The sequence below is a fragment of the Nerophis ophidion genome, linkage group LG05 (assembly GCF_033978795.1).
Source record: "Nerophis ophidion isolate RoL-2023_Sa linkage group LG05, RoL_Noph_v1.0, whole genome shotgun sequence".
NCBI classification, from domain to species: Eukaryota; Metazoa; Chordata; class Actinopteri; order Syngnathiformes; family Syngnathidae; genus Nerophis; species Nerophis ophidion.
Genome location: NC_084615.1, coordinates 7303307 through 7370806, shown reverse-complemented (window position 1 = coordinate 7370806; position 67500 = coordinate 7303307). Strand labels below are relative to the sequence as shown.

The 67500-nt window shown below is 38.9% G+C and overlaps 9 protein-coding genes across 9 annotated transcripts; all 9 read left to right on the top strand.

Moving 5' to 3' along the window:
* Positions 1-521: 521 nt before the first annotated feature.
* Positions 522-3213, top strand: LOC133552437 (protocadherin beta-16-like). The gene is made up of 2 exons (XM_061899629.1): positions 522-3057; positions 3202-3213. Exons 1-2 carry the CDS (start codon positions 643-645, stop codon positions 3211-3213), a joined length of 2427 nt encoding a protein of 808 aa, XP_061755613.1. The 5' UTR covers positions 522-642.
* Positions 3214-4711: 1498 nt separating this feature from the next.
* On the top strand, positions 4712-7476 carry LOC133552583 (protocadherin beta-16-like). The gene has a single exon (XM_061899852.1). It carries the CDS (start codon positions 4785-4787, stop codon positions 7206-7208), a length of 2424 nt encoding a protein of 807 aa, XP_061755836.1. The 5' UTR covers positions 4712-4784; the 3' UTR covers positions 7209-7476.
* A 1595-nt stretch (positions 7477-9071) lies between these two features.
* On the top strand, positions 9072-11706 carry LOC133552436 (protocadherin beta-16-like). The gene has a single exon (XM_061899628.1). The coding sequence runs from the start codon at positions 9154-9156 to the stop codon at positions 11704-11706; it is 2553 nt and encodes an 850-aa protein (XP_061755612.1). The 5' UTR covers positions 9072-9153.
* Positions 11707-13804: 2098 nt separating this feature from the next.
* LOC133552578 (protocadherin beta-16-like) lies at positions 13805-16681 on the top strand. Its single transcript, XM_061899847.1, has one exon. The coding sequence runs from the start codon at positions 14277-14279 to the stop codon at positions 16674-16676; it is 2400 nt and encodes a 799-aa protein (XP_061755831.1). The 5' UTR covers positions 13805-14276; the 3' UTR covers positions 16677-16681.
* Positions 16682-24072: 7391 nt separating this feature from the next.
* LOC133552581 (protocadherin gamma-A11-like) lies at positions 24073-26578 on the top strand. Its single transcript, XM_061899851.1, has one exon. The coding sequence runs from the start codon at positions 24197-24199 to the stop codon at positions 26576-26578; it is 2382 nt and encodes a 793-aa protein (XP_061755835.1). The 5' UTR covers positions 24073-24196.
* A 6444-nt stretch (positions 26579-33022) lies between these two features.
* Positions 33023-35552, top strand: LOC133552580 (protocadherin gamma-A11-like). The gene has a single exon (XM_061899850.1). The coding sequence runs from the start codon at positions 33085-33087 to the stop codon at positions 35470-35472; it is 2388 nt and encodes a 795-aa protein (XP_061755834.1). The 5' UTR covers positions 33023-33084; the 3' UTR covers positions 35473-35552.
* A 2471-nt stretch (positions 35553-38023) lies between these two features.
* On the top strand, positions 38024-41011 carry LOC133552579 (protocadherin gamma-A11-like). The gene has a single exon (XM_061899849.1). The coding sequence runs from the start codon at positions 38205-38207 to the stop codon at positions 40590-40592; it is 2388 nt and encodes a 795-aa protein (XP_061755833.1). The 5' UTR covers positions 38024-38204; the 3' UTR covers positions 40593-41011.
* A 4364-nt stretch (positions 41012-45375) lies between these two features.
* On the top strand, positions 45376-47920 carry LOC133552315 (protocadherin beta-16-like). The gene has a single exon (XM_061899538.1). It carries the CDS (start codon positions 45428-45430, stop codon positions 47918-47920), a length of 2493 nt encoding a protein of 830 aa, XP_061755522.1. The 5' UTR covers positions 45376-45427.
* Positions 47921-56031: 8111 nt separating this feature from the next.
* On the top strand, positions 56032-61724 carry LOC133552577 (protocadherin beta-7). Its single transcript, XM_061899846.1, has one exon. It carries the CDS (start codon positions 56257-56259, stop codon positions 58681-58683), a length of 2427 nt encoding a protein of 808 aa, XP_061755830.1. The 5' UTR covers positions 56032-56256; the 3' UTR covers positions 58684-61724.
* The last annotated feature ends 5776 nt before the right edge of the window (positions 61725-67500 follow it).

The following is a 67500-nucleotide window of genomic DNA, read 5'->3' as shown; positions in this document are numbered from 1 at the left end:
GGCTGTTGTTACAAACTGAGGGAGAAAGGCTCGAAGTGATTTATTGTGTGATACATTAAATATTAAAAATGAAAAATATGCTATTTGAATTGTTCACTTACAAGTTCAATAAGTGTCTTCTTTAGTATCTGGATTGCTGGCTTTGAACACATTATGAACATTTAAGAGCACATATCTCTGTCCATTGTGCTCAACTCAATATTGTCTGACTTTTCTCTGCTGATTCCTACGTATTTTCACCCAATTTCTCTATTGTAAAACTGTGGATGTGTGTTGCTGTAACCTTTTTTATTTATAAATATATACGTGTTGATATTGTAATATGCTTATAATTGCTTTAAAAACTGCATAATCTCCCAAATGAACAGTCATGCAAACATATATACTACTGATGTGGGCTTGTGACAATTTTATGGATAATCTTAACTCAGAACTAGATGTTATGTCACCTATTGCACTCTAGGGGTCAGTATGCACTCATGGAAAAAAAGGGTGTTATTTTCCCACCCATACATTTATATATCAGCACACGTACCATTTTTTAGTATTATTTAGCTCTGGCTGAGACGCTGGTTAAGATGATGGTGATGCTAAAATCTTTGTATATTTGAGGATATTATAATCATATTGTTTTACATTTTGATGTATCCATTTTTTGATGCAATGGAGAACAAAAGATTGGCATCCAATGGCTACCGCCTCGCCTTTCTTTTCCTTTTCCTCCACACCATCGATGGAGACGTGAGCTACTCTATCCCCGAGGAGATGAAACGTGGATCTGTAATTGGGAATATCGCCAAGGATTTGGGACTTGATTTGGGCCAGTTATCTGCTCGTAAAGCACGCATTGATCCTGAGGATGACAACGTTCAGCACTGCGGCATCAACCGCAACACTGGTGACTTGATTGTTCAGGAGAAGATGGACAGGGAAGAGCTTTGTGGGAGAAAGGCTTCATGTGTTCTTAAACAAGAATTAGTGCTGGAAAATCCATTACAGCTGCACCGTATTAATATTCGTGTTGTAGATATTAATGATAATTCACCACAGTTTAATGAGGATTCACTCAAATTTGAAATCAGAGAATCAGCAGTCAGGGGAGCTCGTTTTCTTCTCGGGGAAGCACAGGATGAAGACATCGGTGAAAATGCTGTTCAAAGCTACACTTTACAGCAGAATGATCATTTCAAATTAAATGTAAACACTAAACCAGGTGGACGGAAGTACTGTGAATTGGTCTTAGACAAAGAATTAGATAGAGAAGATAACAAAGACATCATGCTCTCTCTGACTGCATATGATGGCGGCTCTCCTCAGAGATCAGGTACAGTAGTCATACATGTCACTGTGCTGGATGCTAATGATAATGTACCAGTGTTTAGTCAGACAGTCTATAAAGCCAGTCTGCCTGAAAACTCTCCTCTTGATACATTGGTGATCACAGTGAGTGCAAGTGATGCAGATGAAGGATTAAATAGTGAAATTACATATGCATTTGATCATGTTTCTGATGACAAAAGACATGTATTTACATTGCATCCCAAAACTGGAGATGTAAGAGTGGCTGGTGTTGTTGATTATGAGAAAATGTCATCATATGAAATGCAAATAAGCGCTAAAGATGGTCTTGGATTAGTGTCTTATTCAACATTAATCATTGATCTTTTTGATGTAAATGACAACGCACCTTTGATTAATTTAAAGTCACTGTCTAATCCAGTACCAGAGAATGTTTCACCTGGTACAGAGGTGGGCATCATTAATGTTCAGGACAGAGACTCTGAGCAGAATGGACAAGTCCGCTGCTCCGTTCAAAAGAATGTCCCCTTTAAATTAGTTCCTTCTGTTAAAAACTATTATTCTCTGGTGACTACTGGACAACTGGACCGTGAACTAGTGTCTGATTACAACATTACAATCAGTGCCACTGACGAGGGCTCTCCTCCTCTGTCCTCCTCTAAAAGTCTTCACTTGTCCGTAGCAGACATCAACGACAACCCACCTGTGTTTGAGGAACAGTCCTACAGTGCATATGTGAGTGAAAATAACAAAGCTGGATCCACTTTATGTTCCGTTAGTGCTCGAGACCCTGACTGGAGACAGAACGGTACTGTGATTTATTCTCTGATAGCCGCTGAGGTGAACGGTGCCCCGGTGTCCTCCTATGTGTCTGTTAACGGAGACACAGGTGTGATCCACGCTGTCAGGTCATTTGATTATGAACACTTGAGGAGTTTTAAAGTCCACGTCATGGCCAGAGACAACGGTTCTCCTCCACTGAGCAGCAACGTGAGCGTCAGTGTGTTCATATCGGATGTGAATGACAACTCTCCTCAGATACTGTACCCCTCCCCAGAGGGTAACTCCTTCATGACAGAGCTGGTCCCCAAAGCTGCACACGGAGGCTCTGTGGTGTCCAAAGTGATAGCGGTGGACGCAGACTCTGGACAGAACGCCTGGCTGTCCTATCATATAGTCAAGTCCACTGATCCGGGACTTTTCACCATTGGTCTCCACAGTGGAGAGATCAGGACCCAGCGGGACATTTCTGAATCCGACAGCATGAAACAGAACCTGATTGTGGCAGTGAAAGATAACGGACAGCCCCCTCTCTCTGCCACCTGCTCCATGTATTTACTTATTTCTGACAACTTGGCTGAGGTGCCAGAACTGAAGGACATTTCTTATGAGGAGAAGAATTCCAAACTGACGTCTTATCTGATCATCGCGCTGGTGTCTGTGTCCACCTTCTTTCTGACCTTCATCATCATCGTCCTGGGTGTGAGGTTTTGTCGCAGGAGAAAGCCCAGACTGTTGTTTGATGGAGCAGTTGCCATCCCCAGCGCGTATCTGCCTCCTAATTACGCAGATGTTGACGGCACAGGAACTTTACGCAGCACCTACAACTATGACGCCTACTTGACAACAGGTTCTAGAACCAGTGACTTTAAGTTTGTGTCTTCTTACAATGACAACACGCTGCCTGCTGACCAGACTCTGAGGAAAAGTCCTTCTGACTTTGATGATGAACTTCATGACTCTTTCGATCCTTTGGAGGTAGGAACCTTCATCATTATAAACCAAATTGTGCAGTATATGCTTAAACTTGCCATTTCAGAAACAAACATATTCATGTAATTGAGCCATTTCTCAACATTTCTAAATATTTTCTCAAGTGTAATGTTGATTTTTATCTTGCAGCGGTTCTGCTGAATATATGTTGGTTTCTTTAGATCTGCTTTCTAATTTAGCCACGACAAGATAGGAGTCTGTTCTCCCATTTTTTAGTCTGCTTCCCTGTTGTGATCCAACACAGGCTCAGTGTTTGCAGTGGTTATATTTATGAAGATAGTTTTTTGCACCAATATTCCTATTCAGATGAGTACATGTTCATTGACTGCTGTTGTTTAATATTTTAATATGCATTCAAAGTAAACACTGACACTTGGAAACTGTTAGAAAAAATTTACTTTTCCGGCTGTCATATGTCTTACTTAGAATTTTTGGGACAGGTGTACAATAGTTGCATTGATTAAGGTTGTTGTGTTCTCTTTAGAATTGCTAATAGTAATCAAACATATGGTCATTACATCCAAAGGAAGTGAAAACAGACAACAACAAAAAAACCTTGGGTCCAATTTGCAGCAAATAGTTTCCTTCTTCTGAAAATATGTAATGCCATCGATTAATTGTCGATGCTTTAAGATTGTTTTGTGCTTTGAAAGACTGTAATTTATTTACAGGATGTAAGATACTATATGTCTGCTTTACCAAATCAATAAGAGACATATCTATATGAGCAAGTGTAAACCACAAAGCATCATTTTGTAACTTTATTGTATTTGTTTTACTCTTTGTTTAAGTGAAAAAACTGGGAAATGTATTGAGAAATACATCCGGTGCTACAGAGGGTTAGTGTTATGAGCTGTGGGAGGAAGACTAAATTTGATTTATCGTGTGATATATTTCACAGAAAAGTGCAGTTGGAAGTGTTTGTTTATCGTTGCAAGAAGTATCTTCTCTGTATGATCTGGTTTGCTGGCTTTGAACACATCTTGACGTTTTAAGTTTAAGTAGTCACTGAACGCACAAATTGTATCTGTGTTCATTGATTGATTGATTGATACTTTTATTAGTAGATTGCACAGTTCAGTACATATTCCGTACAATTGACCACTAAATGGTAACACCCCAATAAGTTTTTCAACTTGTTTAAGTCGGGGTCCACGTTAATCATTTCAGTTCATAGTGCTGAAGTCATTGTTGCACTTTTCTTTGCTGATTATTATGTATTTTTAACCAACTTATCTATTGGAAAATATATTTAAACTTCCTATAAATTTGCATTAGTGTTGCAGTATAATTTATTATTTTAAACATATTTATGGTGTGTGTTTGTTATTTGAATATGCCTTGAATTTCTTTAAAAACTGAACCGTTTCACAAATTAGGTCATGCAATACTTATATACCACTGATGTAGGATTTTTAAAATGTCATCCATCCATCCATTTCCTACCGCTTGTCCCTTTCGGGGATGCTGGAGCCCATCTTAGCTGCATCTATGATCTTATCAACACACAACTAGATGTTATGTCAACTATTGCACTCTAGGGGTCAGTATGCACTCATGAAAAAAATGGTGTTATTTTCCCACCCATTTAAATCAGCACACGTACCAGATTTGAGTATTATTTAGCTCCTGTCGAGACGCTTAACGTGACGGTGCTGTAAAAATTGTTGGATATTTGGGGGGATTCTAACCATATTATTTTGGATTGATGTATGTGTCTACCCATTTTTGATGCAATGGAGAAGAAACATTTTGCATCCAATGGCTGCTGCCTCGCCTTTCTTTTCCTCTTCCTCCACACCATCAATGGAGATGTGAGCTACTCTATCCCAGAGGAGATGAAACGTGGATCTGTCATTGGGAATATCGCCAAGGATTTGGGACTCGGTTTGGGCCAGTTATCTGCTCGTAAGGCACGCATTGATCCCGAGGACAACAACGTTCAGCACTGCGGCATCAACCTCAACACTGGTGACTTGATTGTTCAGGAGAGGATTGACAGAGAAGGGCTTTGTGGCAAAAAGGCTTCATGTGTTCTTAAACAAGAACTTGTCCTCGAGAATCCATTAGAGCTGCACCATCTTAATATCCGTGTTGTGGATATTAATGATAATTCACCACAGTTCAAAGAGGATTCACTTAATTTTGAAATCCGAGAATCAGCAGACAAAGGAGAACATTTTCTTCTCGGGGAAGCGCATGATGGAGACATTGGTGAAAATGCTGTTCAAAGCTACACTTTACAGCATAATGATCATTTCAAATTGAATGTAAACACTAAACCAGGTGGACGGAAGTACTGTGAATTGGTCTTAGACAAAGAATTAGATCGAGAAGATAAAAAAGACATCATGCTCTCTCTGACTGCATATGATGGCGGCTCTCCTCAGAGATCAGGTACAGTAGTCATACATGTCACTGTGCTGGATGCTAATGATAATGTACCAGTGTTTAGTCAGACAGTCTATAAAGCCAGTCTGCCTGAAAACTCTCCTCTTGATACATTGGTGATCACAGTGAGTGCAAGTGATGCAGATGAAGGATTAAATAGTGAAATTACATATGCATTTGATCATGTTTCTGATGACGATAATTATGTATTTACATTGCATCCCAAAACTGGAGATGTGAGAGTTGCTGCTGTTGTTGATTATGAGAAAATGTCATCATATGAAATGCAAATAAGCGCTAAAGATGGTCTTGGATTAGTGTCTTATTCAACATTAATTATTGATCTTACTGATGTAAATGACAACTCTCCTGTGATTAATTTAAAGTCACTGTCTAATCCAGTACCAGAGAATGTGTCACCTGGTACAGAGGTGGGCATCATTAATGTTCAGGACAGAGACTCTGAGCAGAACGGACAAGTCCACTGTTCCATTCAACAAAATGTCCCCTTTAAATTAGTTCCTTCTGTTAAAAACTATTATTCTCTGGTGACTACTGGACAACTGGACCGTGAACTAGTGTCTGATTACAACATTACAATCAGTGCCACTGACGAGGGCTCTCCTCCTCTGTCCTCCTCTAAAAGTCTTCACTTATCTGTAGCAGACATCAATGACAACCCACCTGTGTTTGAGGAACAGTCCTACAGTGCATATGTGAGTGAAAATAACAAAGCTGGTTCCACTTTATGTTCCGTTAGTGCTCGAGACCCTGACTGGAGACAGAACGGTACCGTGATTTATTCTCTGTTAGCCGCTGAGGTGAACGGTGCCCCGGTGTCCTCCTATGTGTCTGTTAACGGAGACACAGGTGTGATCCACGCTGTCAGGTCATTTGATTATGAACACTTGAGGAGTTTTAAAGTCCACGTCATGGCCAGAGACAACGGTTCTCCTCCACTGAGCAGCAACGTGAGCGTCAGTGTGTTCATATCGGATGTGAATGACAACTCTCCTCAGATACTGTACCCCTCCCCAGAGGGTAACTCCTTCATGACAGAGCTGGTCCCCAAAGCTGCACACGGAGGCTCTGTGGTGTCCAAAGTGATAGCGGTGGACGCAGACTCTGGACAGAACGCCTGGCTGTCCTATCATATAGTCAAGTCCACTGATCCGGGACTTTTCACCATTGGTCTCCACAGTGGAGAGATCAGGACCCAGCGGGACATTTCTGAATCTGACAGCATGAAACAGAACCTGATTGTGGCAGTGAAAGATAACGGACAGCCCCCTCTCTCTGCCACCTGCTCCATGTATTTACTTATTTCTGACAACTTGGCTGAGGTGCCAGAACTGAAGGACATTTCTTATGAGGAGAAGAATTCCAAACTGACGTCTTATCTGATCATCGCGCTGGTGTCTGTGTCCACCTTCTTTCTGACCTTCATCATCATCGTCCTGGGTGTGAGGTTTTGTCGCAGGAGAAAGCCCAGACTGTTGTTTGATGGAGCAGTTGCCATCCCCAGCGCGTATCTGCCTCCTAATTACGCAGATGTTGACGGCACAGGAACTTTACGCAGCACCTACAACTATGACGCCTACTTGACAACAGGTTCTAGAACCAGTGACTTTAAGTTTGTGTCTTCTTACAATGACAACACGCTGCCTGCTGACCAGACTCTGAGGAAAAGTCCTTCTGACTTTGATGAGATGTTTGGAGACACTCAAGGCTCCCCTGAGGTATGATTAAAGCAATATTTCATTGTTTCTAAAAAACATGCTTTCATACATATTGTTGGTAGTTTTGCTGAGACTTATGGATATAGTTTTTCACTTGGTTTTTGTATCCGTATTCATTTTGTAGTGATTAGCAAATAATAATTTCCATTGGATATTGTATGTAAGGATAGATAGATAGATAGATGGATACTACTTTATTTATTCCGTCAGGAGAGTTCCTTCAGGAAAATTTAAATTTTCAGCACAATGCCATTCAAGATCAGACAAACATTACATTACATCAGACAAATTACATTACAGATCTATGATTACATGTGTATTTTGTAATAGTTAGCTCAATACTAACAGTACTAATACATCCAATCACATCCTATTTTATTCATGTTTGCAACAGAAATAAGACTTTGAGATTGTTGGCGTGATACTTGGCTCTTTGTAGTCATTGATTAACTATCATCATCTTTACATAATCACAGATCTGTCATGGCAGCATTGGTAACACTTTTTTTAAAACATTGTTTACTTCAAAAATATGTTCTGATAGCTAATTCATATATAAATAATCACATTTACTCACCTCCTGTGTGAGGGATTATCTATATCCCTTAGATCATTTATATTTATATAAAAAATAGATTGTTCTTTGTTGAAAAGTAATGTACTTTGAGGCATTACTTTGCTTTGTATCTCCTTCAATTGACTTATTCTTTATTATACACCGTGCATATTGCCCATTACATCGATGTGTCTTTCTTAAAACATGACACATTGCTGGCTTGATGGTTTCACCACTAATGTTTATTATTTTACAATATGTGTGCTTTCACATGTGGGTAATATTTGGAGGTCACTTGTCACCGACATTGTTCCATTTAAAATGATTAGTGTGTTCTGTTATTAATAAGTCATTTACAAAAGAACATTCTCTCTTACAACTTATGACATATTGGCAGAAAAAATACAACATAGCAATACATGACAACAATGTGATTTGCGATGAAATACTGTGGGCCACTGTAAAATAAATGACCTTACATGATGATTTGGTAAAAAACATTGCTAATTTAATTTGTCTCATTCGAAATTACATAAAAAATCTCACTTTTCAAGAGGCATTATTTTGCTGTCACAGATGCTGCCTGTATATCCATGATGGGTAATTGTTGAGTCGTGATACAATTGTGAATGGTTTCATGATGAAACAGTGGATAGCATACACAAAACGTAAAACATGTTGCTTGAAAATACAGAGTTTGCTATATTATGTTGGGTATCATCTGTAATAGGGTTCTAAGTGTGATCTCTAGACTGTTTTGTACTGTGTTTTATTTAATTTGTTGCCTTACTTGATTCTTTTTGGGACTGGTGTGTTGTTTTTTTCATAAAGAAATAAACAAAAAGCAGGTATGATAAACTGTATTTTGTGATAATTGGAGATTATTTAATAAATATACAATAGCTTTAAGTTACAATTCATGTGTATAATCCTCGTTATATCCAACAAATTTTGAAAATATTAAGCCTCTGTGATATCTGACTAGTACATAGAATTATACTCTGATGTGGATTACATGACAAGGCAGACATACTTTTTGCTACGTATTTATTGGTGAATATTAATTGATTCATCTACACATGCATGGGAAAAGCATAGCCAGTTTGGACAATAATGGATTTGTGTAAAGTCTTTACATTTTTATCTGGTTGGAGTGCATCCAGGATTATGTTTCTATAACACAGGGGTATGTTTTTATTTGGTGTGATATTTAAAATGGACTGAAGATGTCGCTATATAACTGTCTTAAAATATGTGTGTTGCTTGGCTCTTTGTTGAAGGGCGTTATATCAAAAGCAGTCTGGTTCTAAAGAGAACACACGCTGCATCGCTGTCAAAGAAGAACTATAGGTTTTAACTAAAAGCTGGATCTATTTTTCTTCATCATCTCGACGCATGTTTTTAACAATGGATTCAAGGCGCACAAGGTTTATGATTTGCACCTTTTCCATCCTCTTTGTGTTGCATTCTGCATATGGAGACGTGAGCTTTTCCTTTCCTGAGGAGATGAGACGAGGATCTGTTATTGGGAATTTAGCCAAGGATCTCGGACTGGAGGCAAGCAATCTGCACACAAGAAAAGCCCGCATCAACACGGTGGGGGGCAGTAAACGTTATTGTGATCTAAACATGAAAAGCGGAGAGCTGATTGTCGCCGACAGGATTGACCGAGAGGATCTTTGTGGAGACAAGCCTTCGTGTGTCCTAAAACATGAGGTCGTGCTGCAGAATCCTCTGGAGCTTCATCAAATTAATCTGCATATTCAAGATATCAATGATAATTCGCCAATGTTTGATGATGACTTGATTAATTTAGAGATAAGTGAGTCAGCCTTCAAAGGCGCTCGTTTTGTGATAGAAGAGGGGCACGATGCAGACATAGGACAAAATTCAGTACAACAATATATGCTTAAAAAAAATGATAATTTTGTTCTTGCTGTTAGTGGTAAGACAATAGAATTAGTTCTTGATAAAGAACTTGACCGAGAAAAACACAATGACATAAATTTGCTTCTCACAGCTTTAGATGGCGGCTCTCCTCAGAGATCAGGTACAGTAGTCATACACGTCACTGTGCTGGATGCTAATGATAATGTACCAGTGTTTAGCCAAGCTGTTTATAAAGCCAGTCTGCCTGAAAACTCTCCTCCTGATACAATAGTGATTCATGTTAGTGCTACTGATGCTGATGAAGGAGTGAATGGAGAAGTGAGTTACGATTTCGGACATGTTTCAGAACATGTGGAAAAGTTATTCAGTATTGATCGTAAATTGGGTGCAATAAAAGTAATTGGAAATGTTGATTATGAATCAACAACATCATATGAAATTCGTTTGAAAGCCAAAGATGGATTAGGACTGTCATCTAATGCCAAGGTGATCATTTCAATCACTGATGTAAATGACAACGCTCCTGTAATACATTTAGAATCATTGTCCAATACAGTACCAGAGAATGTATCACCTGGTACAGAGGTGGGCATCATTAATGTTCAGGACAGAGACTCTGAGAAGAATGGACAAGTCCGCTGCTCCATTACACAAAATGTCCCCTTTAAATTAATCCATTCTATTAAAAACTATTATTCTCTGGTGACTACTGGACAACTGGACCGTGAACTAGTGTCTGATTACAACATTACAATCAGTGCCACTGACGAGGGCTCTCCTCCTCTGTCCTCCTCTAAAAGTCTTCACTTATCTGTAGCAGACATCAACGACAACCCACCTGTGTTTGAGGAACGGTCCTACAGCGCATATGTGAGTGAAAATAACAAAGCTGGCTCCACTTTATGTTCCGTTAGTGCTCGAGACCCCGACTGGAGACAGAACGGTACCGTGATTTATTCTCTGTTAGCCGCTGAGGTGAACGGTGCCCCGGTGTCCTCCTATGTGTCTGTTAACGGAGACACAGGTGTGATCCACGCTGTCAGGTCATTTGATTATGAACACTTGAGGAGTTTTAAAGTCCACGTCATGGCCAGAGACAACGGTTCTCCTCCGCTGAGCAGCAACGTTAGCGTCAGTGTGTTCATATCGGATGTGAATGACAACTCTCCTCAGATACTGTACCCCTCCCCAGAGGGTAACTCCTTCATGACAGAGCTGGTCCCCAAAGCTGCACACGGAGGCTCTGTGGTGTCCAAAGTGATAGCGGTGGACGCAGACTCTGGACAGAACGCCTGGCTGTCCTATCATATAGTCAAGTCCACTGATCCGGGACTTTTCACCATCGGTCTCCACAGTGGAGAGATCAGGACCCAGCGGGACATTTCTGAATCCGACAGCATGAAACAGAACCTGATTGTGGCAGTGAAAGATAACGGACAGCCCCCTCTCTCTGCCACCTGCTCCATGTATTTACTTATTTCTGACAACTTGGCTGAGGTGCCAGAACTGAAGGACATTTCTTATGAGGAGAAGAATTCCAAACTGACGTCTTATCTGATCATCGCGCTGGTGTCTGTGTCCACCTTCTTTCTGACCTTCATCATCATCGTCCTGGGTGTGAGGTTTTGTCGCAGGAGAAAGCCCAGACTGTTGTTTGATGGAGCAGTTGCCATCCCCAGCGCGTATCTTTCTCCTAATTACGCAGATGTTGACGGCACAGGAACTTTACGCAGCACCTACAACTATGACGCCTACTTGACAACAGGTTCTAGAACCAGTGACTTTAAGTTTGTGTCTTCTTACAATGACAACACGCTGCCTGCTGACCAGACTCTGAGGAAAAGTCCTTCCGACTTTGTTGATGATCTTCATGATTCTTTTGACCCCTTGGAGGTAGGAACCTTTGCTATTTTAATCAAATGTTGCTGGCCAAGCTTAAAGACGCCATTTCACAAACAAACACATTATTGCAATCCTGTGTTGTGCCATTCTTTAACTAGTTTAGTTTTTATGAATTTTGAAGTAATTTTTGCCCTGCAGTTTGTTTCCATGTTTTAGATATTATTTCCTCCTTGTCAAAAAAGTGGTTTGTTGTCCTCAAATGTGTTTATTGTGGCTCCCTGATTTGATTCTATACACAAGCTTAGTGTTTTTGACAGATGTATTTAGTAGGTTAGTTTAATGCATGGATATTCATTCATTGACTGTTGTTAATTTGCATACAATTTATACGTTTGAACTGTTGGAAAGAGATGACTTTTTATTTTCTTTAACATGTTTGTGGGCAGGTGTAATGTAGTCTCATGCCTATGGGTTGTTTATATATATATATATATATATATATATATATATATATATATATATATATATATATATATATATATATATATATATATATATATATATAAAACAAATCAAACTCTGGGTCATACGTCTAAAGGAAGTGGAAATTGATCAAATGTTTGGATCCACCTATAGCAGCCATACTGTAATATGTTCTATACTTTTCTGGGAAGACAAAATATCGGTTGTTGAATTTTGGAATTGTTGTCTGATTCAGAATGTTTGCGAGGTTAGAGGTCACTGATATAGGACCTGAAATAAGGTGTGTTGACTAATAATCTCAATTGTTTGGAGCTTAAAGTTATAGTCATTCAGTATTCATGGAGCCTACACCAGCTGACTTTGGGTAAGAGGAGGGGTTCACACTGGTCACCAGCCGAAAGGCAAGGCACCTATAGAAAAACAACCTTTCACATTCACAACCTTTAAACATTTCGAGACTCTACTCAGTTGTAATATTTTGGGAAAATGATAGATGGAAGCTGGAAAGCCCATGCACAGGAATAATATGTAATACTAGAAGGCCAACCACTCATCCACAGTTAGGCCACGTAGAGAAAACGTCCCTTTAAAATAATTTGCAAGTTGTTTATTGAATGCTAAAGCTAAAAGTTAAAGTACCAATGATTGTCAACCACATGGGTGTGGCAAAATTATTCTCTGCATTTGACCCACCACCCTTGATCACCCTGATGTTCTTATGGGGAAACGATATATATATATATATATATATATATATATATATATATATATATATATATATATATATATATATATATATATCTTTATTGAATTATCCAGAGAATAGTGCTCGATACCGTGGTAGAGCGCAATATGTAGGTGTGGGAAAAATCACAAGACTACTTCGTCTCTACAGAACTGTTTCATGAGGGGTTCCCTCAATCATCAGGAGATTCTCCTGATATATATATATATATATATATATATATATATATATATATACACACACAAAAATAAATAGGGTCCAATTCAACCACAGACTGGCAAATGACCTTTATTGTCATTCAATGGTTGTGCCATTGATTGTTTGAACTGTTAAGCGTTACTATGCAGCATATCTACTCTTGAAACCCCGAGAAACCACTTATCTCGTGTGCACATGAAAAGTCACATCCATCATGTTATAATCAAGATTTTTACATTGTGTAGATGGACTGCAAGTGTAAAACACCTGCTTGTATTGGAAAATATTGCTTGGGATTTTGCAGGTTAATATTACAAGCTCAGGGAGTACAACTTTGGACGATTTATTGTGTGATACACTATGTAAACATCTGCGGTTGGAATTGTAAATTTACTAGTGCAAGAATGATCTCTTTGACCTGCTTTGCTGGCTTTGAACACATCTCGATTCTGTGTTGGATCCAATTTGGACTGGACTCTCACGGCTCTGTTGGATCCACTATGGATTGAACTTTCACAGTATCATGTTAGACCCGCTTGACATCCATTGCTTTCGATCTCCCCTAGAGGGGGGAGGGTTGCCCACATATGCGGTCCTCTCCAAGGTTTCTCATAGTCATCATTGTCACCGACGTCCCACTGGGTTTGAGTTTTCCTTGCCCTTATATGGGCGCTACCAAGGATGTCGTTGTGGTTTGTGTTGTGGTTTGTTCAGCCCTTTGAGACACTAGTGATTTAGGGCTATATAAATAATCATTGATTGATTGATTGATTGATTCTGACACTTCAAGGAGCCACTGAATGCAAATATCTCTGTCCATGGTGCTACCATCATTGTCACACTTTTCTCTGCTGATTCTTTAGTCCATCCATCCGTGTTTTACCGCTCGTCCCTCTCGTGTATTTTAATTCAACTTCTGCATTGGAAAAACACATATTGAATGTTTTTGACTTCCATTTTGTGTTGCTGTAGAATTGGTCATTTTGAAGATGTACAATGTTTCATTTTGATTAGTTTTATACATACAGTTGTTTTAAAAAAGCACAATTTCCCAACTCAATAGTCATGCAATATGTGAGTGCCAGTGGTGGAATTGTGTGGCATTATTATGGGTCATTTTTTTTTAACCAAGCATCAAGTTGTTATGTCAGGAATTGCACTCTAGGGGTCAGCATGCACTCATGAAAAACATGTTTGATTTTCCACCCATTTATACCAGCACACGTACCATATTTTAGTATTGTGCAGCTCCGGTCGAGAAGCTTGTTAATGTGACGATGATATGAAAAGCTTTGGATTTTGGAGGAGGTTATAGCCATCTTGTTTTACGTTCAGACCTTTTTTTTATCATTTTGTGACAATGGAGAACAAAAGATTGGCACCTCTTGGCTACTGCCTCGTTTTTCTTTTCCTTTTCCTCGACACCATCAATGGAGACTTGAGCTACTCTATACCTGAAGAGATGAAACGTGGATCACTAATTGGGAATATCGCCAAGGATTTGGGACTTGATTTGGGTCAGTTATCTGCTCGTAAAGCACGCATTGATCCTGAGGACAACAACGTTCAGCACTGCGGCATCAACCTCAACACTGGTGACTTGGTTGTTCAGGAGAGGATGGACAGAGAAGGGCTTTGTGGCAAAAAGGCTTCATGTGTTCTTAAACAAGAACTTGTCCTCGAGAATCCATTAGAGCTGCACCCTATTAATATTCGTGTTGTCGATATTAATGATAATTCACCACAGTTTAATGAGGAGTCATTAAAAATAGAAATACGGGAGTCTGCAGACAAAGGAGAACGTTTTCTTCTTAGAGAAGCACATGATGAAGATGTTGGTGAAAATGCTGTTCAAAGCTACACTTTACAGCAGAATGATCATTTCAAATTAAATATAAACACTAAACCAGGTGGACGGAAGTACTGTGAATTGGTCTTAGACAAAGAACTAGATAGAGAAGCGGAAAGAGACATTATGCTCTCTCTGACTGCATATGATGGCGGCTCTCCTCAGAGATCAGGTACAGTAGTCATACATGTCACTGTGCTGGATGCTAATGATAATGTACCAGTGTTTAGTCAGACAGTCTATAAAGCCAGTCTGCCTGAAAACTCTCCTCTTGATACATTGGTGATCACAGTGAGTGCAAGTGATGCAGATGAAGGATTAAATAGTGAAATTACATATGCATTTGATCATGTTTCTGATGACAAAAGACATGTATTTACATTGCATCCCAAAACTGGAGATGTTAAGGTGGCTGGTGTTGTTGATTATGAGAAAATGTCATCATTTGAAATGCAAATAAGTGCGATTGATGGTCTTGGATTAATTTCATATAGTTCTTTGATTATTGAAGTCACTGACACAAACGACAACACCCCAGTTATACAACTAAAGTCACTGTCTAATCCAGTACCAGAGAATGTGTCACCTGGTACAGAGGTGGGCATCATTAATGTTCAGGACAGAGATTCTGAGCAGAATGGACAAGTCCGCTGCTCCATTCAACAAAATGTCCCATTTAAGTTAGTTCCTTCTATTAAAAACTATTATTCTCTGGTGACTACTGGACAACTGGACCGTGAACTAGTGTCTGATTACAACATTACAATCAGTGCCACTGACGAGGGCTCTCCTCCTCTGTCCTCCTCTAAATGTCTTCACTTATCTGTAGCAGACATCAACGACAACCCACCTGTGTTTGAGGAACAGTCCTACAGTGCATATGTGAGTGAAAATAACAAAGCTGGATCCACTTTATGTTCCGTTAGTGCTCGAGACCCTGACTGGAGACAGAACGGTACCGTGATTTATTCTCTGATAGCCGCTGAGGTAAACAGTGCCCCGGTGTCCTCCTATGTGTCTGTTAACGGAGACACAGGTGTGATCCACGCTGTCAGGTCATTTGATTATGAACACTTGAGGAGTTTTAAAGTCCACATCATGGCCAGAGACAACGGTTCTCCTCCACTGAGCAGCAACGTGAGCGTCAGTGTGTTCATATCGGATGTGAATGACAACTCTCCTCAGATACTGTACCCCTCCCCAGAGGGTAACTCCTTCATGACAGAGCTGGTCCCCAAAGCTGCACACGGAGGCTCTGTGGTGTCCAAAGTGATAGCGGTGGACGCAGACTCTGGACAGAACGCCTGGCTGTCCTATCATATAGTCAAGTCCACTGATCCGGGACTTTTCACCATCGGTCTCCACAGTGGAGAGATCAGGACCCAGCGGGACATTTCTGAATCCGACAGCATGAAACAGAACCTGATTGTGGCAGTGAAAGATAACGGACAGCCCCCTCTCTCTGCCACCTGCTCCATGTATTTACTTATTTCTGACAACTTGGCTGAGGTGCCAGAACTAAAGGACATTTCTTATGAGGAGAAGAATTCCAAACTGACGTCTTATCTGATCATCGCGCTGGTGTCTGTGTCCACCTTCTTTCTGACCTTCATCATCATCGTCCTGGGTGTGAGGTTTTGTCGCAGGAGAAAGCCCAGACTGTTGTTTGATGGAGCAGTTGCCATCCCCAGCGCGTATCTGCCTCCTAATTACGCAGATGTTGACGGCACAGGAACTTTACGCAGCACCTACAACTATGACGCCTACTTGACAACAGGTTCTAGAACCAGTGACTTTAAGTTTGTGTCTTCTTACAATGACAACACGCTGCCTGCTGACCAGACTCTGAGGAAAAGTCCTTCTGACTTTGATGAGATGTTTGGAGACACTCAAGGCTCCCCTGAGGTATGAGCAATAACCTTCATAACTCATGTCATTGCTTCTAAAAACATGCACTCATATATACTGCTTGTTGCTATTTCCAAGACTTTTTGTCAAAGTGGTTTTCTCCAGTTGCTCTATCAGCAATCATTTTGTTGAGATCAGCAAACAATAATTTCCAATGGATTTTATTTTATTTTATCTCATTGCATTTTTAGTTTATTTTAGGGCCATTCTCATACGAACAATGACATGTACATCATTGTTAAAATCAGCCTGCACGTACACAGAGCTTTGGCAACATTATTAATTGTTTTTTTGTGTGGTTAAATAGCGCACAAGCACCTGTGTTGATGAAACCCATCACTCATGGAATTATAACGTGTTTATTCAGCAACATTGTGATGTATTTAATGTGCACAAATGGAACCAACATATGTGAGTTGAAGGCCTACTGAAATTAGATTTTCTCATTCAAACGGGGATAGCAGGTCTATTCTATGTGTCATACTTGATCATTTCGCGATATTGCCACATTTTTGCTGAAATTATTTAGTAGAGAACATCGACGATAAAGTTCGCAACTTTTGGTCGCTAATAAAAAAGCCTTGCCTGTACCGGAAAGTAGCAGACGATGTGCGCGTGACGTCACGGGTTGTGGAGCTCCTCACATCTGAACATTGTTTACAATCATGGCCACCAGCAACTGGAGCGATTCGGACCGAGAAAGCGACAATTTTCCATTCATTTGAGCGAGGATGACATATCTGTGGATGAGGAAAGTGAGAGTGAAGGACTAAAAAAAAAAAGACTATACAGTGGGAGCGATTCAGATGTTAATAGACAAATTTACCAGGATAATTCTGGAAAATCTCTTATCTGCTTATTGTGTTACTAGTGTTTTAGTGAGATTATATGGTCATACCTGTACAACCTGAAAGTCGGCCCCTGCACCTTTCTTCAGCACCAGTCAACGGGTGGTGGCGATGCCCATCTCTGCCCTTCGCAAGGGACCCTCTTCCAAACACCATCTTTCAAAATGATTGCTGCATAATACACTGTACTGTGTGTGTGTGGTCCAATCCGATCATGTTCCCTTGACCGCTCTGTTCCATAGTAAAGCTTCACTGTCATCTTTCGGAAATGTAAACAATCAAACACCGGCTGCGTTTGTGTTGCTAAAAGCGGCTGCAATACACCGCTTCCCACCTACAGCTTTCTTCTTTGATGTCTCCATTATTCATTGAACAAATTGCTAAAGATTCAGCAACACAGATGTCCATAATACTGTTGAATTATGCGATGAATAGAGACGACTTATAGCTGTGATTGGTGCTGGAACAAAATGTCCGCTACAATGCGTGACGTCACGCGCACGCGTCATCATACCGCGCGACCTTTTAGCATATTTCCGCGCGAAATTTAAAATCGCAATTTAGTGAACTAAACCGGTCCAAATGGCATGTGTTGCAATGTTAATATTTCATCATTGATATATAAACTATCAGACTGCGTGGTCGGTAGTAGTGGCTTTCAGTAGGCCTTTAACTTCATTATCTGTCATAAAGCTCAATAGAATGAGATAATGTTGCGCCTTTCTTATGACACAAAGCGGAAATTCTTGCTTGTCAAAGTTGTCACATCAGGTGGAGGTTGAACAGCAACTGAAACAGCCAAGTGTCATTATAGCTGGTAGGAATGTCGCGGAACCCATTTCGATGCGTCTTTTTTTATCAATATGGGGTGAAAATATCAGCATATTTACAATCAAACAGACAGTAACTCCTTTTATATTGTGTTCAATGCCAGCAAGGCAGCGTTGTTGAGCTTTGGAAATGACAACCGTGAAGTCATCAGAGGAGTACTAGTCTACGTTCGTCCCGTGAACACGCATACGCTGAGAATTGTGTAACTCTACACATAGGCCAGCATTTGCAAAAGTCTGTGTTTGTAAGGACAAAAGTATGCATTTGTGTGTTGACAAGAGGCCTAAACACACCAATAAGTATGTGTTTATTAAATATTTGTGTTTGTCTGGGCGTGGCATAACCCCTGAGACATTAAATCACTTCCTATTTTAAGTATTGTTGCAAAAGAAAGATACTTTAAGATGTTTGGCACGTTACATGGGTTTTTCCAGTCATTGATTAATTATCATTATCTTAACATTTGACTTTTCTGTCATGGTAGCATTGGGAACACTTGTTTAACCATTGTTTACTTCGAAAAACTGCTCCTAGGAAGAAAACACAGACAAAACTGCTAGTAACTTCCGGTAGGAATGTCAGAGAGACATGAAACAAAAACCTCTATGTAGGTCGCACTCAGACCTACATTTTAATAATTGACATATTTCAGCAAAAATCAACAGGAAGTTGGCAGTTACCCCTTCAACACAAAAGTTTTGTAAATACCCGTCACCTTTCTTCAAACATTATCTCCTCTTAACGCATTTGTCGTTTCGGATTCAAACTCGCACAGGAGAGAGTTTGAACCCTTCTGATTAAAAGTTATAGAAAGAGTTGTGATTACTGCTCCGGTTTTGATTTTATGACCCTTTAAAGAACCACTGCGCTGATGCTGCTGCGCTGCCGTTGTCTCAAGATGGCTACTACCACTGGACAAAAGTATTGGGACACTTAAAACTACCACTGGATAAAAGTATTGGGACACTTAGGACTAACTGTAGACAATGACAATGTGAAATGGAATTAAATATTTTTTGTCCTCAAAATTCTACACACAATACCCTATAATAATAGTAGCAACCATCCATGCTTCTACCGCTTATCCGGGTTTGGGTCGCGGGGGCAGCAGCCAAAGGCGGGCCCGACCAACGCTGCTTGCAGCTTTAGTTTTCATTTATATTCACACAAAGGTAATGTTGTTTTGCTTCAAACTTTAGGAAGTCACATGAGGCATTGTCGTGTGTTGTGTTTACCTCAATGGAGTTCTCTCTTTTATACACTGAGCATATTGCAGTCCAACTTGATTCATCTTAGATTGTATCCAAACACACCACACGTTGATGGCTTGGTTGTTTCACCACTATTGTACTTTAGATTTTAAATTAAAGTTACTAAAACGGCCTTCTTTCATCTCCGTAATATCGCTAAAATTCGCTCCATTCTGTCCACTAAAGACGCTGAGATCCTTATCCATGCGTTTGTTACGTCTCGTCTCGATTACTGTAACGTATTTTTTTGGGGTCTCCCCATGTCTAGCATTAAAAGATTACAGTTGGTACAAAATGCGGCTGCTAGACTTTTGACAAGAACAAGAAAGTTTGATCACATTACGCCTGTACTGTATATACCTTTATATACATATATACATACATATATACCTATACTGGCTCACCTGCACTGGCTTCCTGTGCACTTAAGATGTGACTTTAAGGTTTTACTACTTACGTATAAAATACTACACGGTCTAGCTCCATCCTATCTTGCCGATTGTATTGTACCATATGTCCCGGCAAGAAATCTGCGTTCAAAGGACTCCGGCTTATTAGTGATTCCCAAAGCCCAAAAAAAGTCTGCGGGCTATAGAGCGTTTTCATTTCGGGCTCCAGTACTCTGGAATGCCCTCCCGGCAACAGTTCGAGATGCCACCTCAGTAGAAGCATTTAAGTCTCACCTTAAAACTCATTTGTATACTCTAGCCTTTAAATAGACTCCCTTTTTCGACCAGTTGATCTGCCATTTCTTTTCTTTTTCTCCTATGTCCCACTCTCCCTTGTGGAGGGGGTCCGGTCCGGTCGGGTGGCCATATACTGCTCGTGTGTGTATCGGCTGGGGACATCTCTGCACTGCTGATCCGCCTCCGCTTGGGATGGTTTCCTGCTGGCTCCGCTGTGAACGGGACTCTCGCTGCTGTGTTGGATCCGCTTTGGACTGGACTCTTGCGACTGTGTTGGATCCATTATGGATTGAACTTTCACAGTATCATGTTAGACCCGCTCGACATCCATTGCTTTCCTCCTCTCCAAGGTTCTCATAGTCATCATTGTCACCGACGTCCCACTGGGTGTGAGTTTTCGTTGCACTTATGTGGGCCTACCGAGGATGTCGTAGTGGTTTGTGCAGCCCTTTGAGACACTAGTGATTTAGGGCTATATAAGTAAACATTGATTGATTGATTGATTGATTGATAGTTTATAGTGTTTGTACTTCCACACATGGATGCTATTTGGAAATCACTTAGCCTTACATCGGCATTGTTCCATTGAAAATGATCAATTTTAGTGTTTTTTTTATCAGGAAAATAATTTGCAAAAATAACATTCTCTCCTTTATCTCAGGAGATATTGGCAAAATTAAAATATTAAGTCAGAGAACATACAGTATAAACCGCATATTAATGGATTACAGCATAATTGAAAATGTGGTCTAAATTCCTATTTTTAGTACCAGTAACAATGATGGGGGCGGTTTAGCTCGGTTTTTAGAGTGGCCGTGCCAGCAACTTGAGGGTTGCAGGTTCGATTCCCGCTTCTGCCAACCTAGTCACTGCCGTTGTGTCCTTGGGCAAGACACTTTACCCACCTGCTCCCAGTGCCACCCACACTGGTTTGAATGTAACTTAGATATTGGGTTTCGCAATGTAAAGCGCTTTCAGTCACTAGAGAAAAAGCGCTATATAAATATAATTCCCTTCACTTCACATGGATGGCAACTTCTCGACCAACTAGTTAGCCTTACAAACATAAACGTGTGAGTGATAATGTTGCCCCAGACTTTTTCACTTCCGATATGATAGGGATGCTGATCTGATTGGCTATCAGCAGGAATCATACATACGTTGTATTATTTTGTAGCGTGGAATGATAGAAAATAGGTTTGATAAGGTGAAATTAGTCAGTAAAAAATGTGAAGTAAGAAAAGCACTAGCCTAATGTTTATTGAAAGACATAACTTGACTTAAACTGTCTTTAAGTTGGAGTAAAGTGTTAATTGTTTGTGGTCACATATAATCCCCAAAAAATAATCATGTCAATTAAGCTCATGACAAAGGACGTTGAATAATGCGGACACGTTTGTTACTGGATGCTTTTTCAATACACTTCCGCATTGGATACTACCTGCAAGTAATATGAAGCTTGATACTTTTTTTTCATATTGGCAAATATGATGTTTTACACTGCAATATTGTGCAATGATTATTACCTATGTTGAGATTGTGTCCTAGTGTGTGCTTATGGGTTGTACTTGTATAGCGCTTTTCTACCTTCAAGGTGCTCAAAGCGCTTTGACACTACTTCCACATTTACCCATTCACACACACATTCACACACTGATGGAGGGAGCTGCCATGCAAGGCGCTAACCAGCACCCATCAGGAGCAAGGGTGAAGTGTCTTGCTCAGGACACAACGTACGTGACGAGGTTGGTACTAGGTGGGGATTGAACCAGGGACCCTCGGGTTGCGCACGGCCACTCTACTACTGCGCCAAGCCGTCCCTATGTTATGTTATGTTTATGTTGTGTAACGATGTGGATGTTCTCCTGAAACGTGTTTGTCATTCTTGTTTGGTGTGGGTTCACAGTCTGGCACATATTTGCAACAGTGTCAAAGTTCTTCCTACGGCCACCCGTAGTGCGACGTGTGTAGGTGTTGATCAAATATATTTTGTAATACCACACTTGCGTTCTGCATCATACAACTGGGCTTGCACGCTGTCAATTCAGAATGTAGGGGGCGGCATAGGCATTGCCGTTATGACACTCCCTGAATATTGATGATCTGGTAGATGCCGACAGAAATGGTGAATAAAATTCAGGGGTCTCCCGGGAAAATTAGGGACGTTGGCAAGTATCAAGCGCCCTTCACATTAAACTCGCGGGCCGCACCAACATTAAATTGTAATTTCGAAGTGAGGGCCGCATAACAACATCTTGCGGGCCAAAAATGGCCCGCATGTTTGAGACCCCTGATTTAAATGATCAAAATACATTTGAAAAAATAAAACAAAATAAATTGATTAAAGAGTGAAAAAAACACAGGCAAAAAAACAGTTTCTTACAGAGAGAATACAGTTTGCAGAAAAAGCAGCCAAAAATGCTGTAGAAAGTGTGTTTCATGGACCAAGGGGAGGTACTAACCTAATGAGATTCTCTAAGGCAGGGGTGTCCAAATTTTTTCCAAAAAGGGCCTCACACTGAAGAGTCAAAGCATGCGCGGGCCGTTTTGATACTTTATTTTGTAAAAAAAAAATAAATAAATAAAAAGTATCTAAAACTGAGATACATTTACAGACAAAACAATGTGCCTGCTTTGTATTAATTATTAGTATTAAAATTAGCTACCATATTTGCTTATTATGCTTACATTTTTACTGTTTTTTGTCTGATTTTATTTCGACAATATGCTGCGGGCCACACTTTGGACACCCCTGCTCTAAGGGGACGCCAACAGTGCAACAGATTAAACATCTCTGCCATAAAGTATTCTCAGTAAGTGAACATTTTGCACATATAAACCTTAGCTGTTGTGTAGCTGCTAAATCCTAGTGCATATCGCCTACCATGTTTATATTTCGAAATAACTTGACTAAAATAGAATACATTGTGTGTTTATTGGAAGGCATTTAGGTTATCCAGCTTAGCACGAGTAACTGCAAGTCTGCTACTTGGGCCCCACTTTGGGCAAGCATGCTCAACAATATTTTAGAGTGTTTTTATTGCATTACGCCTTCGTTTTTATAAATGGTCAGTATGTGTCTTTGTAAAGACATAAATTAAATCCAGGTTAATGACAAAATGTACTTTGTGATCATTGGAAAGGTTGTATTGTGTATACAATGGCTTCCAAAGCACAGTTCGCGTTTGTGTTCCTTGTTAGGACCAGGAATACACTTTAAAAAATATTAAGCCTATTTTATGGGATATCTGATTCGTACATTTAAATGTGCTCTGATGTTGATTACATGACCAGGCAGACAGCATTTGTGCTACATATTGATTAGTGGCCACATGGATTTATTGACATATGCAGTTTAGCTCGGTTGGTAGAGTGGCCGTGCCAGCAACTTGAGGGTTGCAGGTTCGATTCCCGCTTCCGCCATCCTAGTCACTGCCGTTGTGTCCTTGGACAAGACTCTTTTCCCACCTGCTCCCAGTGCCACCCACACTGGTTTAAATGTAACACAGATATTGGGTTTCACTATGTAAAGCGCTTTGAGTCACTAGAGAAAAGCGCTATATAAATATAATTCACTTTAAATTCACTTCGAGTTGTAACCTAACTCAATTGGACAATACTGGAAATACATTTAAATCTACATATTTTATTTTACTTGCATTGCAACTACAGAATACTAATTTGTTAACACGCAGGTATGTGTGATATTTAAAATGGACTGAAGAGGGCGGTATATAACTGTATTAAAAAGTGTGTTTCCCTCGGCTTTGTGTGGAAGGGCGTTTGCGCAGAAGCAGTCTGATTCTAAAGAGAACCACACCACATTTCCGTACAAGAAGAATTACATATTTTCACTGAAAGCTGGATTTTTTTTTTTTTTTCAAATAATCTTAACCCATATTTTAACGATGGATTCAAAGCACACACCGTTTCAGGTGTGCATTTTGTTCGTCCTTTTTTTGTTGCATTCTGCATATGGAGACGTGAGCTTTTCCTTTCCTGAGGAGATGAGACGAGGATCTGTTATTGGGAATTTAGCCAAGGATCTCGGACTGGAGACGAGCGCACTGTCTGCAAGAAAAGCCCGCATTGACGCCGAGGGGAGCAACAAACGTTATTGTGATCTAAACATGAAAAGCGGAGAGCTGATTGTCGCCGACAGGATTGACCGAGAGGATCTTTGTGGAGACAAAGCTTCATGTGTCCTAAAACATGAGGTCGTGCTGCAGAATCCTCTAGAGCTACATAAAATTAATTTACACATCCAAGATGTTAATGATAACGCTCCAATGTTTAATGATGACTTGATTAATTTAGAGATAAGTGAGTCAGCCATCAAAGGAGCTCGTTTTGTGATAGAAGAGGGGCACGATGCAGACATAGGACAAAATTCAATTCAACAATACAGCCTAAAAAAGAATGATAATTTCATTCTTGCTGTCAGCGGTAACACGATAGAATTAGTTCTTGATAAAGAACTTGACCGTGAAAAACAAAATGAGATGAATTTGCTTCTCACAGCTTTAGATGGCGGCTCTCCTCAGAGATCAGGTACAGTAGTCATACACGTCACTGTGCTGGATGCTAATGATAATGTACCAGTGTTCAGCCAAGCTGTTTATAAAGCCAGTCTGCCTGAAAACTCTCCTCCTGACACAATAGTGATTCATGTTAGTGCTACTGATGCTGATGAAGGAGTGAATGGAGAAGTCAGTTATGATTTTGGTCATGTTACAGAAGATGTGAGGAAAATATTCAGTATTGATCATAAAAAGGGCGCAATAGGGGTAATCGGACATGTTGATTACGAATTTAAAAAATCTTACGAAATACGTGTGAAAGCCAAAGATGGATTAGGACTGTCCTCGTATGCAAAAATTATCATTTCAATCAATGATGTAAATGACAACAGTCCTGTAATAAATTTAGAATCATTGTCTAATCCAGTACCAGAGAATGTGTCACCTGGTACAGAGGTGGGCATCATTAATGTTCAGGACAGAGACTCTGAGAAGAACGGACTGGTCCACTGTTCTCTTCAACAAAATGTCCCCTTTAAGTTAGTTCCTTCTATTAAAAACTATTATTCTCTGGTGACTACTGGACAACTGGACCGTGAACTAGTGTCTGATTACAACATTACAATCAGTGCCACTGACGAGGGCTCTCCTCCTCTGTCCTCCTCTAAAAGTCTTCACTTATCTGTAGCAGACATCAACGACAACCCACCTGTGTTTGAGGAACAGTCCTACAGCGCATATGTGAGTGAAAATAACAAAGCTGGATCCACTTTATGTTCCGTTAGTGCTCGAGACCCCGACTGGAGACAGAACGGTACCGTGATTTATTCTCTGTTAGCCGCTGAGGTGAACGGTGCCCCGGTGTCCTCCTATGTGTCTGTTAACGGAGACACAGGTGTGATCCACGCTGTCAGGTCATTTGATTATGAACACTTGAGGAGTTTTAAAGTCCACGTCATGGCCAGAGACAACGGTTCTCCTCCGCTGAGCAGCAACGTGAGCGTCAGTGTGTTCATATCGGATGTGAATGACAACTCTCCTCAGATACTGTACCCCTCCCCAGAGGGTAACTCCTTCATGACAGAGCTGGTCCCCAAAGCTGCACACGGAGGCTCTGTGGTGTCCAAAGTGATAGCGGTGGACGCAGACTCTGGACAGAACGCCTGGCTGTCCTATCATATAGTCAAGTCCACTCATCCGGGACTTTTCACCATTGGTCTCCACAGTGGAGAGATCAGGACCCAGCGGGACATTTCTGAATCTGACAGCATGAAACAGAACCTGATTGTGGCAGTGAAAGATAACGGACAGCCCCCTCTCTCTGCCACCTGCTCCATGTATTTACTTATTTCTGACAACTTGGCTGAGGTGCCAGAACTGAAGGACATTTCTTATGAGGAGAAGAATTCCAAACTGACGTCTTATCTGATCATCGCGCTGGTGTCTGTGTCCACCTTCTTTCTGACCTTCATCATCATCGTCCTGGGTGTGAGGTTTTGTCGCAGGAGAAAGCCCAGACTGTTGTTTGATGGAGCAGTTGCCATCCCCAGCGCGTATCTGCCTCCTAATTACGCAGATGTTGACGGCACAGGAACTTTACGCAGCACCTACAACTATGACGCCTACTTGACAACAGGTTCTAGAACCAGTGACTTTAAGTTTGTGTCTTCTTACAATGACAACACGCTGCCTGCTGACCAGACTCTGAGGAAAAGTCCTTCTGACTTTGATGAGATGTTTGGAGACACTCAAGGCTCCCCTGAGGTATGAACATGATTTAATTTTACCAAATACAAACACTCATGCAAGCTCTTTGTGTTTTTTCGAGCCCGCTTATTGGGTGTTGTTTGAATGAATCGGCCTACACTTATTGATGGATGCTTTGCTTTGATTTGCCAAGATGTCCGTGCTGTGTTCTGTTGTGCAATACTTAGACATGCAATTAAAGACATACTTAGACGTAGAGTAGTCAATTTGACTATTTTACTAAAATATATTCCATGTCCATCTTTAGTGACACACATTTCTACTGAGATTGTTTTGTAATTTTCATATTTTATTAATCCCATTTTAGTATGGATTTCAATCATAATGATTTACAAATCGAATGTATCATTGATTTAATCAATTAATAATTGTGTTAGTTATCATGGCTGGAATTATTCTACTATTTCCTACAATATTATAGCTTTTGTTTTATATTATGTGTTGGGAAATGTATTTTTTATCCGTGAATTGCATTGCTGATGTCTGTCTTTGTGAAGCGGAATATGTAGTGTTTACTTTTAAGTTTTGAATTGGATGCAGTATGTTTTGATGCAAGCTAATGATGATGCAGGTGTTGGATATCATGGCTTCCGATCATTTTTATTTTGGAGAGAAATGTTGTTGTTTTTCACAGCCTTTGGCAAAATGCCTTTTTCGTGTCAACTTTTGATTTATTTGATTGATTGAAACTTTTATTAGTAGATTGCACAGTACAGTACATATTCCGTACAATTGACCACTAAATAGTAACACCCCAATAAGTTTTTCAACTTGTTTAAGTCAATTCATGGTAAACTCTCCATTGGCTAAAGTACATTCTGTTTTGGATGTCACATGAGTAGTCAGCAGTAGTCCTTGATCAACAGAATCTTGTTCATTGTCTTACTGCAGAGTGATAGTGACACATTTTTGTCTGCGTTTGTGTTTCTACGTCAACCGATACTTTTTAAAAGAGAATTTAATTGTAGTGTTGTTTTACATTTATTTCATTGACACATGCAGTGATTTCAGTCTGATTTTAAGAATTCACACTTCACTTGCAGTCTGATTTTATGAATGTACATCTAACAAATATGGTCATAAATGAAGTTTTGGTGTTAAGTAGTACTAATCAAGGGTTATTTGCAGTGCCTTACCTACCTCGACTTTGCAAAGTAAAAGCTCAAACTTACATGTGTATACATTTTTGATGATAGTTAAAAATAAGGTGATTTCACTCAGAAGACAAATAAAATGTGATAATTGTTTTATGTTTAAATATGGTTGGTCTCCATTCACTTGTGGGTGAGGCAAACTATCCAAAAAGTTTAATTGAAATTAATTGGTGATTTGTTTTAGTATAGAAGCTTTGGATATAACTTCACATTATTTTTTTCCTCCACAGCGTAGTTGACACGATGATTAATCAGCTTGAGTGTAGGAATAAAACAAGTGAGAGTGAGGTTAGAGTTTGTGCAGAAAATGCTGCATTGCTGTTCTCTTCTTGGGTGTTCATGTCGTTCAAATAGAGAGATAGGAAATAGCTTTCATATAATCCGAAAAGAAGTGGCTCATAAAGGTTCTAAAGTCAGGAAAAAATGAAAGTGCGTTGTAGGAAATGGCTCTTAAAAATATCACCTTCATTATTTTGTGGAATACATATGGACCGCTTGTGTCTGCAGCGATTACTTTGTAAAATGTTTGTTTGAACATTAGATGTGTGTGAAAAACTTTCTGGGTTGCAATTGAGTATATTCTCTACTACATTCGTAGTGTTTGATAGCAGAACTAAAGGTATAGAAAGGACAATAGATAACATGAGTATCATTGTTCTTTTCTGGTTGCTACGCATCAATTTAGGTTGTACAAATAAACTAATGTCATGTTAAGTCCTAAAAGCAAATATTGGATAGTTGGTCGGCGTATTTTCGTTGTCGATTTTCATGACATAAACTAAAAGCTTAGTTGTTGTTGTGCAGAAAAGACAGTGCTTTGTTCGTAATAGATGATCACATTATAGCATCTTTTGTGATAGTTGTTAGCATCACAAAAATAGCCATAATAGTATTAAGAAACTGGATTCATAAACATTGTGTACGCTCAACAGCATATACTGAATCTTGATATCGCTATAGCAAAGATTGATGTTAAACAACATGGACATATACAGCTAAATAATACGACAAAACATGAACTTAACACCATAAAAACAACTGCAGACATGAATTGTAGATTAGACTAATATTTGTAGCAGGAAAGAAACTGCAGATGAACTTATCCTTTTTCTCATAAGCATCCCGGTCACAGCAGCTCGGCACTTGTTTTGTCAATCAAATATTCTACTTGGCGATGCACAAAAAAGTCCAACTTTGTCTTTCACCGATTAACGTTTAATTTGAGGACCCCTCAGATATAAAGACATGAGGTGCCTCCAATTGTTCTTCTCTAAATACCGTGAGTGTCAAAGCAAGTGAGGTAGCAGTAACCTCTTGGTGATGATAAATGCTTTACATATTTTTTTAAATATTTTTTCTAAGTGTATGAATCCACTCAATCCCATTTCAAATATTTGTTTCACGATCGCTTTTATACGTGTCTCGAAACCAAATCTGCACTGATCGAGGCTTAGACCTTCATCTGAAACCCAGACGTGCCTGTAAGTCACGTGATTGCAACCCACTTATATTCATGTGTGGTTATTGTGGTGACAACACGCTCCCTGCTGACCAGACTCTGAGGAAAACTCCTTCTGACTTTGATCAATCAATCAATCAATCAATGTTTATTTATATAGCCCCAAAAAACAAATGTCTCAAAGGACTGCATAAATCATTACGACTACAACATCCTCGGAAGAACCCACAAAAGGGCAAGGAAAACTCACACCCAGTGGGCAGGGAGAATTCACATCCAGTGGGACGCCAGTGACAATGCTGACTATGAGAAACCTTGGAGAGGACCTCAGATGTGGGCAACCCCCCCCCCCCAGACTTCCTTCTCCCCAGCCACTTCATTTAGCTCTTCCCGGGGGATCCCGAGGCGTTCCCAGGCCAGCCGGGAGACATAGTCTTCCCAACGTGTCCTGGGTCTTCCCCGTGGCCTCCAACCGGTTGGACGTGCCCTAAACACCTCCCTAGGGAGGCGTTCGGGTGGCATCCTGACCAGATGCCCGAACCACCTCTTCTGGCTCCTCTCGATGTGAAGGAGCAGCGGCTTTACTTTGAGTTCCTCCCGGATGGCAGCGCTTCTCACCCTATCTCTAAGGGAGAGACCCGCCACACGGCGGAGGAAACTCATTTCGGCCGCTTGTACCCGTGATCTTATCCTTTCGGTCACGACCCAAAGCTCATGACCATAGGTGAGGATGGGAACGTAGATCGACCGGTAAATTGAGAGCTTTGCCTTCCGGCTCAGCTCCTTCTTCACCACAACGGATCGGTACAACGTCCGCATTACTGAAGACGCCGCACCGATCCGCCTGTCGATCTCACGATCCACTCTTCCCCCACTCGTGAACAAGACTCCTAGGTACTTGAACTCCTCCACTTGGGGCAGGGTCTCCTCCCCAACCCGGAGATGGCATTCCACCCTTTTCCGGGCGAGAACCATGGACTCGGACTTGGAGGTGCTGATCCTCATTCCGGTCGCTTCACACTCGGCTGCGAACCGATCCAGTGAGAGCTGAAGATCCCGGTCAGATGAAGCCATCAGGACCACATCATCTGCAAAAAGTAGAGACCTAATCCTGCGGTCACCAAACCGGAACCCCTCAACGCCTTGACTGCGCCTAGAAATTCTGTCCATAAAAGTTATGAACAGAATGGGTGACAAAGGACAGCCTTGGCGGAGTCCAACCCTCACTGGAAACGTGTTCGACTTACTGCCGGCAATGCGGACCAAACTCTGACACTGATCGTGTCATGAATTGATTAACGTGGACCCCGACTTAAACAAGTTGAAAAACTTATTGGGGTGTTACCATTTAGTGGTCAATTGTACGGAATATGTACTGTACTGTGCAATCTACTAATAAAAGTATCAATCAATCAATCATACAGGGATCGGACCGCCACAATAAGACAGTCCGATACCCCATACTCTCTGAACACTCCCCACAGGACTTTCCGAGGGACACGGTCGAATGCCTTCTCCAAGTCCACGAAGCACATGTAGACTGGTTGGGCAAACTCCCATGCACCCTCAAGAACCCTGCCCAGAGTATAGAGCTGGTCCACAGTTCTAAAATAGTAATAAGACAAGTCTTGTTTTACATTCTCGATTGTGTACTACTACATGTTGATCTTTAGCATACAATCCCAATACAATATATCTGTGTGTTGTCGTAACTTGACAAAATGGCGAAGTTTAAGAGGTTGAATGTTTTTTTTTCTAAGCCACTGTAAATTATTGTTTGCACTTTGTGTGAAGTTTAGTATCATTGCGATTGCTGTGGTAAAAAGCTTCATAGGACTGTGTTTCTGAAAATTATTTTACCTTCTGGGTTGATCTTGGCATTGCATGTGGCTCTTATAGGCAGTCTTTCAAAGAAGTCCTTGAATCATGTTTACCCGCACCAAAAATATGAGTTAGTGCTATGAAACATATATTAGAAATGCAGAATAATTAGGTTTCATACTAAAATGCTAAAATGTTGTTTTTGTTTGTTGTTGTTGTTGTTTTAAGGTTTAAACACCTTTAACAGGTGTTTGTATTAATATATTTAGGACATTGTATAATTGCCATATGCCTGGGGTAGGGAACCTATGGCTCTAGAGCCAGATGTGGCTCTTTTGATGACTACATCTGGCTCTCAGATAAATCTTAGCTGACATTGCTTAACACAACAAGTAATGAATAGATCCGCTGGTAATCACAGTGTTAAAAATAACTCCGCTTGAGATGGTTTCCTGTGGACGGGCCTCTGGCTGCTGTCTTGGATCCGCTTTGAACTGAACTCTCGCGGCTGTGTTGGAGCCACTATGGATTGAACTTTCACAGTATCATGTTAGACCCGCTCGACATCCATTGCTTTCGGTCCCCTAGAGGGGGGGGGGGGGGGTTGCCCACATCTGAGGTCCTCTCCAAGGTTTCTCATAGTCAGCATTGTCACTGGCGTCCCACTGGATGTGGATTCTCCCTGCCCACTGGGTGTGAGTTTTCCTTGCCCTTTTGTGGGTTCTTCCGAGGATGTTGTAGTCGTAATGATTTGTGCAGTCCTTTGAGACATTTGTGATTTGGGGCTATATAAATAAACATTGATTGATTGCATTGATTGAAAATATAAAACATTCTCATGCATTTTAATCCAACCATCCATTTTCAATCGCACCTGTTAAAGAAGTCGCATTAATGGTAAAACATATTCTATTTTTTATTGGTTAGCTTTAGAATAACAATGTTAATAAAACGTAAAACATATTATATTTTTTATTGGTTAGCTTTAGAATAAAAATGTTAATAAAACGAATAAGAGACTTATTATATTCTAAAAATGTTGTTCTTACTTAAAAATGCGCGCATTTAGTTGTATTCAGTGTTAAAAAAAATATTATATGGCTTTCACGGAAATACATTTTGAAATAGTTGGCTTTCATGGCTCTCTCAGCCAAAAAGGTTCCTGACCCCTGCCATATGCATTTGAGTTCACTTTTATATCCACTTAATTTTAATGTTATTTATAAGTGATTATTCTATACAGATCACAAAATCATAATAATAAAAAAAACGGAATTTCACATCTGAGTTCATGAAAAATGTAATTGTTTCCTGAGTAATTCAAAACTGTGCTTGTATTGTATAATTTTCCAATTGCTTAAAACATATGAATTTCATTATAATGCATTGATTGATTATTTAAAACCTCAGTATACATCAATTGTACATGAATAGTTACTTTTTTTTATTACTACCTTCAAACATATATACTCAATGTTTTATTCTACTGTATTGAAATTGTGTTTGTTGGCTAATGCCATTTAATTCATACCCTGAACAAAACATATATTTGTTATTGCACATATTTGTGCTGCATATGTTATTGATATAATGCAGATACAGTCCACATCTAGTCCATGGCTATTTATTTTATTATAAAAGCTTTCTAAAATAGGCTTACACGACTGGTATTGATGATCACAAATACGATTGATATAATTATATGTGTGTTTCCAATGTAGATTAATACACGCATATTTTTACTGCGTCCTTTTACGCTCAGGAATATGAATTGTGTCTCTTAGTTTATATGTAGATTACATTAGATGCAGTTACAGAAATTGAAAAACGTTTTTTTTTTTATTATTTAAACAATATTTGGTGCAAGACATGTTTGTTTAAAAGTGTTGCTTGAGTTTGTTAGGTAACTACAAGAAATGGTAGATACATCAAATCATACTCACGATGGCGCAAAAGACCAGTTTTCAAACCGATGAACGCCCTTCTTTCTTTCACCGTGGACTAACGTTCTGTTCTCATGTCAGTGATTTTGTAGACCACATTGTATTGTTCTACAGCGTCTTAGGAAGACGTCCATGATGGATTTTAAACCATCTTTTTTTCACCGGCGCACCTTTTATTTTCTCCTCTTTTTGGTGCATTCTGCATATGGAGACGTGAGCTTTTCCTTTCCTGAGGAGACGAAACGAGGATATGTTATTGGGAATTTAGCCAAGGATCTCGGACTGGAGACGAGCGCACTGTCTGCAAGAAAAGCCCGCATTGACGCCGAGGGGAGCAACAAACGTTATTGTGATCTAAACATGAAAAGCGGAGAGCTGATTGTCGCCGACAGGATTGACCGAGAGGATCTTTGTGGAGACAAAGCTTCATGTGTCCTAAAACATGAGGTCGTGCTGGAGAATCCTCTGGAGCTTCATCGAATTAATTTGCATATTCAAGATGTTAATGATAACCCACCAATGTTTAAAGACACCGTGATTAATTTAGAGATAAGTGAGTTAGCCATCAAAGGAGCTCGTTTTGTGATAGAAGAGGGGCACGATGCAGACATAGGACAAAATTCAATTCAACAATACAGCCTAAAAAAGAATGATAATTTCGTTCTTGCTGTCAGTGGAAACACAATAGAATTAGTTCTTGATAAAGAACTTGACCGTGAAAAACAAAATGAGATGAATTTGCTTCTCACAGCTTTAGATGGCGGCTCTCCTCAGAGATCAGGTACAGTAGTCATACACGTCACTGTGCTGGATGCTAATGATAATGTACCAGTGTTCAGCCAAGCTGTTTATAAAGCCAGTCTGCCTGAAAACTCTCCTCCTGACACAATAGTGATTCATGTTAGTGCTACTGATGCTGATGAAGGAGTGAATGGAGAAGTGAGTTATGATTTTGGACATGTTACAGAAGATGTGGAGAAACTATTCAATATGGATCGAAAAATGGGTGCAATAGGAGTCATCGGAACCGTTGATTATGAATTTAGAACATCTTATGAAATACGTGTGAAAGCCAAAGATGGATTAGGACTGTCTTCATATGCAAAAGTCATAATTTTAATTACTGACGTAAATGACAACGCTCCTGTGATTAATTTAAAGTCACTGTCTAATCCAGTGCCAGAAGATGTGTCACCTGGTACAGAGGTGGGCATCATTAATGTTCAGGACAGAGACTCTGAGAAGAACGGACAAGTCCGCTGCTCCATTCAACAAAATGTTCCCTTTAAGTTAGTTCCTTCTATTAAGAACTATTATTCTCTGGTGACTACTGGACAACTGGACCGTGAACTAGTGTCTGATTACAACATTACAATCAGTGCCACTGACGAGGGCTCTCCTCCTCTGTCCTCCTCTAAAAGTCTTCACTTATCTGTAGCAGACATCAACGACAACCCACCTGTGTTTGAGGAACAGTCCTACAGTGCATATGTGAGTGAAAATAACAAAGCTGGCTCCACTTTATGTTCCGTTAGTGCTCGAGACCCCGACTGGAGACAGAACGGTACTGTGATTTATTCTCTGTTAGCCGCTGAGGTGAACGGTGCCCCGGTGTCCTCCTATGTGTCTGTTAACGGAGACACAGGTGTGATCCACGCTGTCAGGTCATTTGATTATGAACACTTGAGGAGTTTTAAAGTCCACGTCATGGCCAGAGACAACGGTTCTCCTCCGCTGAGCAGCAACGTGAGCGTCAGTGTGTTCATATCGGATGTGAATGACAACTCTCCTCAGATACTGTACCCCTCCCCAGAGGGTAACTCCTTCATGACAGAGCTGGTCCCCAAAGCTGCACACGGAGGCTCTGTGGTGTCCAAAGTGATAGCGGTGGACGCAGACTCTGGACAGAACGCCTGGCTGTCCTATCATATAGTCAAGTCCACTGATCCGGGACTTTTCACCATTGGTCTCCACAGTGGAGAGATCAGGACCCAGCGGGACATTTCTGAATCCGACAGCATGAAACAGAACCTGATTGTGGCAGTGAAAGATAACGGACAGCCCCCTCTCTCTGCCACCTGCTCCATGTATTTACTTATTTCTGACAACTTGGCTGAGGTGCCAGAACTGAAGGACATTTCTTATGAGGAGAAGAATTCCAAACTGACGTCTTATCTGATCATCGCGCTGGTGTCTGTGTCCACCTTCTTTCTGACCTTCATCATCATCGTCCTGGGTGTGAGGTTTTGTCGCAGGAGAAAGCCCAGACTGTTGTTTGATGGAGCAGTTGCCATCCCCAGCGCGTATCTGCCTCCTAATTACGCAGATGTTGACGGCACAGGAACTTTACGCAGCACCTACAACTATGACGCCTACTTGACAACAGGTTCTAGAACCAGTGACTTTAAGTTTGTGTCTTCTTACAATGACAACACGCTGCCTGCTGACCAGACTCTGAGGAAAAGTCCTTCTGACTTTGATGAGATGTTTGGAGACACTCAAGGCTCCCCTGAGGTATGAACATGATTTAATTTTACCAAATACAAACACTCATGCAAGCTCTTTGTGTTTTTTCGAGCCCGCTTATTGGGTGTTGTTTGAATGAATCGGCCTACACTTATTGATGGATGCTTTGCTTTGATTTGCCAAGATGTCCGTGCTGTGTTCTGTTGTGCAATACTTAGACATGCAATTAAAGACATACTTAGACGTAGAGTAGTCAATTTGACTATTTTACTAAAATATATTCCATGTCCATCTTTAGTGACACACATTTCTACTGAGATTGTTTTGTAATTTTCATATTTTATTAATCCCATTTTAGTATGGATTTCAATCATAATTATTTACAAATGGAATATATCAATGATTTAATCAATTAATAATTGTGTTAGTTATCATGGCTGGAATTATTCTACTATTTCTTACAATAATATAGCTTTTGTTTTATATTATGTGTTGGGAAATGTATTTTTTTATCCGTGAATTGCATCGCTCATGTCTGTCTTTGTGAAGCGGAATATGTAGTGTTTACTTTTAAGTTTTGAATTGGATGCAGTATGTTTTGATGCAAGCTAATGATGATGCAGGTGTTGGATATCATGGCTTCCGATCATTTTTACTTCGGAGAGAAATGTTGTTGTTTTTCACAGCCTGTGGCAAGATTCCTTTCTCGTGTCAACTTGTGATTGATTTGATTGATTGGAACTTTTATTAGTAGATTGCACAGTACAGTACATATTCCGTACAATTGACCACTAAATAGTAACACCCCAATAAGTTTTTCAACTTGTTTAAGTCAATTCATGGTAAACTCTCCATTGGCTAAAGTCCATTCTGTTTTGGATGTCACATGAGTAGTCAGCAGTAGTCATTGATCAACAGAATCTTGTTCATTGTCTTACTGCAGAGTGATGGTGACATAGTTTTGTCTGTGTTTGTGTTTCTACGTCAACCGATACTTTTTAAAGGAGAATTTAATTGTAGTGTTGTTTTACATTTATTTCATTGACACATGCAGTGATTTCAGTCTGATTTTAAGAATTCACACTTCACTTGCAGTCTGATTTTATGAATGTACATCTAACAAATATGGTCATAAATTAAGTTTTGGTGTTAAGTAGTACTAATCAAGGGGTATTTGCAGTGCCTTACCTACCTCGACTTTGCAAAGTAAAAGCTCAAACTTACATGTGTATACATTTTTGATGATAGTTAAAAATAAGGTGATTTCACTCAGAGGACAAATAAAATGTGATAATTGTTTTATGTTTAAATATGGTTTAAATATCATGTTGGACCCGCTCGACATCCATTGCTTTCGGTCCCCTAGAGGGTGGGGGGTTGCCCACATCTGAGGTCCTCTCCAAGGTTTCTCATAGTCAGCATTGTCACTGGCGTCCCACTGGATGTGGATTCTCCCTGCCCACTGGGTGTGAGTTTTCCTTGCCCTTTTGTGGGTTCTTCCGAGGATGTTGTAGTCGTAATGATTTGTGCAGTCCTTTGAGACATTTGTGATTTAGGGCTATATAAATAAACATTGATTGATTGCATTGATTGAAAATATAAAACATTATCATGCATTTTAATCCAACCATCCATTTTCAATCGCACCTGTTAAAGAAGTCGCATTAATGGTAAAACATATTCTATTTTTATTGGTTAGCTTTAGAATAACAATGTTAATAAAACGAATAAGAGACTTATTATATTCTAAAAATGTTGTTCTTACTTAAAAATGCGCGTATTTAGTTGTATTCAGTGTTAAAAAAAATATTATATGGCTTTCACGGAAATACATTTTGAAATAGTTGGCTTTCATGGCTCTCTCAGCCAAAAAGGTTCCTGACCCCTGCCATATGCATTTGAGTTCACTTTTATATCCACTTAATTTTAATGTTATTTATAAGTGATTATTCTATACAGATCACAAAATCATAATAATAAAAAAAACGGAATTTCACATCTGAGTTCATGAAAAATGTAATTATTTCCTGAGTAATTCAAAAGTGTGCTTGTATTGTATAATTGTCCAATTGCTTAAAACATATGAATTTCATTTTAATGTATTGATCGATTATTTAAAACCTCAGTATACATGTAAATCAATTGTATACGAATATTTTTTTTATTATAATCAAACAAATATACTCAATGTTTTATTCTACTGTAATGAAATTGGGCTGGTTAGCCGATGCCATTTAATTCAAACTGAACAAAAAATATGTTTTTTATTGTACATATTTGTGCTGCATATATCATTGATATAATGCAGATACAGTCCACATCTAGTCCATGGCTATTTATTTTATTATAAAAAGCTTTGTAAAAAAGTATTTCACTACTGGTATTGATGATCACAAATACGATTGATATAATTATATGTGTGTTTACAATGTTGATGAATATGCGCATATTTTTACTGCGTCCTTTTACGCTCAGGAATATGAATCGTGTCTCTTAGTTTATATGTAGCTTACATTAGATGCAGTTACATATATTGAATAACGTTTTTTTTTTTTATTTAAACAATATTTGGTGCAAGACATGTTTGTTTAAAAGTGTTGCTTGAGTTTGTTAGGTAAGTACAAGAAATGGTAGATACATCAAATCATACTCACGATGGCGCAATAGACCAGTTTTCAAACCGATGAACGCCCTTCTTTCTTTCACCGTGGACTAACGTTCTGGTCTGATGTCAGTGATTTTGTAGACCACATTGTATTGTTCTACAGCGTGTTAGGAGGACGTCCATGATGGATTTTAAACCATCTTTTTTTCACCGGCGCACCTTTTATTTTTTCCTCTTTTTGGTGCATTCTGCATATGGAGACGTGAGCTTTTCCTTTCCTGAGGAGACGAAACGAGGATATGTTATTGGGAATTTAGCCAAGGATCTCGGACTGGAGACGAGCGCACTGTCTGCAAGAAAAGCCCGCATTGACGCCGAGGGGAGCAACAAACGTTATTGTGATCTAAACATGAAAAGCGGAGAGCTGATTGTCGCCGACAGGATTGACCGAGAGGATCTTTGTGGAGACAAAGCTTCATGTGTCCTAAAACATGAGGTCGTGCTGGAGAATCCTCTGGAGCTTCATCGAATTAATCTGCACGTTCAAGATATTAATGATAACGCACCAATGTTTAAAGACACCGTAATTAATTTAGAGATACGTGAATCAGCCGACAAAGGAGCTCGTTTTGTGATAGAAGAGGGGCACGATGCAGACATAGGACAAAATTCAATTCAACAATACAGCCTAAGAAAGAATGATAATTTCGTTCTTGCTGTCAGTGGAAACACAATAGAATTAGTTCTTGATAAAGAACTCGACCGTGAAAAACAAAATGAGATGAATTTGCTTCTCACAGCTTTAGATGGCGGCTCTCCTCAGAGATCAGGTACAGTAGTCATACACGTCACTGTGCTGGATGCTAATGATAATGTACCAGTGTTCAGCCAAGCTGTTTATAAAGCCAGTCTGCCTGAAAACTCTCCTCCTGACACAATAGTGATTCATGTTAGTGCTACTGATGCTGATGAAGGAGTGAATGGAGAAGTCAGTTATGATTTTGGACATGTTACAGAAGATGTGGAGAAGTTATTCAATATTGATCGAAAAATGGGTGCAATAGGAGTCATCGGAACCGTTGATTATGAATTTAGAACATCTTATGAAATACGTGTGAAAGCCAAAGACGGATTAGGACTGTCTTCATATGCAAAAGTCATAATTTTAATTACTGATGTAAATGACAACGCTCCTGTGATTAATTTAAAGTCACTGTCTAATCCAGTACCAGAGAATGTGTCACCTGGTACAGAGGTGGGCATCATTAATGTTCAGGACAGAGACTCGGAGAAGAACGGACAAGTCCGCTGCTCCATTCAACAAAATGTCCCTTTTAAGTTAGTTCCTTCTATTAAAAACTATTATTCTCTGGTGACTACTGGACAACTGGACCGTGAACTAGTGTCTGATTACAACATTACAATCAGTGCCACTGACGAGGGCTCTCCTCCTCTGTCCTCCTCTAAAAGTCTTCACTTATCTGTAGCAGACATCAACGACAACCCACCTGTGTTTGAGGAACAGTCCTACAGCGCATATGTGAGTGAAAATAACAAAGCTGGCTCTACTTTATGTTCCGTTAGTGCTCGAGACCCCGACTGGAGACAGAACGGTACCGTGATTTATTCTCTGTTAGCTGCTGAGGTGAACGGTGCCCCGGTGTCCTCCTATGTGTCTGTTAACGGAGACACAGGTGTGATCCACGCTGTCAGGTCATTTGATTATGAACACTTGAGGAGTTTTAAAGTCCACGTCATGGCCAGAGACAACGGTTCTCCTCCGCTGAGCAGCAACGTGAGCGTCAGTGTGTTCATATCGGATGTGAATGACAACTCTCCTCAGATACTGTACCCCTCCCCAGAGGGTAACTCCTTCATGACAGAGCTGGTCCCCAAAGCTGCACACGGAGGCTCTGTGGTGTCCAAAGTGATAGCGGTGGACGCAGACTCTGGACAGAACGCCTGGCTGTCCTATCATATAGTCAAGTCCACTGATCCGGGACTTTTCACCATTGGTCTCCACAGTGGAGAGATCAGGACCCAGCGGGACATTTCTGAATCTGACAGCATGAAACAGAACCTGATTGTGGCAGTGAAAGATAACGGACAGCCCCCTCTCTCTGCCACCTGCTCCATGTATTTACTTATTTCTGACAACTTGGCTGAGGTGCCAGAACTGAAGGACATTTCTTATGAGGAGAAGAATTCCAAACTGACGTCTTATCTGATCATCGCGCTGGTGTCTGTGTCCACCTTCTTTCTGACCTTCATCATCATCGTCCTGGGTGTGAGGTTTTGTCGCAGGAGAAAGCCCAGACTGTTGTTTGATGGAGCAGTTGCCATCCCCAGCGCGTATCTGCCTCCTAATTACGCAGATGTTGACGGCACAGGAACTTTACGCAGCACCTACAACTATGACGCCTACTTGACAACAGGTTCTAGAACCAGTGACTTTAAGTTTGTGTCTTCTTACAATGACAACACGCTGCCTGCTGACCAGACTCTGAGGAAAAGTCCTTCTGACTTTGATGAGATGTTTGGAGATACTCAAGGCTCCCCTGAGGTATGAATATATGTTTCATTTCATTTCCCTCAAATTAATCATTTTTATCCATATGCTGTTTTGGGTTTTTGTCCAGACATAGTTAAACTGGTTGTTGTTCATGTAAAGTGAAACTTTAGGCCATCTCATGGACTTGTATTGCATGGTTTTCTAATAGTTTATAATTGTATTCAGACGTATAATCCCTCTCATTGAATTCCCATTTCTCAAAGATAGATTTGTTTTGCCTGATTCACTTAGTCATTGTTTCTTTTTACAAACATAATTTGTCATGTCTGTATTTTCTAACAGCACCTAGTAGCTGTTAAGACTAACTGTAAATGCAAATACACAATTCGCATTAGTGATAGAACAATCATGGATGCATCCACACCCTAATTCATTTATCAGTCATGTTTGTCTTTGAAAGAAAAAAAAAAGATATCTTGTTTTTTTGGGTAGAATTAGCTGCAACAGATTCTGTTGCAAAGTAAGTAATGATCATAACAAGATGTTGTTTGTCATGATTTCTTATTGTCTTTGGGTAATAGTTTGTTTTTATGTGTACAGCATGTCATCTTGTTACAATATGAGTTAGTCTTACATTGATTGAAATAAATTGTGTTATACAGTGTAGATATCGCATGACTTATTTACAATATAAATACAGTATAACGTTGATCAATATAATCTTGGAATTTATGTTCCTCAGTTTAGAGTAATGGTGACAAGTTCTGTCTGCATTTATTTGTGTAGCTTTGGTGTTTTTTTAATGGATACTTTTCTTTCTGTGTTTTGTTGTAAGAATACAGTTCAGTAGTTGACATGCACATTGGTTGCAATCTAAAGATTTTATATCCATTTAATGCACACAACAATTATGGTCGTTCATGAATTTTAGGTGTCATGCTGTACTAATTGGTTGTTAATATATGGTGTCTCCTCTACATGTGTACCTTGACTCTGCACAGATATTCAATAGGTCCAATCTGAAAGCTCTCAATCAGATTTTCTTGGATGTTGATTTACTATTCAATAGTTGACTTAAAAAACAGATTGTATGTGTTGTCTCAAAAGAAATGCGCTCATCACTTGTGGTTTAAGATAACTACCAGCAAGTCTCGCCCTAATACAGATGTTGACGGCATAGGAACTTTAGGCTGCACCTACAACTATAACTCCTGTTTGACAACCGGTTCTACAACCAGTGAATTATTGGTGGGACTTGAAGAAGGCAGTTGCAGCACGCAAGCCCAAGAATATGAATGAACTGGAGGCCTTTGCCCAAGAGGAATGGGCTAAAATACCTGTAGATGCTTGCAAGAAGCTTGTGTCCGCTTATGTATCACCTTTGAAGGATGTCATTACTGCCAAAGGGTGTTCTACTAAGTACTAAAGATGCATGGAACTAGGGGGTTGAATCATTTTGTCAATGAGATATTAAGAAAAATGTCCTTTTTTGGTATTTTGTAGAATACAGTGTTACAATTTAAGTTGCATTTGTCTATTTGACGCATCTTTATTTGATATGACTATAAACAAAATACGGAATAAATGTCCAACTTGCTGAAACACCAAAATTGTGTGGGTGTTGAAAAATTTTGATCACAACTGTAAAAAAAAAAAAATATATATATATATATATATATATATATACGATTTTATTTATTTTTTCTGACTTACTGTATCTGCAAAAATCACAATTTGCATGTAATGTTGGGGAAAATCCTGACTGCTGTCTGTCTGTGAGAAGATTTCCGTGTTTTATTTTTTGTAGAATTGGTTGCAAAAGTTTCTGATGCATCCTAATGAAAATGTCATGACGTTCTTTGTCATGATTCCTAATTATCTTTAGGTAATAGACATTGTTTCTAGCCTACATAAGTTAAAAAACGCCTTTCTGGGTTAGTCTTACATTATCCATTTTGTACCTCTTGTCCCTCTCGGGGTACACTTACATTACCGAAAATGAATGGTGTTTTGGATGTCAGAAGTACAGTTTACAATATAAATACAGTATAATTTTGATAAAGAAAGTATTGGGCAATGTGTACATGTTGAGTAACAGTGACAAGTTTTGTGGTCTGCATTTACAGTTGAAAGGCAAACAATTTGAATATCGTGCAGAGGTTTGTTCATTTTAGCAATTACAATTTACAAGGTGAAACTAATATACTGTATGACATAGACTCACTAATATACTGTATGACATAGGCTCACTAATATACTGTATGACATAGGCTCACTAATATACTGTATGACACTGGCTCACTAATATACTGTATGACATAGACTCACTAATATACTGTATGACATAGACTCACTAATATACTGTATGACATAGGCTCACTAATATACTGTATGACACTGGCTCACTAATATACTGTATGACATAGGCTCACTAATATACTGTATGACATAGACTCACTAATATACTGTATGACATAGACTCACTAATATACTGTATGACATAGACTCACTAATATACTGTATGACATAGACTCATTAATATACTGTATGACATAGACTCACTAATATACTGTATGACATAGACTCATTAATATACTGTATGACATAGACTCACTAATATACTGTATGACATAGGCTCACTAATATACTGTATGACATAGGCTCACTAATATACTGTATGACACTGGCTCACTAATATACTGTATGACATAGACTCACTAATATACTGTATGACATAGACTCACTAATATACTGTATGACATAGGCTCACTAATATACTGTATGACACTGGCTCACTAATATACTGTATGACATAGGCTCACTAATATACTGTATGACATAGACTCACTAATATACTGTATGACATAGGCTCACTAATATACTGTATGACATAGACTCACTAATATACTGTATGACATAGACTCACTAATATACTGTATGACATAGACTCACTAATATACTGTATGACATAGACTCATTAATATACTGTATGACATAGACTCACTAATATACTGTATGACATAGACTCACTAATATACTGTATGACATAGACTCACTAATATACTGTATGACATAGACTCACTAATATACTGTATGACATAGACTCACTAATATACTGTATGACATAGACTCACTAATATACTGTATGACATAGGCTCACTAATATACTGTATGACATAGACTCACTAATATACTGTATGACATAGACTCACTAATATACTGTATGACATAGACTCACTAATATACTGTATGACATAGACTCACTAATATACTGTATGACATAGACTCACTAATATACTGTATGACCTAAGCTCATAACTCTCATGTTTTGTGGTCACGTTCTGTTTGGATGCGGACTCATTGTGCACTTTTGTTAGTTTTTGTCACCATGACAACTCATTAGCTTTCACCTGTCATGTCACGCACCTGTTTCCCTTGGACTCATGCACCCATTGTCAATCACCATGTCACTTTTTAATATCAGTGACATGAAAAAACACATTTAACAAATACTGCAGGTTTACCACTCGACAGTATGGGCAGCCTTTATCTTTTATACATGCTAGTAACTCAATATAACTTTTTGGGATCAAGTTCCCATTGTTTTTAGCGGTCCAGTTTTTTTTCATTTACATGTTTCACTATTTGGCAAGAGGAATGTCACCTGTGCTGTGGGTTTGCAGCAGCTTTATATATAAAAACATTGATTGATTGCTTGATGTATATCCATCCATCCATCCATGTTCTACCGCGTATTCCCTTTTTGGGGTGGCAGGGGGCGCTGGTGCCTATCTCAGCTACAATCGGGCGGAAGGCGGTGTACACCCTGGACAATGTTGCCACCTCATCGCAGTGCTTGATGTATATATTAAATGTAAATCATTTATCAGCTTGAGCATTACAAAGCATTCATTTTGCTAGCTAGATAGATAGATAGTACTTTATTGATTCCTTCAGGAGAGTTCCTTCAGGAAAATTAAAATTCCAGCAGCACTGTAGAGAGTTGAGATCAATTTAAAGAAAAAAGTAATAAGTAAATAATGGGGGTTTAAAAGGAAACAAAATAGAGAAATATTACAAAAAGAATAAAAACAATGCTGTTATATGTGGGTTTTGATTGATTGATTGATTGATACTTTTATTAGTAGATTGCACAACACAGTACATATTCCATACAATTGACCACTAAATGGTAACACCCCAATAAGTTTTTCAACTTGTTTAAGTCGGGGTCCACGTTAATCAATTCATGGTATAACTGGGTAGGACTAGGGTTTATTACTGGTTTAGAACGTTGTTGTAATTTAATACAGACAAACTTTATAAACGCTGCTTTTAATGTTTAACAATGATTTAATTATCAAACCCACTGTATTTATATATCTGTTAAGTTACTAAAGCGCACATTACATTGTGATTTCAACTTTTCTTTTCAAAGTGGTTCACACATAAGACAAAACTAGTTGAATGTCAAGTCATTAACAGTCTTTTAATGTTGTTGTTATGCAATAGTTGATTTATTTGATCTGATCATGTGTAACTTTTATATATCTTTAAAAAAAAAACATGTTGATGCTATTGAGGTAAATGATTCCTCAAATTTATTATGCAGAATTTTCCCGATGACTTTTTATGTGCTTATGTACATTAATGATGAGGCCAATAGTCATTATTCTATTTTGGTGTAGGGCAAAAAAAAGACTCTTTAAAGCATTTAAACCATCAACATATTTTTGATGTATTGATTTTATAAAATATTTGGTGCTAATAACGTTATTTGTAGGTTTTATTGTATCGATGTAGTTGGTTGAATAATTTAAATACATATTATTTTGTCGGTGTTGCTATCAAACCATACTCACGGTGGCGCAGTAGACCACGTCTTTAAATTGATGAACGCCCTTTTTTCTTTCATTGTGGACTTACGTTCTGTTCTCATGTCAGTATTTTTTTGTAGACCACATTGTGTGATTCTACACTGTGTTAGGAAGACGTCCATGATGGATTTTAAACCATCTTTGTTTAACTTGCACACCTTTTTTTTTCTCCTCTTGTTGGTGCATTCTGCATATGGAGACGTGAGCTTTTCCTTTCCTGAGGAGATGAGACGAGGATCTGTTATTGGGAATTTAGCCAAGGATCTCGGACTGGAGACGAGCGCACTGTCTGCAAGAAAAGCCCGCATTGACGCCGAGGGGAGCAACAAACGTTATTGTGATCTAAACATGAAAAGCGGAGAGCTGATTGTCGCCGACAGGATTGACCGAGAGGATCTTTGTGGAGACAAAGCTTCATGTGTCCTAAAACATGAGGTCGTGCTGGAGAATCCTCTGGAGCTTCATCGAATTAATCTGCATATTCAAGACGTTAATGATAACGCTCCAATGTTTAATGATGACTTGATTAATTTAGAGATACATGAGTCAGCCATCAAAGGAGCTCGTTTTGTTATAGAAGAGGGGCACGATGCAGACATAGGACAAAATTCAATTCAACAATATATGCTTAGAAAAAATGATAATTTCGTTCTTGCTGTCAGTGGAAACACAATAGAATTAGTTCTTGATAAAGAACTGGACCGTGAAAAACAAAATGAGATGGATTTGCTTCTCACAGCTTTAGATGGCGGCTCTCCTCAGAGATCAGGTACAGTAGTCATACACGTCACTGTGCTGGATGCTAATGATAATGTACCAGTGTTCAGCCAAGCTGTTTATAAAGCCAGTCTGCCTGAAAACTCTCCTCCTGATACAATAGTGATTCATGTTAGTGCTACTGATGCTGATGAAGGGGTGAATGGAGAAGTCAGTTATGATTTCGGTCATGTTACAGAAGATGTGAGGAAAATATTCAGTATTGATCGTAAAAACGGGGCAATAGGAGTCATCGGAACTATTGATTATGAATCTAGAACATCTTATGAGATACGCGTGAAAGCCAAAGACGGATTAGGACTGTCATCCTATGCAAAAGTGATTATTTCAATCAGCGATGTAAATGACAACGCTCCTGTGATTAATTTAAAGTCACTGTCTAATCCAGTACCAGAGAATGTGTCACCTGGTACAGAGGTGGGCATCATTAATGTTCAGGACAGAGACTCTGAGAAGAACGGACAAGTCCGCTGCTCCATTCAACAAAATGTCCCCTTTAAGTTAGTTCCTTCTATTAAAAACTATTATTCTCTGGTGACTACTGGACAACTGGACCGTGAACTAGTGTCTGATTACAACATTACAATCAGTGCCACTGACGAGGGCTCTCCTCCTCTGTCCTCCTCTAAAAGTCTTCACTTATCTGTAGCAGACATCAACGACAACCCACCTGTGTTTGAGGAACAGTCCTACAGTGCATATGTGAGTGAAAATAACAAAGCTGGCTCCACTTTATGTTCCGTTAGTGCTCAAGACCCTGACTGGAGACAGAACGGTACCGTGATTTATTCTCTGTTAGCTGCTGATGTGAACGGTGCCCCGGTGTCCTCCTATGTGTCTGTTAACGGAGACACAGGTGTGATCCACGCTGTCAGGTCATTTGATTATGAACACTTGAGGAGTTTTAAAGTCCACGTCATGGCCAGAGACAACGGTTCTCCTCCGCTGAGCAGCAACGTGAGCGTCAGTGTGTTCATATCGGATGTGAATGACAACTCTCCTCAGATACTGTACCCCTCCCCAGAGGGTAACTCCTTCATGACAGAGCTGGTCCCCAAAGCTGCACACGGAGGCTCTGTGGTGTCCAAAGTGATAGCGGTGGACGCAGACTCTGGACAGAACGCCTGGCTGTCCTATCATATAGTCAAGTCCACTGATCCGGGACTTTTCACCATTGGTCTCCACAGTGGAGAGATCAGGACCCAGCGGGACATTTCTGAATCTGACAGCATGAAACAGAACCTGATTGTGGCAGTGAAAGATAACGGACAGCCCCCTCTCTCTGCCACCTGCTCCATGTATTTACTTATTTCTGACAACTTGGCTGAGGTGCCAGACCTGAAGGACATTTCTTATGAGGAGAAGAATTCCAAACTGACGTCTTATCTGATCATCGCGCTGGTGTCTGTGTCCACCTTCTTTCTGACCTTCATCATCATCGTCCTGGGTGTGAGGTTTTGTCGCAGGAGAAAGCCCAGACTGTTGTTTGATGGAGCAGTTGCCATCCCCAGCGCGTATCTGCCTCCTAATTACGCAGATGTTGACGGCACAGGAACTTTACGCAGCACCTACAACTATGACGCCTACTTGACAACAGGTTCTAGAACCAGTGACTTTAAGTTTGTGTCTTCTTACAATGACAACACGCTGCCTGCTGACCAGACTCTGAGGAAAAGTCCTTCTGACTTTGATGAGATGTTTGGAGATATTCAAGGCTCCCCTGAGGTATGAAAATTTGGCTTGTTTTACTTTTAGTTGCAGTTATTCAGTAAGCATAGCTTTTGCTGGTGGGGTTTTTTAGGCATGTGTATAATCGGTGTTGTACGAGTAACTATAGCTTAACATACATTTTTATTTTATATATATATATACATATATATATATATATATATATATATATATATATACATATACAGTATATATGAATGTCTTAAAACCTAATTATCATTGCATCCTCACAAATATATCTATATAAGCTTGCAGTTTTTCTTCCCTGCATACCTATTATGTGTCGGTGTACATTATATCCTGGCTTACTGTAGAAGCAAGTTCACCCTTTACAGGTGAGATATTCAAGATCAGAGGCTTATTAATTGACTTGCTTACATCCAGATTATTTATATTGCTCACATTTCATCATACATGTTTTGGTGACAGTTGTTAACGTTGACTTTTGGTTGACAAAAGCTGCTTCTGGTTGTTATTTGTGTTAACTCGGCCATTATGAAGACACATTTCTTATTTGTCTTTCCGCGGTTACAGTTACCTTAGACATTTATTATGGATTTTGATCATAAACTGTTATTTATTAATTGTGTGTTATGTGGATAGGCTGATTGCCAACACTAAATAGGCCCTAGTTTGACAATGTGAGTGTAAATGTTGTCTGTGTATCTGTACCCCGCCTTACACCTGAATGCAGCTGGGATAGGCTCTACCCACCCCTCACAACTTCGAGAGGTTCAAGCGGTATAAAATAAATGGCTGGATGAGTGTCGTGGGGCTCGGATCAACATAAACCTAGTTAACGATTTCCAAGGTTGAACAGTGACTTATTAATTAGTCTGCATTAGCAGACCAACTAGTTTGAACCCACTTCCTCATTGTTTTCTTCCAGTAAAATGTCATTTAAAATGTTTTTAATGCGGTGATTGTAAAAACACATATCACAATTAACAGGTACTACATCTGTGTGTGAATGGGTGTGTGAATGGGTGCCAAAGCGCTTTGAGATCCATAAAAAGGTAGAGAAGCGCTATACAAGTACAACCTATTTACCATTTAACAGATACTACTCGACAATATAGGTCCCCTGTATTAAGGTCTACACCATAGCGTCTTATTTTTGAATTTCCAGTTAGTACGTGTCATGTCTGTTGATCATGTTTTTGTTTGGCCATATGCCTTTTGTTTTTTGGACACTCAGTTCTTGTGTTTACACTTCCTTGTTTTTTTTGTTTCCATGACTCCCCATTAGTTTTCACCTGTCCTTATGTCACGCACCTGTCTCACGTTTTGCACTCGAAAACCTGTCACTAAACACCACAGCATTATTTAAACCTGCAGTTGCCAGGTAGTCAGGTTGGCGACTTTCTGTCAATACGTGGACTTGTGGGTTTGTTTTTCCAGAAGGCAAAGGAAAGTTGGCGCGGGCAATACGTGAATGCAAATACACATTTATTAATAACACTAACAAACTACAAAAAAAGAAGCAAACAAAAGGCGCGCACAATGGCGGAGAACAAACTTGATTAATGAAAACAAAAGACTAGCATCAAAGGCAGAACTATGGACAAAAAACAAAAGACACTAACTTGTGGCATTAATTAACAAAACTTACGTGGCATGACAAGAAGCCAAACTATGGATCAGCATGAGTGACAGATGTAGCATGGCATGAAGTGAGTAAAGGTAAAGTCGCCAGCCTGACTACCTGGCAACTACCGGTTTAAATAATGCTGTGGTGATTAGTGACAGTGCAAAACGTGACATAAGGACAGGTGAAAACTAATGGGTAGTCATGGAAACAAAACTAACAAGGAGGTGCTTACAATGGAGCCAACGAGAGCCATGATGCATTGTGTCTAGATGGATGGCTAGATAGATAGATAGATAGATAGATAGATAGATAGATATGTCTTGACTGGATTATCCAGAGAATAGTGCTCGATACCGTGGTAGAGCGCAATATGTAGGTGTGGGAAAAATCACAAGACTACTTCATCTCTAGAGAACTGTTTCATGAGGGGTTCCCTCAATCATCAGGAGAAAATCTCCTCATGAAACAGTTCTGTAGAGATGAAGTAGTCTTGTGATTTTTCCCACACCTACATAGATAGATAGATAGATAGATAGATAGATAGTACTTTATTGATTCCTTCAGGAGAGTTCCTTCAGGAAAATTAAAATTTCACCCATAGAACCCACTGGAAAAAAAGAGAACCCCCATAAAGCGCCAACAATACCCTATTTGCATTTTGTGACCTGAATAATAACTAAGTATTTGCAATATTGTTATTATTATGTTTTGTCTATTTTCTCCTGGATTTACTCTCTATTTTATGCTGCAGCTGTCACGTATACTGTATTATTGTACATGGTAATATATCAGTATATGTCCTGTACTGTACATATATTATGTAAATATTCCGTTTATATGGTATATTTTATATTGCTTTTAGTCTATTTTATACATGCATTGTCCTTTCCATCTTTTCCATCATTTGTAACTGAGCTAGTGTGTGGAACATTTTCCCTTGTGGATCATTTAAGTCAGGGGTGTCCAAACTTTTTCCACTGAGGGCCGCAGACTGTAACATCAAAATATGTGGGGGCCATTTTGGGTTAGGGTTTGTTTGTTTTACCTTCACGGTTTTCCTCAAGTTTGGTCCCCGGTCTCTGGAAGGGTTCCGAGTCATAAAAATGTTAAGAAATAAGTCATAAATATATATATATTTTTTTTATTTATTTAATGCTTGAATCTCGATATCAACTTCAGGTCTGTCTGTTGTTATAACGTTTTTTGTTTTTTTTTATTTATGTTTATGCCGTTTATGTCAAAACCCTTATTTTTATGGCAAACACACAAACTATGCAACATTTTCCCCAAAACATTTCAAAGTGTAATAATTGATGTGAAGTATTTGGAATACTAGATAGGTCAACAATTCATAACAATAAAAAAAGAAAAAAAATAAATGTTGGAAAAAAAGCCAAATGTATATTTATATATTTTTTAACATTTAACACTGAAGTCTGAATGTAGATCTCTTGATAATAAGATTTTTTTTTTCATATTTCTTTGTTTGTTCGATGCCCTTTTGTGTGAAAGAAAACTTTGTTTCGCACAAAATATGCAATATTATCCCCCCCAAAATATTTGAAAGTGAAATTGTTCCAATGAAGTAATTGGAGCCTTCAGCAGGTCAATAATAGTCCGCATGACAGCTTTGTGTTATTAGTGTCAACATTGCAACTTTTTCTTGATACATGTCACTGTTTCCTGTTTCATTACAGTCTTTTATGTTTGAAATTTTTATTATAGTATGTTCTTTTTCATTAACAAATCAGCCGGGGGCCACAAATGGCCGACTGGCTCTGCTCCGGCCGTTAGGATCACTTCACAGAGCACTGCACGGTGGCATTATGGGTAATTCTTATCTTGCGTTTATAATGTGTTACAGCAGGGGTCGGGAACCTTTCTGGCTGAGAGAGCCAAAAACCAAATATTTTGAAATATATTTCCGTAAGAGCCATATAATATTTTTTTCAACACTGAACACAACTAAACATGTGCATTTTTAAGTAAGACCAACATTTCTTGAGTATAATAAGTCTCTTATACTTTGTAATAACATTGTTATTCTGAAGCTAACTGTGGAGGGGGCGTGGCCTGCGGGCCTGCAGCGACAGGCGCGTAAAATGCCCACCTGGGCCTTGTTATCTAATCACCTGTCGCTCTCTTATAAGCAGCAGCCAGGAGGAGAGACTGGGTTGGGGCTGGAAAAACTATTGCTGGAAAGCAACTGAGAGACTTATTAGAAAATAAAACAATATTGTAACCCTGAAACAGGCTCTCATGTCGGTGCTTGGGGGTCTGAAGAACCCCCAGGAAGGCGAGCCCCACACTAACCAATAATAAATAAATAACTTCTTACCATTAACGCAACTTCTTGAACAGGTGCGGTAGAAAACGGATAGATGGATTAAAAATGCATGAGAATGTTTTATATTTTGAACATTATTTTTAACACTGTGATTACAAGTGGAATTATTCATTACTTATCGTGTTAAGCAACGTCAGCTCAGATTTATCAGAGAGCCATATCTGGCTCTAGAGCCATAGGTTCCCTACCCCTGTGTTACAGAGTCGATGTTTATCAGAAATGTATTTGGTGTGGGTTCACAGAGTGTGGCGCATATCAGTAAGAATGCTAAAGTTGTTTACATCACAACCGACAGTGTAAAAGGTATGGCTGTTGATGAAGTATGCATTGCAATCTCATTTGATAAACAGCAAAATGCAGGCGTCCTTCTGGCAGTTAGACAGAATGTCGTGAAAGTGGACACGATGTCATGCTGAAGAGAAGCGGATCGAACCACCGTGCCGCGGCCTCAGAATATTTTTTGATTAAAATCTTTCTAATCACACTCATTTTTTTTCTGCACGCCATTGATAAGCGCAGGAGTGAGAAGAGGTATCAAAATAAGTATATATAGCAATCCGACGGTTATACAAGGAAATATGGTATACAAAATTTACACACAATTTTGAGTAAAATGATGTCCCTGCCGATGAAAAACAAGTACACTTTACTTCATTTGTTTAAATAAATATAACTTCAAACTTGGATGTAATTAAGTAACTGTTACTTTATATCTTTACAACTGTTATATTATATGCTAAGTGGAATTTACTTGATACTGGCAAGTGAGTGTTACTTGATATTGCAGCATTACATTTTACTTCAATCATTTGCGTGCAAATACTTACAATAATTTGTTTAAGTAAATCTTTTGATTTATTTTTTTCAGTGTATGTAGATAAATTATTTTTGAGTAAATTATATTATGCTTTTAAAATGTATGCCGATGTCTGAATGTTTGTTTAAATGGTTTTGGTAAGGGGCCTTTTTTAATTTTGCAGGATCCGTTTAAATCAGGGGTGCCCACACTTTTTCTGCCGGCGAGCTACTTTTCAATTGACCAACTCGAGGGGATCTACCTCATTTATATTTATTTATTTATGAAAGAGACATTTTTGTAAACAAGTTAAATGTGTTTAATGATAATACAAGCATGTGTAACACATATAGATGTCTTTCTTTCACAAAGACAAGAATATAAGTTGGTGTATTACCTGATTCTGATGACTTGCATTGATTGGAATCAGACAGTAATGATGATAACGCCCACATTTTCAAATGGAGGAGAAAAAAAGTTGTCCTTTCTGTACAATACCACATGAAAGTGGTTGGTTTTTGGCATCTAATTCATCCAGCTTCCATACACTTTACAAGAAAAACATTGGCGGCAAATTCCGTAGCTTGCTTGATTGACATTCACGGCACCCGAGGGTCTTGTGAGATGACGCTGGCTGCTGCCGGTTCATTATTATGAAAAAATGACAGAGAGGAAGGCGAGAAACACTTTTTATTTCAACAGACTTTCACGGCGTCCCTTCCGTCAAAACTCTAAAGGCCGACTGCACATTTCCTATCTTCACAATAAAAGCCCTGCTTCATGCTGCCTGCGCTAACAAAATAAGAGTCTCGGAAAGCTGGCGTGCACATCACTTGTGCACGCCAGCTTTCCGAGGGATCGCTTGTGCACGCCAGTTTTCCGAGACTCTGTATTTAGTTAGCGCAGGCAGCGTGAAGCAGGGCTTTTATTGTGAAGATAGGAAATGTGCAGTCGGCCTTTAGAGTTTTGACGGAAGGTACGGCGCGAGAGTCTGTTGAAATAAAAAGTGTTTCTCGCCTTCCTCTCGGTCATATTTTCATAATAATGATCTTGCAGCAGCCAGCGTCATCTCACAAGACCCTCCGGTACCGTGAATGTCATTTAAGTGACGTCTTGGTGAAGATTGATGATCACTAATTTTTAGGTCTATTTTTTTTTAAAAGCCTGGCTGGAGATCGACTGACACACCCCCCGCGGTCGACTGGTAGCTCGCGATCGACGTAATGGGCACCCCTGATTTAAATGGTTGTTTTAGGTCTTGACTTACTGAGCATTACTCGCAATCACGTACTCAACCATGACCATTGACCGTTTTCATTTCTGTCTGTCTTGCTCTCTCGCTTTCGCTCTCTCACAAGCACATGTATCCGCTGCGTGCGCGCACACACACACACACACACACACACTTCATACAGCCTCGCTGTCTAACTAAGGTGCTGAAATCTCTGTCCTTGGTGCTGAATTGGTCATGTGAGCCTTGATCTCAGGGCAGTGGAAAAACTGATAACGCCCAGTGTGTGTTGTAGTAAGTAGTGTGAGTCAAAAAGTAGGAATTAGGACTTGCGTGTGTTTATTTTATTTTTATTTTTTTTAAACCCAACATGGGGGCCTGAGTCAAAAAAAAGGAAACCACTTCCATTCATCATCAGTGCTGTTGAAATATATTTTTTCGAGCAAAAGAGGCGAGCCCCTTAAATCCCCTGGCTATAGATCAGGGGGCGGGAACCTTTTTGGCTGAGAGAGCCATGAAAGCCAAATATTTTAAAATGTATTTCCGTGAGAGCCATATCATATTTTTTAACACTGAATACAACTAAATGCGTGCATTTTTCAAGTAAAACCATCATTTTTAGAGTGTAATAAGTCTCTAATTATTTTTAGAAACATTGTAACATTGTGAAACAAAGTAAGATTTTCATTGTACTGTTTAACTGTGCATATGACGATAAACAATCTTGAATCTTGAATTTCTTGAACAGGTGCGGTAGAAAACGGATGGATGGATTAAAATGCATGAAAATGTTTTAGATTTTGAACGTTATTTTTAACATTGTGATTACCAGCGGCCTTATTCATTACTTATCGTGTTAAGCAATGTCAGCTAAGATTTATCTGAGAGCCAGATGTAGTCATCAAAAGTGCCACATCTGGCTCTAGAGCCATAGGTTCCCTACCCCTGCCCTAGATTACACTTTCAAAAACACACACAAAGACTAAAAGTAGTCATATATATATGTAGGTACAGTGATAATTCTGTTTACCATTCATTAAGATATATAAAAATGAGATTGAGATTACAATTTAGGGGTGTGGGAAAAAATCGATTCAAATTTGAATCGCGATTGTCACGCCGTGCGATTCAGAATCGATTCTCATTTTTAAAAAATCGATTTATTTAAAAAAAACAAAAAAACAATACAAAGCAATACCATAACAATGCAATCCAATTCCAAAACCAAACCCGACCCAGCAACACTCAATAAACAGAGCAATTGAGAGGAGACACAAACACCACACAGAACAAACCAAAAGTAGTGAAACAAAAATGATTATCAACAACATTATCAATATTAGTTATAATTTCAGCATAACATTGATTAAAAATCCCTTATTGACATTATCATTAGACATTTATAAAACATAATAAAAAAGAACAATAGTGTCACAGTGGCTTACCCTAGCATGGCATCTCATAAGCTTGACAACACACTGTGTCCAATGTTTTCATAAAGATTAAATAATTCCTATTGTTGGTTCGTTTAATAGTTAAAACAAATGTACATTATTGCAATCAGTTGATAAAACATTGTCCTTTACAATTATAAAAGCTTTTTACAAAAAACTACTCTGCTAGCATGTCAGCAGACTGGGGTAGATCCTGCTGAAATATATGTATTGAATGAATACAGAATCCTTTTGAATCGCGAAAAAATCGTTTTTGAATCGAGAATCGTGTTGAACTGAAAAAAAAAATCGAATCTGAATCAAATCATGACCCCAAGAATCGATATTGAATCGAATCGTGGGACACCCAAAGATTCGCAGCCCTAGATTACGTCATATTTTACCTTTGAGTAGAAAAACATTCTCATGTCTGAGTTTTACGTTGTTCAAGTACCAAAAAATAAAAGTGATTTTTGATCCGTCATCTGTGTGCTGCAATAGTGTGGCGTGGTCACGCTGTAATGATCCACTTTGCCTCGTGGTGACGCTCTTATAATGTTTGACTCATGGATGGCGTGTACCGCCGTATCTGTGTCAGTGAAACTGGAGCACTGGCTAAGAGCTGAAGGCTGTGTGTGTGTGTGTGTGTGTGTGTGTATGTGTGTGTGTGTGTGTGTGTGACTGAGGCAGAGGGAGAGAAAAAAACTGTGTGTGGGTGTTTGTGTGGAGTGAGAGAGAGAGGATGAGCAGAAGAGAGAGAGAGATGAAACAAGAATAGAAGAATCCAGGCTGACAGGCTCCCTAATAGAGCATGAGTAACTCGACTAGAGACTGCAACAGAATTTTCAGTTCGTCATTTTCCTGTGCATGGTTAGGATTTAGCTCGTTCCTTTTGTTTGTTTGTTTTTCTTTTAAATAAGTATCAGAAAGAATCCCTCAGAATGGACCGGCGAATGAACTTCAGTTATTGGATGCGAGTAGTCTTTTTTTGCCTGTTTTTTACTGCGTCGTCTGGGAAGGTGCGTTACGTCCTTCCGGAAGAGATGCAGACGGGTTCTATAGTTGGAAACGTTGCACGGGATCTGCGTCTGGAAGTGAGGGAGCTCCGTGCCCGTCGCGCCCGCGTTGTCGCAGACGGGATCAGTCAGCTTTGTGAACTGGACCTGGCGTCGGGCAATCTTTTGATCAGCCAACGGATTGACAGAGAGGAGCTCTGCGCACAAGACAGCGGGTGCACCATACAGCATCAGATTTTACTGGAAGACCCCCTGCAAGCATATGGTCTGCTTTTAGACATCACGGACATCAATGACAACACTCCAGTGTTTGCTGCGGGGGAGATAAACCTTGATTTAGTCGAGTCTACAGTCCTGGGGAGACGTTTTCCACTGGAGAGCGCACATGACCCTGATCTGGGGACAAACTCTGTTAACCAATACAAACTGAGCCCAAATGATCATTTTGGTCTGGAAATAGACACCCAAATAAATGGCAATGCATATCCGGAACTTGTTCTTAAAAAGGCATTGGATCGAGAGACACAAGCAGAACATGTACTGAAAATCAATGGCATTGACGGAGGGAATCCAGCCAGAACTGGGACTGCTTCTATCCGCATCCGTGTTCTGGACACCAATGACAATGTCCCAGTTTTTAGCCAGCGGGTTTACAGAGCATCGGTACCGGAAAACTCTGTCACGGGGACGATAATAGCACAACTGAATGCCACAGACTTGGACGAAGGTCTGTATGGAGAGATAACATACTCTTTCAGTCACCTGTCCGACAAGACCAGAGGAGTTGTTCACATTGACCCTTTGAGCGGTGAAGTCCGGGTAGCAGGTGTCTTTGACTATGAGGAGGCGAGTACGCACGAGTTGGATGTCCAGGCCAAAGATGGGGGTGGCCAGGCCTCCCATTGTAAACTTGTAATCGATGTCAGTGATATCAACGACAACAAACCTGTGATTGAAATAAAGTCGGCATCGGCGAATGTGGCCGAAGACTCGAAACCTGGAACAATGGTGGCCCTGATCAACATTTATGACTTGGACACAGGGAACAGCGGAGACGTCACATGTTCCATTCCTGACAACGTCCCATTTCAGTTAGTATCAGAAGTGAAAAACTACTACATGTTATTGACGTATGGAACACTAGACCGCGAGCTTCAGTCAGAGTATAACATCACTATTACAGCCACTGATTCGGGTTCTCCCTCTCTGCAGGGTATGAAAGTTTTAACTATCGTAGTTAATGACGTAAATGACAACCCCCCAAATTTTACACAGAGCGAGTACACTGCCAATCTCTTAGAAAACCAACCTGTAGGTGCGTTTGTTATGAAAGTCACCGCCCAGGACAGGGATGACGCATCGAATGCCAAATTACTCTACCGAATTTTGAAAGATACAAACTCAGACGTTTCCTCCTTCCTCACCATTAACATAGAAACGGGGGAGCTTTTTACGTCGCGGCTCTTCGATTACGAGCAGTCTGCTTACTTCCAAATCAAGGTAGAGGCGCGGGATGGGGGCGACCCCCAACTCACCGCCACCTGCATTGTCAATGTTTTTATCAAGGACCAGAATGATAATGCCCCAGTTGTTTTATACCCTGTGCAAGCCTTCATTGTTGAAGACATGGTACCCCTTGAAGCACCAAGAGGTTACTTGGTGACCAAGGTGGTGGCTGTGGATGCCGACTCCGGCCATAACGCATGGCTCTCCTACAGAATAATCAAAGAAACTCAACCTAATCTCTTTATGGTGGGTTTACACACGGGCGAAATCAGAACCGCGCGATCCTTTTTGGGGAACGATGAACCGAAGCAAACGATTGTTATCGTGGTGACGGATAACGGACATGATCCCCTTTCAGCCACGGCTACAGTTAGCATTGCCATCGGTGAAGGGTTGCCGGTTGTCCAAGAACTATTTGAGCTAGTAGACGAATCCCAGGGCAGCTATAGTTTGCGGCTGTATTTGGTCATCGCCCTGTTAACCGTTTCCTCTCTCTTGATCTTTCTAATCATCGCCGTGTGTTATTTCAAGCTTTGTCGACGGGGTTATGTATATCGTTCCACCTCCACAAACCTCCCCGTTTTCCCCACGACTTACTACCCGCCTAGTTTTACAGATTTTAGCCACTGTGGGACTCTGCTGAAAGACGACAGGTACGATCCCTTTCTGACCACCGGCTCATGGAGAGGTGACTTTCGGTTCGGTTCTAACACGGACACTGACACGCTGAAGAAAAGGAGCGCGGCGTATCAAAAGAACACCCTTCGGCGCACCAGTGCAGATAGATCCACCTTAAAGATTCGGGCGGGGGCGGGTCCCCCCCCTCCTTGTTACGTCATCACTTGAAGTACTGCACATTAAAACGGGTGTTGTCCTGTCAGGAACACGAACCAGGCCCTATAGTACATGTTTTGGTCATAGACATCTTTATTTTGTGTTATGCTTCTTCTTCTTTTTCTTTTTTTTTATGCTTTGTTTTTTATTTTAACTTTGTCATACAATTATTGAATTTGCTGACAGTGTTTTCCTGTGTTGTCTGATTTAATCACAAACTGTAAAGATATATGAAATTATATAATGTGTGACAAATTTAAATAACATGTGAATGATGCCACCTCAGTAGAAGCATTTAAGTCTCACCTTAAAACTCATTTGTATACTCTAGCCTTTAAATAGACTCCCTTTTTAGACCAGTTGATCTGCCGTTTCTTTTCTTTTTCTTCTATGTCCCACTCTCCCTTGTGGAGGGGGTCCGGTCCGATCCGGTGGCCATGTACTGCTTGCCTGTGTATCGGCTGGGGACATCTATGCGCTGCTGATCCGCCTCCGCTTGGGATGGTTTCCTGCTGGCTCCGCTGTGAACGGGACTCTCACTGCTGTGTTGGATCCGCTTTGGACTGGACTCTCGCGACTGTGTTGGATCCATTGTGGATTGAACTTTCACAGTATCATGTTAGACCCGCTCGACATCCATTGCTTTCCTCCTCTCCAAGGTTCTCATAGTCATCATTGTCACCGACGTCCCACTGGGTGTGAGTTTTCCTTGCCCTTATGTGGGCCTACCGAGGATGTCGTGGTGGTTTGTGCAGCCCTTTGAGACACTAGTGATTTAGGGCTATATAAGTAAACATTGATTGATTGATTGATTGATTGTTGTATATACGGTATGTATGAAGGGATTTTATTTACAATGTCATAGCAAAATGTTGCAATATTGACCTCCTACTGATGAATTAGCCTACAGCAGGGGTCACCAACACGGTAAGGACCAGATAAGTCGCCCGCTGGCCTGTTCTAAAAATAGCTCAAATAGCAGCACTTACCAGTGAGCTGGCTCTATTTTTTAAATGTTATTTATTTACTAGCAAGCTGGTCTCGCTTTGCCCGACATTTTTAATTTTAAGAGAGACAAAACTCAAATAGAATTTGAAAATCCAAGAAAATATTTTAAATACTTGTTCTTCACTTAAATAATTTTTTTTTTTTTTTTTACTTTGCTTATAACTTTTCAGAAAGAACATTTTAGAGAAAAAATACAACCTTAAAAATTATTTTAGGATTTTTAAACACATATACCTTTTTACATTTTGAATTCCTTCCTCTTCTTTCCTGAAAAATTAAATCAATGTTCAGGTAATTTATTGTTTTATTGTAAAGAATAATAAATACATTTTTCGATGAAATGAAGTGAATTATATTTATATAGCGCTTTTCTCTAGTGACTCAAAGCGCTTTACATAGTGAAACCCAACATCTAAGTTACATTTAAACCAGTGTGGGTGGCACTGGGAGCAGGTGGGTAAAGTGCCTTGCCCAAGGACACAACGGCAGTGACTAGGATGGCGGAAGCGGGAATCGAACTCTACCAACCGAGCTATTCCGCCCGACGAAGGATATTTGTGAAATATTTCATCAAACTTATTATGATTAAAATTCAAAAAAAATTATTCTGGCAAATCTAGAAAATCTGTATAATGAAATTTAAATCTTATTTCAAAGTCTTTTGAATTTCTTTTAACATTTTTGTTTTGGAAAATCTAGAAGAAATAATGATTTGTCTTTGTTAGAAATATAGCTTGGTCCAATTTGTTATGTATTCTAACAAAGTGCAGATGGGATTTTAACCCATTTAAAGTCTAATGAGAAAAAGTGGCAATGTTGACACAAAAACTTACCATGCAGGCAATTTTTTTTTTCCTTTTTTCTTTATTTTCTTTTTTTTCCACTGCTCAAAATTTTAAAAAAAAAAGGACAAAAAAATCTATGTTATAATGAATTATTACTTAAAAATTATCACTTTAATATGTTTTGTGTGGAAAAAATATTGCATATGTTGTGTGGTTGCCATATAAAAACATAAAAAAATTGACAAAAGAGCATAAAACAAACAAAAAAATTGTTCAAACTTAAAATCGACAGATATATCGGAAGTTGATCTTAAGAGTAAACAAAAAACTAATAATGCATCTCTTTATGAGTGGGGAAATTGCAAAATTGATAGTATTGCACAAATAAATAAATAAAAACATTTAAACAAGTGGAATTATTGTGAGAAATCATGAAGATGATCAATGTTTCCACAAAGATAAATATCATTAATTATTAATATTAACATAGAGTTAAGGGTAAATTGAGAAAATTGGCTATATTTCTGGCAATTAATTTAAGTGTGTATCAAACTGGTAGCCCCTCGCATTAATCACTACCCAAGAAGTAGCTCTTGGTTTCAAAAAGGTTGGTGACCCCTGACCTACATAATGCACTGTGGTGAATAACTTTACAGATGAGCAATGTCATGTGCGGGTTTAAATAATGTTATATAAGCATGATCAATATAGCTTTGTTTGTATTTTTTGTCCAAAAAGACATAGTGGGAAATATTAATGTTTGCACATCGGCCTTTGTTGTTTCTCCATTGCTTGCTCTAAGGCACTTTTAGACATCTTAGTCTCTTCAATATGTTGACATTAATAATATCTTATGTTGTTTTTCTTGTGAATTTTTGCATGGTGACCTCCAGATTTCGCATTGTCAACAGAAATGTAATATTTTTTACTTTTAAAATCACATCTGCAGAACTTCCTGTACTTTGACCATTTTAAAAGATACAACAATACAATATTGTACTTGCAGATTAGAGTTGTTTTTTTCCTATGTTGCACAATTGTTTTCCTTTTTTATTTCCTATTTTTCAATCTCAGCCTTTTTTTCCTTTTTGGTCTTGTATTGTTCCCACCCTTAAGTCAGTGGCCATCAATATTGCATGTATTATCCATTTTTCTTATATGATGATTTTATTCCCTATACATGTACCTCTATTAAATGAAATACGATTATTTAACTAAATGTGTGATTAAATAAATGTTGATTTTATAAGAACAACATGATCAATGTCCTCTGTCTATGATTATTTTTCATCAGGTACAGTAATATGTGATATATGGCTTAAAGCAGTGGTTCTCAAATGGGGGTACGCGTACCCCTGGGGGTACTTGAAGGTATGCCAAGGGGTACATGAGATGTTTTAAAAATATTCTAAAAATAGCAATAATTCAAAAAATCCTTTATAAATATATTTATTGAATACAACTTCAACAAAATATGAATGTAAGTTCATAAACTGTGAAAAGAAATGCAACAATGCAATATTCGGTGTTGACAGCTAGATTTTTTTGTGGACATGTTGCATAAATATTAATGTTAAAGGTTTCTTTTTTTGTGAAGAAATGTTTAGAATGAAGTTGATGAATCCAGATGGATCTCTATTACAATCCCCAAAGAGGGCACTTTAAGTTGATGATTATTTCTATGTGTAGAAATCTGCATTTAGAATTGAATCACTTGTTTATTTTAGTTATTTTTATATCTTTTTTTCCCAAATAGTTCAAGAAAGACCACTACAAATGAGCAATATTTTATTTACAATTTAATAAATCAGAAACTGATGACTTAGTACTGTATTTTACTTCCTTATCTCTTTTTTTTTTTTTTACCAAAATGCTTTGCTCTGATTAGGGGGTACTTGAACTTGAAAAAAATGTTCACAGGGGGTAATTCACTGAAAAAAAGTTGAGAACCACTGGCTTAAAGTGATAATAACCATCCAAGAATCATGTTCACAACTACAGTCGGATTAGTTCTTTAAGAATGATGCATTGAATTAGTTAGTGTCTGCCTGTGTGTGTGTGTGTGTGTGTGTGTGTGTGTGTGTGTGTGTGTGTGTGTGTGTGTGTGTGTGTGTGTGTGTGTGTGTGTGTGTGTGTGTGTGTGTGTGTGTGTTCATGCTATCCTGCATGTATTCTGAGTTCTACCCATGAGTAATCAAGCAACACTATAGATTTGTTCTCATGCACATTCGTGTTGTGCTTGCACATGTGCTCTCAATTTAAGCCATGCATGGTTTGACTGATGACAACACGCATTAGTATTTCAGCAAATATGAAAATATTTCTCTACTCTCTGGATCACAAAACATGATGCATTATAATAATGATTCCCGATAAAAAAGGTGAACAGTGAAATAATGTTTTTATTTTTTGAACTGCTTAGTTCAGGGGTGTCCAAAGTGCGGCCCGGGGGCCATTTGCGGCCCACGGCTAATTGTTTACCGGCCCGCCACACATTCTGCAAGAATTGCAAAATTGATAGTATTGCAAAAATGAAAAAAAATATTTTAAAAAAAAGTGTAATGAAGTGAAGTCTAATGAGAAAAAGTGGCAATGTTGACACAAAGCTGTCATGCAGGCAGTTTTTTTTATCCTTTTGTCTTTATTTTATTGTTTTTCCATTGCTCAAAAATAAGGACAAAAAATATATTTTATAATGAATTATTACTTATAAATTATCACTTTAAAATGTTTTTATGTTGAAAAAATATTGCATATGTTGTTTGGTTGCCATATAAAAACATCAACAATTTGACAAAAGAGCATAAAACAAACAAAAAAAATTTTCAAACTTAAAATCGACAGATATATCGGAAGTTGAACTTAAGAGTAAACAAAAAACTAATAATGCATCACTTTATGAGTGGGGAAATTGCAAAATTGATAGTATTGCATAAATAGATAAATAAATAAAAATGTAAAAAGTGTAATGAGGTGAAAACTAATGAGAAAAAGTGGCAATGTTGACACAAAGCTGCCATGCAGGCATTTTTTTTTTTCCTTTTGTCTTTATTTTCTTTTTTTTCCATTGCTCAAAAAAAATAAAAATAAAAAAGGACAAAACAATCTATGTTATAATGAATTATTACTTAGAATTTGTCACTTTTAAATGTTTTATGTGGAAAAAATATTGCATATGTTTTGTGGTTGCCATATAAAAACATCAAAAATTTGACAAAAGAGCATAAAACAAATGTTCAAACTTAAAATCGACAGATATATCGGAAGTTGAACTTAAGAGTAAACAAAAAACTAATAATGCATCACTTTATGAGTGGGGAAATTGCAAAATTGATAGTATTGCACAAATAAATAAATAAAAAACATTTAAAAAAGTGGAATGAGGTGAAATCTAATGAGAAAAAGTGGCAATGTTGACACAAAGCTGCCATGCAGGCAGTTTTTTTTATCCTTTTGTCTTTATTTTATTGTTTTTCCATTGCTCAAAAAAAAGGACAAAAAATATATTTTATAATGAATTATTACTTAAAAATTATCACTTTAAAATGTTTTATGTGGAAAAAATATTGCATATGTTGTGTGGTTGCCATATAAAAACATCAACAATTTGATAAAAGAGCATAAAACAAACAAAAAAAATGTTCAAACTTAAAATCGACAGATAAATCGAAAGTGGAACTTAAGAGTAAACAAAAAAATAATAATGCATCACTTTATGAGTGGGGAAATTGCAAAATTGATAGTATTGCACAAATAAATAAATAAAAAAAAATTTAAAAAGTGGAATGAGGTGAAATCTAATGAGAAAAAGTGGCAATGTTGACACAAAGCTGCCATGCAGGCAGTTTTTTTTTTTCCTTTTGTCTTTATTTTCTTTTTTTTCCATTGCTCAAAAAAAATAAAAATAAAAAAGGACAAAACAATCTATGTTATAATGAATTATTACTTAGAATTTGTCACTTTAAAATGTTTTATGTGGAAAAAATATTGCATATGTTTTGTGGTTGCCATATAAAAACATAAAATATTTGACAAAAGAGCATAAAACAAATGTTCAAACTTAAAATCGACAGATATATCGGAAGTTGAACTTAAGAGTAAACAAAAAACTAATAATGCATCACTTTATGAGTGGGGAAATTGCAAAATTGATAGTATTGCACAAATAAATAAAAAAAAACATTAAAAAAAGTGGAAAGAGGTGAAATCTAATGAGAAAAAGTGGCAATGTTGACACAAAGCTGCCATGCAGGCAGTATTTTTTTTCCTTTTGTCTTTATTTTATTGTTTTTCCATTGCTCAAAAAAAAGGACAAAAAATATATTTTATAATGAATTATTACTTAAAAATTATCACTTAAAATGTTTTATGTGGGAAAAAATATTGCTTATGTTGTGTGGTTGCCATATAAAAACATCAAAAAATTGACAAAAGAGCATAAAACAAACAAAAAAAATGTTCATACTTAAAATCGACAGATATATCGGAAGTTGAACTTAAGAGTAAACAAAAAACTAAGAATGCATCACTTTATGAGTGGGGAAATTGCAAAATTGATAGTATTGCACAAATCAATTAAAAAAAACATGTAAAAAAGTGGAATGAGGTGAAATCTAATGAGAAAAAGTGGCAATGTTGACACAAAGCTTATTTTTCCTTTTGTCTTTATTTTCTTTGTTGTCCATTGCTCAAAAAAAATCAAAAAAATAAAAATAAAATCTATGTTATAATGAATTATTACTTAAAAATTATCACTTTAAAATATTTTATGTGGAAAAAAATATTGCATATGTTGTGTGGTTGCCATATAAAAACATCAAAAATTTGACAAAAGAGCATAAAACAAATGTTCAAACTTAAAATCGACAGATATATCGGAAGTTGAACTTAAGAGTAAACAAAAAACTAATAATGCATCACTTTATGAGTGGGGAAATTGCAAAATTGATAGTATTGCATAAATAAATAAATAAAAACATTTTAAAAAGTGGAATGAGGTGAAATCTAATGAGAAAAAGTGGCAATGTTGACACAAAGCTGCCATGCAGGCTGTTTTTTTTTTCCTTTTGTCTTTATTTTATTGTTTTTCCATTGCTTAAAAAAAAAAAAGGACAAAAAAAATCTTTGTTATAATGAATTGTTACTTAAAAATTATCACTTTAAAATGTTTTATGTGGAAAAAATATTGCATATGTTGTGTGGTTGCCATATAAAAACATCAAAGTTTTAACAAAAGAGCATAAAACAAACAAAATAATAGTTCAAACTTAAAATTGACATATCGGAAGTTGATCTTGAAATGTAAGTGTTAAAAGTTAAAAAAATGCATCACTTTATGAGTGGGGAACCTTTCGGATCTCAAATATATTTAATAGGATTTTATTTAACTTTTTACTATGATTACTCAAAAATATCAAATAATTACAATCAAAGGTGTCCTGCATTATTGATCTTTGAGGGCTTTAATTGCTGAATAAAGGAACTCTCCTGAAGGAATCAATAAAGTACTATCCATCTATCTATCTATTTAAATACTGCATATTTCAGTTTTACTATAAAAAGCAAAGTTGTTTTTGACAGAAAAGGCATAAAACCTCATTTGTTTTACTTTATATCAACCTCAAGTTGATATACAGATTTACTGTAAGCATTAAATAAAAAATAATAATAATAATTTCACTTATTTTTAACATTTTAGTGACTGAGACCCTCTATGCTCCCCAGGAGCCCTAAGGATAAAAAAATAAAAAAAATCCATATATGTTGTTATGGTTTGAAAATGAAAAATATCAAAATGGGCCCCGCATGCTTCAATTTTTCCGTGTGCGGCCCTCTGTGGAAAAAGTTTGGACACCCCTGGCTTCGTCAATAATCATCATAATTGGGAATTATTTCACTCACATGTAAAACATTTGCAATTAGTAAATGTTTCCCATTGGATTCTCCATCCACTCATTTTCTACCGCTTGTCCCTTTTGGGGTCGCGGGAGGTCACTGGAGCCTATGTCAGCTGCATTCGGGCGGATGGCGGGGTACACCCTGGACAAGTCGCCACCTCATAGCAGGGCCAACACAGACGGACAACATTCACACACTAGGGACCATTTAGTGTTGCCAATCAACCTATCCCCAGGTGCATGTCTTTGGAGGTGGGAGGGGCCTATCCCCAGGTGCATGTCTTTGGGGGTGGGAGGAAGCCGGAGTACCTGGAGGGAACCCACGCAGTCACGGGTAGAACATGCAAACTCCACACAAAAAGATCCTGAGCCCGGGATTGAACCCAGGACTGCTCAGGACCTTCGTATTGTGAGATGGATTCCAAATATTGAGTAGAAGCATTTAAGTCTCACCTTAAAACTCATCTGTATACTCTAGCCTTTAAATAGACCTCCTTTGTAGACCAGTTGATCTGCCGCTTCTTTTCTTTTTCCTCCTATGTCCCCCCCTCCCTTGTGGAGGGGTTCCGGTCCGATAACCATGGATGAAGTACTGGCTGTCCAGAGTCGAGACCCAGGATGGGCCGCTCGTCGGGACCCAGGATGGACCGCTCGCCTGTGTATCGGTTGGGGACATCTCTACGCTGCTGATCCGCCTCCGCTTGAGATGGTTTCCTTTGGACGGGACTCTCGCTGCTGTCTTGGATCCGCTTGAACTGAACTCTCGCGGCTGTGTTGGATCCACTATGGATTGAACTTTCACAGTATCATGTTAGACCCGCTCGACATCCATTGCTTTTGGTCCCCTAGAGGGGGGGGGGGGGTTGCCCACATATGAGGTCCTCTCCAAGGTTTCTCATAGTCAGCATTGTCACTGGCGTCCCACCGGATGTGAATTCTCCCTGCCCACTGGGTGTGAGTTTTCCTTGCCCTTTTGTGGGTTCTTCCGAGGATGTTGTAGTCGTAATGATTTGTGCAGTCCTTTGAGACATTTGTGATTTGGGGCTATATAAATAAACATTGATTGATTGATTGATTGATTGATGTATCCGTCCATCCATTTTCTACCGCTTGTCCCTTTTGGGATCACGGGGGGTCGT

Excerpts from the sequence above, each read along its gene's own strand:
- LOC133552583 (XM_061899852.1), top strand. The coding sequence starts at position 4,785 with ATGTGTCTACCCATTTTTGATGCAATGGAGAAGAAACATTTTGCATCC.
- LOC133552581 (XM_061899851.1), top strand. The coding sequence starts at position 24,197 with ATGGATTCAAAGCACACACCGTTTCAGGTGTGCATTTTGTTCGTCCTT.
- LOC133552579 (XM_061899849.1), top strand. The coding sequence starts at position 38,205 with ATGATGGATTTTAAACCATCTTTTTTTCACCGGCGCACCTTTTATTTT.
- LOC133552580 (XM_061899850.1), top strand. The coding sequence starts at position 33,085 with ATGATGGATTTTAAACCATCTTTTTTTCACCGGCGCACCTTTTATTTT.
- LOC133552315 (XM_061899538.1), top strand. The coding sequence starts at position 45,428 with ATGAACGCCCTTTTTTCTTTCATTGTGGACTTACGTTCTGTTCTCATG.
- LOC133552436 (XM_061899628.1), top strand. The coding sequence starts at position 9,154 with ATGTTTTTAACAATGGATTCAAGGCGCACAAGGTTTATGATTTGCACC.
- LOC133552577 (XM_061899846.1), top strand. The coding sequence starts at position 56,257 with ATGGACCGGCGAATGAACTTCAGTTATTGGATGCGAGTAGTCTTTTTT.
- LOC133552578 (XM_061899847.1), top strand. The coding sequence starts at position 14,277 with ATGGAGAACAAAAGATTGGCACCTCTTGGCTACTGCCTCGTTTTTCTT.
- LOC133552437 (XM_061899629.1), top strand. The coding sequence starts at position 643 with ATGTATCCATTTTTTGATGCAATGGAGAACAAAAGATTGGCATCCAAT.